This window comes from Diadema antillarum, unplaced genomic scaffold (genome assembly GCF_040938485.1).
Source record: "Diadema antillarum isolate AM-2024a unplaced genomic scaffold, OU_Dant_1.0 seq00001823_RagTag, whole genome shotgun sequence".
Classification (NCBI taxonomy): domain Eukaryota; kingdom Metazoa; phylum Echinodermata; class Echinoidea; order Diadematoida; family Diadematidae; genus Diadema; species Diadema antillarum.
Genome location: NW_027272497.1, coordinates 567,998 through 640,086, shown reverse-complemented (window position 1 = coordinate 640,086; position 72,089 = coordinate 567,998). Strand labels below are relative to the sequence as shown.

At 37.8% G+C, this 72,089-nt stretch overlaps 4 protein-coding genes across 4 annotated transcripts in view; 2 read left to right on the top strand and 2 right to left on the bottom strand.

Annotated features, from left to right (window-relative positions):
- The window catches only part of LOC139712579 (Y+L amino acid transporter 2-like), a 10,937-nt gene extending 2,009 nt beyond the window's left edge, over positions 1-8,928 (top strand). Inside the window, exons 3-12 of the mRNA XM_071624388.1 lie at positions 729-897; positions 2,279-2,470; positions 3,294-3,419; positions 3,993-4,092; positions 4,381-4,425; positions 4,764-4,887; positions 5,882-5,985; positions 6,380-6,623; positions 7,915-8,092; positions 8,864-8,928. Of these exons, the coding sequence (XP_071480489.1) occupies positions 729-897; positions 2,279-2,470; positions 3,294-3,419; positions 3,993-4,092; positions 4,381-4,425; positions 4,764-4,887; positions 5,882-5,985; positions 6,380-6,623; positions 7,915-8,092; positions 8,864-8,928 (1,347 nt within the window). The remainder of the gene's footprint in view (positions 1-728; positions 898-2,278; positions 2,471-3,293; positions 3,420-3,992; positions 4,093-4,380; positions 4,426-4,763; positions 4,888-5,881; positions 5,986-6,379; positions 6,624-7,914; positions 8,093-8,863) is intronic.
- Positions 8,929-20,497: 11,569 nt separating this feature from the next.
- LOC139712578 (cystine/glutamate transporter-like) lies at positions 20,498-34,412 on the top strand. The gene is made up of 11 exons (XM_071624387.1): positions 20,498-20,526; positions 20,959-21,061; positions 22,184-22,352; positions 23,079-23,270; positions 24,782-24,913; positions 25,692-25,791; positions 29,510-29,554; positions 30,618-30,741; positions 32,072-32,175; positions 32,898-33,141; positions 34,212-34,412. The coding sequence occupies exons 1-11, from the start codon at positions 20,498-20,500 to the stop codon at positions 34,410-34,412; spliced, it is 1,443 nt and encodes a 480-aa protein (XP_071480488.1).
- A 4,389-nt stretch (positions 34,413-38,801) lies between these two features.
- Positions 38,802-48,602, bottom strand: LOC139712577 (neurotrypsin-like). Its single transcript, XM_071624386.1, has 6 exons — positions 48,441-48,602; positions 44,051-44,368; positions 42,187-42,513; positions 41,220-41,338; positions 40,295-40,499; positions 38,802-39,628 (listed from the first exon to the last, which is right to left on the bottom strand). Exons 1-6 carry the CDS (start codon positions 48,541-48,543, stop codon positions 38,802-38,804), a joined length of 1,899 nt encoding a protein of 632 aa, XP_071480487.1. The 5' UTR covers positions 48,544-48,602.
- A 14,017-nt stretch (positions 48,603-62,619) lies between these two features.
- On the bottom strand, positions 62,620-69,532 carry LOC139712576 (uncharacterized). The gene is made up of 4 exons (XM_071624385.1): positions 69,457-69,532; positions 68,478-68,593; positions 63,823-64,021; positions 62,620-63,341 (listed from the first exon to the last, which is right to left on the bottom strand). The coding sequence occupies exons 1-4, from the start codon at positions 69,530-69,532 to the stop codon at positions 62,620-62,622; spliced, it is 1,113 nt and encodes a 370-aa protein (XP_071480486.1).
- Between the last annotated feature and the right edge of the window lie 2,557 nt (positions 69,533-72,089).

Here is a 72,089-nt window from a genome sequence, read left to right as displayed (position 1 = left end):
CGTCATTTTCACAGAGAAGAATAAATGGGTTGATACTATATTATGTGATATGAAAAGTCTATCATTTTATTTACGTATTGGCAGTCAAAAATTACCATTGTTTAATTGGGTGCACTTCACGAGCTTAACATCCACGAGTAATACAGCCCACGAGTCATACTGCCCACGAGTCATACTGCCTACGAGTCATACAGCAATGACAGTAAGTGACAGTAAATGAACGAGGCCCACTAGCTCGACATCAACTATAGTAGACCCACGAGCAAGATAACTAGCCAAGTAAGGTCCGTGAAGTCGACACTATAGGCAAACAAGGCCCATGAGCTCGACGCTAGGTAAGGAGACTGACGAGCTCGACATTACATCACACGCCTTGTCGAGCTCGTGGGCCTTTCTTTTTTTTATGGTATTAAGCTCATGGACCTTTGCTTTGAGTCTAGCTCGGGAGCCTGTTTTACTTAGTGTCGACCTTGTGGGCATGTTTTTCTTTGTGTCTATCTCGTGGGCTGTATGACTCGAACGTGGACTTTTTTTTCCCCAATGTCTAGCTCGTGGGCCGTATGACTCGTGGGTGTCGAGCTAGTGGTATGACCCAGTTTAATTTTGTCTATCGAGACTATCAACGCATTATACGAACATTATAATGGTTCTTTTGCACATGATTATTAAACTCGCCAGACATTGTGGCTATAATCCATGAGGGTTAATCCTTTTGCTTTTAACCTGAGGTTGGAACCGTGATCGGTACCGGCATCTTCATCTCCCCCTCGGGCATCCTTAGGGGTTCAAGTGGGTCAGTGGGTGTGGCTCTCATCTTCTGGGTGTTGTGTGGTCTCATTAACACACTCGGGACTCTCATCTACACCGAGCTGTCTCTGATGTTCAAAAAATCTGGAGGTAAGTCAATCTTATCATGACACTCCTTGGTGATACACATGGAGGTATACTACGCGATACCTCCTCGGAGGCACAGCGTATTCTTGGTTTGATGCCTTCTGTGCCTTCGACCTTCTCGGTCTGAGCTCTTTCACGCCATGTCCATCTTATCCCGTGCTTGTTTGTTTGTTTGTTTGTTTGTTCATTTTCCATCTGAGAAGATGGCTGGATAGCCCATATTCAGCTGTGTTAGCCCATATTCAGCTGTGTTAGCTAGCGGTCTTCCATGGGGTCTAGTTGGATGTGAGGTGGGACCACTTCACCGGGTTAATCACCCTGCTCTTTGAATGAATGAATGAAGCAGGATCTTTTACGTGCATGAGTTGTTACTCTCTCATACACGGGACCTCCATTTAATGAAATAAGGTGCGCTTATCCGAAAATGTAAACACGTTGCGTACTAACGAACCTTCAGAATTACGAACCTTATTTCATTCTTGGATTAATGAACCTTCGGAATAACGAATCTTATTTCATTTTTGGAATAATGAATTTACGGAATGATAGATCGTGTTTCATTTTCGGATTAACGAATCTTTGGAAAACCGAACCTTATATTTCACTTTCTGATTAACAACCGTTCGAAAGAACGAACATTTGGAATAACATACATGTGTATACAAAACTGTAACATAGGCCTATTCAACCTGTTGAATACGGTTTGGGGATGATGCAGCCACGTCACTTTCTCCCATGATATACCAACTCATTCATTGTCATTCTGGATACCATTCGGGATATTGATCCATGAAATGTTTTTCTTTTAAAGCCATGATGGCATATTATTGTTACATAGTGTGAAACCACATTGAGGCCATGATACTTGTCTAAATATTTTGTGGGTTTTACGGATGATTTCACGATTTCACAATTTTTCTCATCCATTATCTTAATCTGGCATGATGATATTATGTAGAGCAACAGCTGATAAATTCTGGGGTATATTTCTGTAAAAGAAAAGAAAATTTGTAAGATAAATAAGTGTCGTAAGTCTGTTGTGATAAATAACATGACTTGGTGAGGCTGTCTCATAATAATCATCACATCTTCAGCCTATAACACTGCAGTATTAGTTATGTTTTGAGCAAAACTCATCTTTCTCCAGAATTAAATGTCGAACTCTTGAAAAGGCATTATCGTTAGGCCACTGTAAAGTCATTCGTTATAGAGCTCAGTGAAAACAAACAAACCAACAAACACTCTTGAAGAATTATGGTACTCCAAAGTATAGTATACAGGTGTTGACATAATACATAACGCTTTGTAAACCGCTTAGGTCATCGAGAAAAGTTCAAATTACTCTAATATATCTATGTTATCCTATCTGCACCTGTCGCTAAAGGTGAACTGGCCTTCTTGCTGGAGGGCTGGGGTCCCGGCCTGGCCTTCCTGAAGCTCTGGATGATGGCCATTGTCACGACGGCTTCTTACTGCGTCCAGTCAATCACCATCGCGCAGTATCTTCTCACTCCGTTCTTTCAGTGCTCCGAACCGCCCATCGTCGCTGTCCAGTTATTTGCCGCAGCATGCATTAGTAAATATGATAATGATAAAAGTTATGATGATATACATGTGTATATATACATAATTATAAAACAATGTGATTAACCTTTTCAAAATACATACAGATTTGGCCTTAGTAGTCTAGAACTACCATTTACACACGTCACTCACATGAGTAATACATTTCATTTGTGTGTTTTTTGTTTTTGTTTTTGCGTATGTAAATATTACTCTCTCGTGGGCATAAATATCATAATATGGATATCATTTTCATATTATGTATAGATATAAACATTACAATCAGATATGTATATGTAAAATACTCAAATTTTTTATATGAATTTCGGAGGTCCTGCAATTACACACAAACACTCCCAAACATGAACATAAATGCATTGTGTGTAGTGAGGAATATTCATGTATCAGTGCTGTTTATAGGTAAGGCTTAGAACAATTTCTCATTTGAATTGTTTCCTTCAAAATGATGGAGTTTCCAATGCATCATCATCAATACCATCTCGTTTCCAGTCTTTGATGTCGGCGTAATTAATTCATGTTGGTTAACATGTATAAAACATTTCTTTCTTTTCCTTAAAAAGGCATTGTTTGTAACTTTTTTAGTTTATGTTTGATTTTTTTGAGGTCATGTTGCGTATGGACCCTACTTGGCATTAATTCACTCTGCCAGTATGAAATGCTAAACTATCTATATTGAATACATAATTTGTTTTTACTTTACATCTTCAAGAGAAGTATATTGAGAAGATATTGCAATAATCACTTTAGGATAGGCTATTATTTCAATTATTTTTTTCTGATTTTTCACATGTTGTGTTCATCTAATAATAACGTAGTTTTCATCGTGGCTATCAACTGCATCAACGTCAGACTGTCGTCCCATTTTGCCGCCTTCTTCACTGTCACCAAAACTTTCGGACTTATGGTTGTCATAGCAACTGGAGTGTACAATCTAGGTCTAGGTAAGTTTTTGTGTCTCATTCCATCTCATTATCAGATGTGATTTTTGGTGCACCATAAAGCATATTTTGATGTTTTGCTGACTTCGACAAAAATGTGAAAATGGTCTCCTTATAAGAAGGCATGAGTATTTCCGCACTCAAACTCCGCCAGATCTTGGAATGAGAAAGAGACTTAATTGTTTCACATTGTGTTATTTCATAACTCTTTAACCTCCAATCCGACCATAATCCTCGAAACAAAGACGCATTTTGTTTTCAGAGAAACAGAGTCCTTGTTGTTCTATCTATAACTCTCTTTACGGAAACGATTAATCCAACTTGACAAAGTATGAAAATTTAGTGGAAAATGACAATATTATTGTTATGAAACAAAATAGTTGAGAGCAGTCTCGCTTCGCGTCCCAAGCACTCGAGAATGCAAACTAGAATGCCAAAGCTAAAATTGCTTTTCAGGACCAAGTTTGGGGTTGACGCATGCCTTTACTTAATACATAAAATTGCCCACAATTGATGATGAGTTATTGCAAAATTCGGTATGCCAGCAATGGCTTCTGTCTGTGTTTACTTCCGCAGGTAGAGTATCTAACCTACAAAATGCCTTTCCTTCCGGCCACTTTGACGTTAAATTGTTGCCGATTGCTTTCTACTCGGGAATGTTCGCATACTCTGGATGGTAAGATTTTATTTCAAAAAGTTTTGTTCACCACAATCCACGAGGCCCATAGATTGTGTCAATAAGAGAAATATTGATGTTCGAGCATTTCACTCAACTGGTTTTCCTCTTCTCTTCTGTAGGAATATATCATTCAGAATGATATGGAAATACATTTTGTATTAATGTTGATAATACAACAGAGATATGAGTCTTCTACATGCCGTTATGGTAAAGTAATCTATAGAATACTGACGTCCTGCGCTATTGTACTTACATTCTTTTGTTTTCACTGTTCATCTACAACAGGGACACAGTGGTATCGTTAACCGAGGAAGTCAAGCGTCCAGAAAGGTAAAATATTACATGTCCCACAAAATTAAAAGAAAGTCGTACTGTTGGTAATGATACTTTTATCAATAATTCTGTCCTTGCAATGTTTTTCCTTTTCCTTTTGTCAATGCGTGTGATCATTTCCCTATCATAATACTTGATAACATCGATGTTAATCCTACACAACATTATTTTGTATTTCCATAGCGATCTATCTCAGGATATTCCCTGAGTCAGATCAATGTAGCCAGAAACTTGGCAGTTGTTGGCAAACCTTGGCATAATTCGCAATCCAGAATTTTTCTAAATGCCGCCAAAATAACAACGAACTTCCTATAATGTCACGTATTTTGCTCCAGAAATATTCCGCTAAGTTTGATTATCTCAATGACTGGAATCACCCTTGTCTACATCCTGGCCAACATCTCTTACCTGACCCTGCTCTCACCAACCGACATCATCACCTCGGAGGCAGTGGCTGCGGTTAGTATAAGATGACGTCCATGATGATTGTGACGTGTTGCTTACTTTAAAATGATAATGACGAATATTCAAATTCAGATTCAGAGTAATTCATCGTTCCATAGATTGAATTCAACTTCCAGTGCTGTCTAAGCTACGACACAATGCAACACAATGCAGCATACCTATTATCAAAAAAAAATGGACAACAATAACGCAGTGGTGATAGCACAGTAAATCGATGACAATAACATAACTATGACAATAAAGCATTTAAAATACCATTTTACATACCCAAAAGAAAACATCACATAAAAACATCAAGATACATTTTAGTATCTTAAGATCCACCCTTCTGTATAAGAAACAAAATGTTTATGTTGAGGAGATGATGTTGACGATGCTTTGACAACATTGTTAATGATGATGATGATGATAATGTCACGTCAGCATCTGGGAATCTATATATCAGCATCTGAGAATCTACACCCTACAAGCTATGTTTATATGTAGATTCCTCATATTTCACATGTATATTGTTATGTCTTAATGCTGTACTTGACAATTCATCAATGCTTTTATATTGTTATGTTTATGGTATATTTATTTGTTGAAATGTAAAATATGGAACAAAAAATAAACAATAATAGTGATGGGAATGCACCACTGGTGATAAACGAAATCATGATCATCATTTGGTTCTTGGTCACTATGATGATGAAAGCGATGATTTTGATGCCTTTCCCTTGCATTGGATTATTTTCTACTCAGAGGCAAAGGCACTATAGTAATTCATCGGTAACAGTTTATCATCGTGATAACATTGACGATATTTCTAATGCTGAAAATGTTTGTGGTTGTGTTGTGTTGATGTGGAGATGGAGATGGGGCGATAAGAGAACAAAGTCTGTTTTCCTGATAATTTGTATTAATGGTGGCTCGTCGTTAGAGACATTGTCGAAAGCGAATCATTGATATCTGACTACACCTGTTGCTCTTATAATCTTACGAACAGGACTACAGTGTGCTGGCACTGGGACGGTGGTCGTGGCTGATCTGGTTCTTTGTCGCCATGTCCGCCATGGGTAACCTTAACAGCGGAACCTTCAAACGCGGAAGGTAATAGGCGTAGCATCATCATTATCACCGTTTGATATGGAAGAGAAACACTGTCGGCAGCCATCCAAACAAACCATTCGCTTAATTCCCAAACAAACATTACAATAAACCTTAAAAAGAAAATAAATTTTGTCTTGTAACTGTGCCTTGTCTTATATATTATCTGGAATATAATATAACACGAATTAATATCCTTGCCCTACACCATTCATGGTATTGCCATGTTTGTATTTTGTCAGTTGGTGTGTTGTTTCCCCATGTTTTGTTTTGTTTGTTTCCTGGTGTAATATAAGGATTTTGATGAATTGAATGTATTGGACGTGACTAGAAACACATTAATTTCCTTGTTATACATTTTACTATCGACCTTTCATCCTTTTGATCGTGACACCAGGCAGGTATTTGCGGCGGCTCGTGACGGTCTCTTCCCCGAGATCATGGCGATGCTGAGCATCACGCGCCGTACACCGATTCCCGCCGTCCTCTCTCTGCTCATTTCCCTCGTCTACCTGGTCGAAGTCGATGTCATCAAGCTCATTCAGTATATGGCCTTCATCGAGAACATATTTGACACGATGACTGTGGCAGTCCTGCCTTACTACCGGTGGAAGCACCCCGAGGCCGAACGACCCTTTAAGGTACCCACAATCAAAAGACCGTCATCCCATTAGAGCTAGACGCCCAGGAGTTATACCCACGAGTTAGGCATTGAAAAAAAGTTTAAAGGGTACGTACAGTTCTGGTCGAGGTGAGGATTTAGCTTTTAACGTTTTGCGAGATATTCAGAAATCACTCTATGAGATGTCAAAGAGCATGCAGTTCTAAGGGGTATCAAAAGTTTATTCGACGAAAATCGGTTTGGAAATGGCTGAGATATCCAAAAACAAGGTGAAACAAAGAGATCCTAATAAAGTTGTGGTATGAATATGTCGTCTTTTATTATTAGCTTTTTTTTTTTTTGGATATCTCAGCCATTTGAAAACCAATTTTCATCAAATAAACATTGAATCCTTCTTAAGATTACATGCTATTTCATATTTCATTAGAGGCTTTTCATTATCTCACTTAGGAATGTTCAAATCATGAATCCCCACCTCAACCAGTACTGTACAGTCCCTTTAATGAATTATACACCCAAGAGTCATAAAGAGCTCACGAAGTAGACACCAAGGAAAGCAAGCTCATGAGCTAGAAACTATTAAAGGGAAATATTCCAGTGTCTGTCTCGTGGACGTACAGCTCGTGAGCCTTGATCACTTAGTGTCTAACCCGTGGGTTGTCGTGAGTAGTATAACCTGTGGGCTTTAAAGGGAACGCAAACCCAAAGAGCAATGTGGATTGTGTGACAGCAGCAACATTAGTAGAACACATCAGCGAAAGTTTGAAGTAAATCGGAAGGTCGATGCAAAAGTTATGAATTTTTGAAGTTTTGGTGTTGGAACCGCTGGATGAGGAGACTACTAGAGGTTATGAGGTATTAGTGGACAACAATATAAAGAAAATATAAAGAAAATTCAACAAAAATTCATTTTTCATGAAAATATACCAATTCCATCAACTCCATACTGACATATGTTAAGGGTAGCAATTATTCCCCCTGCTTTCTGAAAGCGGTTAGTCAAGTGCTCTTTCATAATGCTAGAAAAGTGATTTTTTTGTTGAATTTTCTTTTCTATGGACGGATGTGGATGTCACACTGTAAATAGAATAGTTGTCTTTCATGTGTCCAGATCTCTTCATGTTTAGTTGTGTTTTTTTGTGTGTTGCTTTTGTTATGGTAGAAATTTCAACAATTTATTTTATTGGCTACAGGAGATACAATACTTTAAAAAAAGGATTAAGGATAGTCGTAACGAGGTGTGGATGAGGTTGACAAATTAAACAAGCACACTGAAATACAGAGCATACCTAACTTTGCTGTTCTTGCAGTGTCCAGTCATAGCTGTCGTGATCTACATGGCCTGTCAGATTTTCATCATGGGCATGGCATTTTATCTGGATCCGGTAAAGAAGTCTATCGGACTGGTGGTATCACTCAGTGGGATTCCCGTATATTTCGCCTTCTTCAGTCGACGCTATAGGATCAAGTGCCTCAGACCGTATTCGGGTATGATCAGTGTATGACACAATTTCCTATAAACTGTCGTTGCGCATGCATGAAATTGATTTAAAATGATGATAATGATAATAAAGTGAATTGAACGATATGGATCAATATAAGTTTGAAACATGACACCTTCAATTCACATACAGCCACAAAAGGGGACACACAGGGTAAGATAGAACCCCCGACAGTCAAATTCAATGCACAGCAGTCATTTCACTGCAGTTTAAGTTACACTTGTAACAATTCATGTACGCAATTAATGCAATGCAATGCAATATATACATATTATCTTAATCATAATTCGTCTTCAGTTTGAAATAATATTAATTAATCTTTACTATTTTCATACTTCATTTTTATACGTAACTCTGTATGCATTTTGTATTTCTTTTTACTTCTCATAAACATGGAGGACCCCTTTGTCATTCAGTTTCCTATATCTGAAAGGGCTACCCCGAAAAAAAAAGAAGGAATAAATGAAAAAATAAACAAAGATAAACAAATTATGTTTGAAAAAGGGCCTACATTGCTTAACCCGTTAAACCATAATTCGCTAACTCGAGACACATAATGAAAATGTCCCTGCAAACACAATCATGTCCACATGTCTGTATAAGATGAAAGGATCCTTTTCAAAGAATTTTGTTCCGTAGACAAAGCATTACTAACAATTTTAGCGCCATGTTGGGAGAGAAACTCTATTTTTTGATAGATGAGATTTGGAATACAATTTTCTGATCAGTTATTGTATTCTGTTTTCTTTTCTTTCAGAAAGGGCGACCAGATTTTTACAGAGACTCTTCGTTTGCATCCACCAGGAAAAGAAGACATATTAATCCAAACGGAACATCAAATTTAATCGTCGCCTTTTGATTCAGAAACACTGTACAGACGATACTAAGAGAATATACTTTAGATTTGTGATGTTCGTTATTCCAAAGGTGCGTTAATTCGAAAATGAAATAAGGTTCGTTTTACCAGCGGTTTCTTAAACCGAAAATGATACAAGGCTCGTTAATCCAAAAACGAAGAGAAAATTCGTATAACGAACTTTCTGAATCACCACAATCATTTCGTCTTAGGACTAACGAACCTTTGGAATTTACTATTTTTCCCCATTTTCGGATAAACAAAGCTTCGAATAACGAACCATTGGAATTACATATTGTAACCACTCTAGATACTTCATTAATCAAAGACATGGTATAATGTGTGTGATAGCTAGGCTTAATACAGCCTGACTTATCGGTCCTCATTCTATCTTACACTTTTTTTTTTTCATCTCGTGTTATTTCAACTGTCGAACTCAACTTCTTCCTGCTTCAATTCTGGCAATATAGATAAGAACCTGTGAAAAGGAGCATTGTCATCAGTCAATTTCCTTAAAATTGTGTTCATTTCATTTCATTTCATTTTATTTCATTCTCCTTTATCCAACAAAACACAACACAGTATGAATTAGGTTATTATCACAATCGTATACACACAACTTACAAATGATATCAAATGATACAATAATAAAGTAACATTTTATGTATACGCAAAATAATATAAGTCTTTGTTTCAGTTGAAAAAAAAAGGAGAACTGAGAGGTCCACTAAAAAGCAAGCTTGTAGATTGTGAACCACTCAAGAAACTCTAACTAAATACTTATTTGTATATGCTGGACACAAGTATGATTTACACAAGACGGAAACAAACGGGAGACACACAATAACATGACACGACTAGACAGAAAGGTGGAAAATGAAATGAAGGAAGGAAGAAAGAAGGAGAATGCCTACACGCTGATCAAAGAAACGAAAGAGAGAATTGAAGAGGGAATTGAAGAAATTCTTAAAACAGCCGGTGGTTGCATACAGCTGTGTAGAAATTATAATGGCTATTTCATAAATTAATGAATTCAGAAATCAATTGATTGATGGTTGGATGATAAACTCTGTGGTTGTTGGAACTTGATTAACAAAAACGAACATCAGAGAGGGTTTAACAGAAAGGATTTCAACTTACGCTTAAAGGAATACAAAGAAGGAGAATTTTTTATTTCGCTACTTAATGAATTCCAGAATCTAGGGCCTGTGTATATAAATGTATTCTGAGCCAATAATGTTCTCAGAAGAGGTAGATGAAACTCAGAAGATTGTCTGGTGGGATAATTATGGAAAAATTGATTCCTTGCAAACATTGAATTGAATATACAGGGAAGTGCATTTGTGTCGAAATTAAACATAAACTGTCCAAGCTGAAAAAAATACAAATCTTTAATTTTTTAAATCTTATATTTAGTGAATAATGGATCTGTATGGGAACGTGGCGGGACGCCACAAATAACACGAAGTGCCTTTTTTTTGTAATACCAGTAATCTATCTAGTAAAGTTTGATGAGCGTTACCCCATGCTAAAAGACCGTAGTTAAGATAAGGTAAAATTAAAGAGAAATATAACGTCAGCAAAGAAGACAATGGAATATGAAACTTAAGTCTATTAATGATTCCAATATTACGTGATATTATTGTACTTATGTTAATAATATGCGGCCTCCATGAAAATTTATCGTCTACTGTAATCCCCAGGAATTTTATATGAGATACGCGTTCTATTTGAATGTCATCAAAAATAATCTCTTTACGTAAAACTTCTGTAGAGTTACTAAATAACATATACTTAGTTTTCAAAAGATTAAGAGATAATTTGTTAGCTCTTATCCATTGGGTCACTTTTTTTAATTCGGAATTAACAATGTGCACGAGTTCATCTGGATTTTGATGTGAAAAGAAAACATTTGAATCATCAGCAAAAAGTATAAATGACAACACGTCGGATGATCTGCAAAAATCATTGATATAAATGATAAAAGTAAAGGACCTAATAAGCTACCTTGTGGGACGCCACACTTAATGAATTCGAGACTTGAAACGTTCTCGTTCAGAGATACGTATTGTTTGCGGTTTTGCAGGTAGCTCCTGAACCACTCCAAGGCCTTCCCCCTTATCCCATAATGAGACAACTTGTAAAATAAGATTTCATGATTTATTGTGTCAAAGGCCTTGGAGAAGTCCAGGAATATACCAATAAGATGGGAATGATTATCAATAGTATGCGTTGCGTGGTCGATAAACTTCAAAAGGGCATGAATGGTACTGTGTTTTTGTCGAAACCCAAATTGACAATTTGTAAAAACGTTATGAAAAGTTAAAAAATTAATTGTTCTTTTAAATATCAATTTTTCCAAAACTTTAGATAAAGATGAAAGCAAAGAAATGGGCCTGTAATTACTCATATCAGAACTATCGCCTTTTTTGAATAAAGGGAAGACCTTAGCTATTTTCATAAAATCAGGAAAAACACCACATGATATAGATCTATTAAAAATATGTGAAAGTGGGTCAGCGATTGAAAATATAATTCCCTTTAAAATAAAATTACTTATGTCATCGTAACCAGCACTTCGCTTGTCATTCATTGCAGTAACAATATCAATAACTTCATATTTCGTAGTTGGAACAAAGAAGATAGAACTTAGGTTTGGTTGACCTAAAAATGTTGAAAAATGCGTATTTGACTGTGGTACCCTTCTAGCCAAATTCTCCCCAATCATTGAAAAATAAGAGTTAAAAATATTAGCTATGTCACTTGGATCTTCATATATTTTGTTGCCATATCTTATTGTTGTAATATTTGATTTCTTTTTTGATATATTCATGGCCTGGTTCAAAACCTTCCATGTATTCTTCATATCATGTTTATATTTTTCTAACTGAAACATATAATATTTCCTCTTTTCTAACCGTATAATCTTAGTTAAAGTATTTCTATAGGAAGTATATTTTTCTTTTGACTTCTCAGTTTTTTCCATTTTGAATTTATGATATAGCCTATTTTTCCTATTGATTGAACGAAGAAGAGATTTTGATATCCACGGAAATCTGGGGGATGTTTTATAATTAACTAACTTATCTTTTGATTTAGGTATATACTCATCTAAATAATTACTAATTATCCCTGAAAAATTGTTAAATGATATATTAACGTCATCACTATCGTAAACACTAGACCAATCAGCCCTTTCTAGGCTAGCACCAAGGCTAGCCAAATTTTCTGGTGTAGCTCTACGTCTGGTTGGAGAAAAACCAAATTTATCTACCGAATACCCGAGATCAAAACACGCTATAATAGGGAAATGATCAGTCATATCAGATAAAATAATAGAAGAGTTTAAAATTTGCAATACATTAGTGAAAACATTATCAAGAAGGGTGGCGGAATGATTTGTAACACGTGTGGGTTTCGAAATTAATGGCAAATATGAGGCTGACAAAAATATTTCAAAAAATTCTTGTGACGTATTATCGTCATTTTTAATTAAATCAATATTAAAATCACCCATTATAAAAATATTTTTATTTACCAACAGGGGATTTTTCAATAAATTTACAATACAACTCAAAAAATCTTTAGGATTAGAACTTGGGGGTCTATAAACAATACCAACAATAATGTTTTTATTTTGCGGAATGGAAATTTCCACAAACAAGGACTCTATAGTATCATTCATAATTTGTAATTCCTCACAAACAGTAAACTCAAATTTCTGTGATAAATAAAACGCAACACCCCCACCCGTCCTATTCACTCTATTATTGACAATTAACTCATAACCATTTAATGCGTATGGTAAATTAATATCAGAAGATAACCATGTTTCCGTTAAACCTATTACAGAAATTTGTTTTTTCATTTGATTACCTAATAATATCTGTAAATCATCAAAATGCTTATTTATACTCCTGATATTCAGATGTAACATTGAAAATGCACTTTCTGAAAAACTTTTGACAAGATCTGTGAATTGATCAACTGTAACATACTTTGAAGAAATATGGGAGGAATCATATTCACACTCGTAATCATCATATAAATCTTTCGAAGATAAATTAACATTATTGGCAATGAGGTTATCAAAAGTAGCGGAAGAACGTGAATTTATCCGACTTAATTCTATAGGGGAGCATCTAAACAAATCATAGAGTTCATCATCATTAAGGGAATCAAACGCTGAATTGAGTTGACTAGCCATAAGGAGGAGCATAAAATCCAAAATGAAAGCATATCAACTGCCGGGGTTGAGGTATAAGATATTTTGACATACATGTAGGTGAAGTACAAACAATTCCGGTTTCGCGAATCGTACAGCGAGTAGGCAAATACACATAAACATAGAATTCTGAAAAAGAAGATAGGTGAGAGAGGACAAACATAAGGAAGATGACAGAGAAAGAAGGACAGAAAGACAACATACATACATACATACGCAAATCGTGTCGTAACATGAGAATTGAACATTGCTAGTCTCAAGTCAGATAAATTTTCAAAGTAGGGGACAAAAAGGACAACTAAACACCGTTAACGGGTTTTTTTTTAGTAAACAGTAGCAAACACGGAAAAGGTAGTCATGTATACGCAAAAAAGGGAAGAAATCAAATATATCAAACTATATTCCTTGATTATTGTGAGGTAATCAGAATCATATGTAGTGGGAATAAAACTTAACTGGATAACTTAATGGGACAGTCATGCATACATATAATACATGACTGTTCACATTATAAACAAAGGGTTCTTTATCCCAATGTAGTAGGATGCATACCGGGACACAGGGTAAGTGACCACGACTCCATTAATGTGAACAGCATACAAATAGAACCTACCCACACGTAAGCTCAAACAAATGAAAAGTAGCCGTGAACATTCTTGGGGTCGATGAACGAATCACTATTGAGAAAGAAAAGAGCTACAAAGCCAGAAGTTTTAGGAGAGTGTTTACAGACTTAGAACATAACTGGAAAAAATTTCCCGGTGTCAGACAACCGTACACAGATCTCTATTATATAACATTTTAACACAACTGCAATCTGTTCAAATTAACATTATAACAGAACTGCATAACTATGAGATGCGTGTGTGTGTGTGGCAGGTTGACATTGTGATGCAAACTTATAAGGATAATAGTAATGAGAAAAAAAATCAGATCGTTTGATTATATATGAGTCCATGATACAACGACCCATGCAAATACTGGGTTGTTTATAAGCAGAGGCTTACACGAAACAAGAATTTGCAAATCGAACTCACATGCCCGCATTCTCGAACAAAATTCTAACAAACAAAGGAACCGTATGACAATACATTTCAGAGGGACCCCGTCGTTGCAGTGTCACGAGGGGCAACCACGGCAGACAAAAACTATGGGGTAGGGTTCATAATCACTGATTAAAGAGCCGATTGCTTTGCCAAGGTAAGTAGATAATCATCAATGACAGGGACCAGTAATGATCGTATAAGTAAAAATACTACTTAAATGAAAAGGAAATTAAGAATGAACAAAGTGCAAATTTCCGAGGGCGTTCTGTAAATATCGTGTGATACAAATATCATAATTGAGGACGGACATTTCTGTGGCCTATTTATCCAGCTTTACTGAACACCATGGAAAACTTTGAGAAAACAAAGTTACGGAGAAAATCGGCAGTAAGTCGCTTTGTACAATAGTTCACTAAAACGTGGATCATGTCTACCATAACTATAAATATAGTTGCGCTCGTGTATGGAAAAGAAACATTATATATTCGAGTTGCGGGGAAAAAGAAAATGATTGATGGCTAACGTTTCTGCATAAATGAAAGTAGACATGTCATTGAGAAAAAAAAGCGAGAAATATTCGTAAATGACATTCGTAATGTACACGTAGACGACCTAGTCATAAACGTGCGTTATGTGACTTGCTTTATAGATTGCACATGCACATCAGTTTTACGAGTCAACTAAAGAACTATTCCGTATAATGGTGTAGTAGAAGATGAGTATTCCTATTTATAACTTCAAGTCAACTAGGACACTGCTATACATAAACTTACATCAAACAGATAGACGTTGTATGGGTGCAACAAAATGGAAATTCAAATTTACAGCCGTTATTGCATCTATAAATGAGAAAGAGGAACAGTTTATATCAAAACAGCTCTTCTAAAGAAATTCATTTATAGCTCATAAAACTTGATATATTTTTTTTTTCCATTGAGAGAAAGAAAAAAAATGAAGTCACCGTGAAAACTTTGCAAAGGTGTATCGCTTGTTATTTGAGTGATGGTCAACAACAGTTATAAAATTTGTGTCCTGTTTGATCCATTTCTTTTAAACAACCGTTTCGTTTTAGCTATGATGGAATACCAAGGATCAAAACAACAGGGCTATAGTGACTCAATAACGAGCACCTGCCGTCATGCAGCTGTAAATAAAAAAGGATAGTGAAAAACACAGCATGTTGTAACAAGTGGGAAATAGCTTCTTTTTCTTTTTGCGATGATCTCAATGGATACATGAGAACAACCTAGCAAAATTATGCAAAAAAAAATAAATAAATAAATACTGATGGGGGCGAACAGATTGAGAGACTGTAGAGTCGGTCCTGGATGGCCAAATACATTGTAAGAGGCGATTATGGTTGTTTGCATTTCGACTGTAATGACTCAAAGAAAAAAAAAAACACAAATCAGCTAATTACAAGCGTATGTTATCAAACATAGCGCTTGCAGAAGCCCTCCGAAAAAAAATCATGTACATTATCTAGAATGTTTTATGAATTTACATCATAGAACAACTATAACAACAATCATAGTGAACGTTCCTTTAATATGACTGAAAATTTTACGTACACCTGTCATATTGTGTCAGATATCCATGCAGTAACTCCATTCTATTCAGTAAATGTTGCCATGATAGGATGGTGTCAGGAAATTATCTGAATGCCAAGCAGCTAGTGTATAACCAGCTTGAGCTTGTACAACGGATTGGATGCAATATCAAAACTCCATAAAACAAATTACACAATTTATATCAAATGTCCGAGCATCCGTATTTAACTCTGGTTATTGTTTCTTTTAACGAAAGAGAATCGGAAATTAATAAACATTTGGCTTATTCAAATTATAGATAATCGTTTATAGGTCACCGTTTTTACCGTTAGTAATAATACTTACAGAATATGAATACGTTCATATTAAACGTGACTGTTTTATTATATCTTAAGATTACAGACAGGCTAATTTATCCAAAAAAAAAAACAACAACAACTATTCAGTTTCTATCAATGCAACAAGAATGGGAGAGATATAAAAAAATAAGCAATCATGCCATGGCATGAAGATCAAAAAGTTTTTTTTTTCTTAACAAATACGGTAAATTTGTAATTTTTCTACTTTATCACTCCATGTTATAGAAAAAAAAAATACTCCTTCTATTTCAAAATCACTTTTCAATCACCCAAAAGTGATTGAGGACAAAAAAGGTGAGTATATAAGCACTGCATCAGTACCAGTTATTTTTAAAACTGTCGGTTTGTCTTATAAGAAATTTTAACATAAGTTTTCAGCGTCAACTTTTATATACAATTCTGATTCCCTATCAGAATTATACACTCAATACATGGTTGTTAAACGGATTCCTGCCTGTCTTGAAAATTTAAACCTACATTTAGTAAGGTAAGTTTAAGTGGTGTAAAGAGAATCCTCACTCAAAGTTAAATGGGACACCACCGGTTTGGCGCCACTTTCCTGCAAAAAATCGAAGTTTAGTACCTTGTTTGTACAGGTCTTGGACTTTCTTGACATGTTTCTGTTTTTCCTGTAGGTCGCTTGGGGTGAGATCATCAACCATGAAATATGGCTCGTTTTTCAGGACTTCACGCGCACGTTTCATCACATCTACTTTCTGCCTGTAGGAGAGCAACTTGACCAGGATATGTCTCGGCTTGCCTTCGGATCGTCGTCCATCTCTGTGGGCTCTTTCCACCTTGCAGCTCATATCAAATTTCTCTCGCAGGACTTCCTCTACGATGTCGACACAATTTTCCCGTTGGCCCAATGGAACCTCCTGTATTCCAACAAGACGGAAGTTATTCCTCCTCAGGAACCGCTCACTCTTGTTTGCAGCTGCTGCGTTTCTGCTCACGTTGGCTCTCATTTCTTCCATTTCTCTTTCCATTTTCTCCATTCTCTCCTCCAGCTTGGACTTATTTGTTTTAGTGTTGGTACACTATCTGACAATTCCATTCTTTCTGTTGTAGATTTTGTGGAAATAAACTTAAAGCATATCCTGATTATAAAGCATGGGGTATGTGGAAATTTCAAAATGGTTGGAAACAGGATTTTTTTATTATTCTTTTTTTTTTCATGGCACGTGTCACGAGTGGAGTGACAGACGCTCTCCTCCACTAAGGTAAATTTGCATGGAATTTGTAAATGAGCACTTGATTATGTAAATTAATACAAACTGTTTAACATGTTAATAGAAGGAATTCCAGATCGCTCTCGGTAAAGCCAAGGTAGAGCTATATGTGGCAATGAGCGGCAGTACGATATCAGGCCGTGAAGGGGACATGACGCTGTGGTGCTGTCTCCACTGTGTTGAGTTGCTGCCTGCCAACAGTTTTCAGAGGTTTCATTTTTGTTCCGTTTTATTTCCATATAGAAGGATGGAAACTGGGCAAATTCTGTGACACATGGTTATAATATAAATCACACATGAGACAAGAAGGAACGTCTCCTGATCTTTTTATGAGCTGCCATATATTGCATTTTTGTGATATGGACATACGCTTACTGTTGATTAAAATGTTTGACCTATTGCCATATTGTAATAGTACATATCCGTGTTTTAACACACCGGAATTCAATAATGTGTCAGTGCGGATGTATTTGTCCTTGTGTCTTGGCATGTGACTTTCTGCTCGCGTGTCGTGCATTATGTGTATGTCTATGTGTTTAACTTTCAAATGCCTATGTAAGTGTGTTTGTGAGTACTATTTCTGTGCATCTCTGGTCTTTGTTTTCTTTTTGCTTGTGCGTACGTTGCGTTTGTTCTGTTTTGACTTTTTTCAGATCCAAAAAGGCAAGAATTCGAAATTCGAGAATTCTCGTTTTCTTGTCCTCTTGGGGTCAGAGAAGACAAGTTGGGAGACTTTTTTTTTAACCCTTAAAGTGTTTGCTTAATTTGAAACACGATTGTAGTTAAGATTAAAATCATCGTTCGTTCACATGACAGGGGAAGGCTTCACTGGATACGGACTCTGCGGTTTTCAATTTCAGAGTGACGAGGGAAGCTTTGGCTTCTTGCCAAGTTCTCATCAATAACTCTTGAGCAGTCTTTCTGCGGAAATGATCGGAAGGTCACCCTAATCTCCGCCCCTAAAAAACACAATGTTCACACGCTAGTTTCGTTTCTTGATTCTCGCGAAACGTGATTGAAAAACACCTCCGGACCGTCGTGTAAAACACGATTGTAATTCAGTTTCAAATCATCTTTCGCGATTCTAATTTCCACTTACATGACAAGTTTGCTTAATTAGAAACGCGGGTCTAGTTTGCTTAATTACAATCGTTTTTCAAATCATGCAATCTCGGTATGTATGAATGCCCGACTCGTCTCTCTCACGCCTTTCAACTATTAGAATGCGACTTATAAGATCTTGTGTATATATTACTCAGACACTTAATAACCTGTGTTTTATTTACGTCGAAAAGGGACGATTTGTCAATAAATTGCAATACAGGATTAGATTTATCAAACAAAAAATATTGTTAGATGTACTGACACTGTGTTTCCCTAACTTTTGAAAGAAAATAAGTAATTGTTGGTTCCTTTAATGATATTCAAAACCTGTCAACATTCCCTGATGAGTAGTATGCAAATTCACCTTAGGGTCAACGTCGCCTCACTTGCATCGAAGGGCTTTCAGATAGGCATCTAGTAAAGTTTGTTTTCATATCAAAAAGTTCGTACTAACAAATGCTATGATGTTCACATGCATAACAAAAAGTGGTTGTGGATCACGCACAATCGGCAATCACTGATGAATTTAATATTTAGCAATTTTTGTTTTAAAAAACTATTTGCAAATGATATAGACTTATTCGAATAGTAATATCACAGCATAATGATACAATATTTATAAATAATATCCAAATTCAGGTACGAATCAATGTCGATAAGAAACCTCAAATCAACCATCAGAGAAACCGTTTGCAGAATATGAATATATCAGAGCTCAAGCATATTCATTTCATTTCATTTCATTTGTTTCCATATACAAATAATAAAAAATAATTGCAAAAAATATAGCATAAATGTTTTGTACAATAAGGTAAAATGTCATGAAGCAAAATAATGTAAATGCAAGCAATAATATTACAAATGTATGAAACATGTGCAGCGCTGCAACCTATAAACACATAGATTTACACAATTTCATAATGAATTCATCATGAAGATCATCATGAATTCACTATGAGTTGAAATATCCCTCGTTAGTAAAGAATATCAACATATTGTACAATGTATTCCAAATTCCCAATTGTCAGTTGTTAGCTGATTCCCCCATACCAGCAAAGTTATGAGAATGTACAATGTAATTCATAAAATGGAGATGTCTAGAACTTATGACGAAGACCCCCCCCCCCCCCAAGAAAACACAATGGGACATAGTAAGGACATGGAAGCAGCCATTTTATGAATTAGGAATGCCATCATTACCTCACCTCTTTTGCATCATGTGAGGGTGACCCTACTTTATTTAAAAAGAAATTTGACATTTAGCCATTTCTGACCCAAATCTACCTAACCTATGACAATTCTGTTCGTTTTATCTTAGGACCTACTCCGGTACTTTAAAGTTAACCTAACCTAGTTAACTTGGAAATAAGGAAATGTGGACTTGAGTACAACATTACACTGTCCACTAACTCACATCGTTTGCTAAGAACAAGCAGCTGGGAAAATTCACTTTTACTTCTCAGGGATCTCATCCAGGGTTATACTAGTATTTCCTGCGAGGGCGTACATGACCCCAACAGAGTAGGACATACACGAACGTCAAACCCAAGGTTATATAGTTTTGTGGGTTTTTTTCCTGCCGTAACTGCATCGAGGTCAGTGCAGACAACTCTATCTATACAAAACTTATTTAGAATGTAGCTATCCGATTGGTCGATTACCCATCACGTGACATTTAGCGAAAACTTTTGTTGGAGTCCTCCAGGCTGCATTGTTGGATCCCTGCAAAGAGTTTGTTTCCCATGCGCGCTCTTCACCTTCAGGACAAATTTGATCTCAACACAACTTTCGGAAATTGCAGAATATTCGACCGCGATCTAAAAAAAAAGAGGTTTATAAGGTCACTGTTCTTAATCAATTTCTTTAGTTGGTGAATGAGCTCAGGTTTGGTTATCAGTCCCTTCTGAATCTAGCGCTATTCGAAACTATAATTCTTGATAGTTTTCATCGCGTTCGACAGTTCGTTGGTACTTTTCTTGGGTATGTTCATCTGCTTTCTCGAGTGGCGAGGTGGTGAGGATGGCGTGGCTCATGAACTATTGTAGAAGGTATGAGGACACTACTGTGTCACCTTTTCTGTAATTTAACGTTAATTGACCTGTGAAGGTTTTGTATGCTCTTGGGTTTTGGGATAATCACATGTGTTTCACATAAGGATGGTTTGAACTGACATCAAAAAGTGTGATGTAAACGTGAAGGATAATGACCTCTTTCAAGGTCTGTCATTAATTTGATTCTCTAGAATCATTTACCTTTATCTGTTTATAATAATAACCCCGATAGGCACCATTTGAGCTAACTAACATAATAATTCATGTGGTATACATACAGTATAACTCACAGAGTTTCGACTTTGAGTTATGTTGACGTTTAAACCCTCATTGCTCAACGCTGATTTTTCGTTACCTACAATGTGCATTTAACTGATGAAATTACAATTTTTCAAGTTTCACATTGTGAGTTTGCCTCTCGTTTCATAGTCGCAGAAATCGCAGAGAAACGGACGACGATGTCTCCAACAGCAGCGATGACAAAGTGGCTATACCAAGACACCTTGGTCTTATGGAGTGTATCTGGCACACCGTGAGTTCTCTAAAACAGTGTCTGCAGTTTCTGTGATACCCGAGGCACCGTTTCATGAAAGTGAAAGTCAACCCTAACAACATGGACAAGTTGTAGACTCTCTGACAACTCAGTAAAAACTTTGGGTTTGATTGACTGAGAAGTTCCGGTCACTGACTGTTTCTGTGGTAATTGTCAGAAGCTGACAAAATTGTCAGGACTGATAACTTTCATGATGTAAACGGTGCCCAAGACTTGCCACATCAGCATACATGTGGTTAGATAAATAGACTATACCCAAGGATCTCTTTGCTGTGAAGCTAGAAGAGATAATGTCAATTTGATCTTTACTTGGTGTGATTATAATGAAACACAGTTTTGCTTTAAGCCTGGTATGTAACTACAATCATTGTTAAGTCACAAATTATCTATTTCTTCCCCTTCTCTCTCCCTCTCTCTCTCCTCGCGTTATTACTGTAAAGCCGATATTGATACTCTCTAAAAAATCGAGTGAAAATGTTCACTCTTAAAGGAGTAAATACAAAAAGAGTGAATTTAGAGTAAATTTGGAGTGAATTTGGAGTGAAAATGTTCATTTTCACTCGTTTTAGAGTCACCACAGGGATCACTACAAAATCTTCGAGTGATCCCTGAGGTCACTCCAAAATTCACTCTTTTTGTATTCACTACTTTAAGAGTGAATATTTTCATTCGATTTTTTAGAGAGTAATATATACCTTGTACGATAAAATTCTGTCTCAATAGATCTGTTTCCTCAGTGACTATAGTATCATTTTGGTACTTTCGTCATCAGATATAGGCCTTGACGAAACCCTAATAAAATTCTGTCTGTCGTAGACACACATAATAATATGCGTAGACACACATAATAATATGTGTATATCAGCAATCGGACGTATTACAGTATTGACACATAAACTGTGTTACTTATACTCATGCAAAAGTCACACATATTTATCATATTCATATAATACAAAAACGAAGTCTTTAGGATAGGTTAACTTTAATACCTTTATGTAAAGTAATGCCAATCCTTTAGGTCAAGAAAAAAAATCTAAATTTTTTTTTATTTTTCATAAATCAGTTGTCCCATTGGTTGCTTTATTTCATTACCCTTTCCAGGTGGGCACGGTTATTGGTACGGGAATCTTCATCTCACCTTCGGGGATTCTGAGGGGGACAGGTGGATCGGTGGGCGTGGCATTCATCTTTTGGGTCGTGTGTGCTATTTACGCTTTGCTTGGCACTCTAATCTACACAGAACTCGCGCTCATGTTCAAAAAATCGGGAGGTAAGTTAAATGTTGGAAATATCGACTGCAAGAAGTATAGCCATTGTGCAAATCAAGTTAATTGTAACTCGCCATGAAAATGGAAGGAAAAAGAATTCATCAGATTGAAGGGGATGGCTAGTAACTGGTCAGTGGGAATCAGTGGGAATGCTGGGGAATGATTGTTCCAATCCTTGTGGGATTCATTTAAGAGTACATTATATATCTATTGTTGTGTGAAAATTATTTGCTTCAGAATGGTCTCATATTCAAGTAATGTGCAGTTAAATGTTTCCAGGTTAGCAGTGACGGGGCATTAAACTGCACATTACTTGAATATTAGGTCGTTCTGAAGCAAACAATTTTCACACAACAATAGATAGGTAATGTAGGCCTACTCTTAAATGAATCCCACAAAAATTGGAACAATCATCCCCCAACATTCCCACTGATTCCCACTGATCAGTTCGGCCATCCCCTTTAACTGTACAGGAATCCAGGAGTGAACTATTTAACATTATGATATAAATTATATTTTTAAAAAGGCACGACAGCACAAAATACCATCAAAATTAGATGCAATCTGCACGTTTCCTGTGGATGCTTCCTGTATACAAGCAATCATGCCTATAACAAGTTTATCGTCACATTAGGATGTTCTATCTTCTCTTTGATTCCAAACGTGTGACAGCAGCATTGCAAGTAAAAAGAAAATAACCAAAAGCCTAACGACGTTTTCCGTCACAGGCGAGCTTGCCTTTATGCTTGAGGGATGGGGTCGTGCGGTGGGCTTCCTCAAGTTGTGGATAATAGTCGTTGTGACGTCATCTTCGTCCACTATTCAGTCCATCACCATCGGCCAGTACCTCCTCGCCTCTTTCTACCAATGTTCCGACCCACCTGTTCTCGCCATCCAGCTCGTCGGCGCTTTGATGATTCGTAAGCATCATTCCGACAGTGAGACCAAAATTCACTGAGGTGGTATAATATTGAAAACATGGTTTAAACCACGGACAATTTGTATGGAGCGCCAAGTGTCGCATGGCCTATTTCGTTACGAAATCAGTCATTTCGTCTACAAAATGACAATTTCGTTAGCGAAATGATTTTTTCGTCGAAGAAATGTTGTTATTTCGTACGAAATGATCATTAATTCGTCAGCGAAATGACTGATTTCGTACGAAATAGGCCATGCGACAATTGGCGCTCCATACAAATTGCCCGTGGTTTAAACCATGGTTCATTTTATTGTACCACCTTCGTGAATTCGGGCCACAACCATTATACAGAATCATGATACTAATGATTTTAGGAAAATCATAACTAGCTATACTCCAGAGGCAGCAGAACATTTCGAATTGTTGTGAACATTTGCCAAAGCGAACTATAACATGTTCCAACTATCACGGAGGAGCAGCCCGGGGGGTCACATAGCCAACACTGATCTGGGATCATACAGAACACTGCAGAAGATCCCGTGCTGCAGTCTTCATGGGCACTGCTACCCGGTGGAAAAGATCTTAGCTCAATAGGCCCCTCTTTAAATCATCAGTTTAAATGGATGGTACAGTTTCGGTTGAAATGGGGTTTCAGATTCGCAACGTTTTTTATGTTGATCTTTCTAAGATAATCAGAAACGTCTCATGAAATATGAAAGAGTGCCCAATGCTAAGAGGAATTCAAAGTTTATTTGAGGAAAATTGGTTTTGAAATGGCTGAGATATCCAAAACAAAGCAATCCTACTAAACAGTGGGACCCACCTTTTATTAGAATCGCTTTGTCTTGCTTTGTTTTAGGATATCTCAGCCATTTAAAAACTGATTTTCATCACATAAACTTTGAATTCCTCCAGAATTGTATACACTGTAACATTTTATAAAGTGGTTTCTCTAGGGTATCTCGCAAAAAGTTAAAAGCTGAATCCTCACCTCAACCATAAGAAGATAAGACTGGACTGTCTGCCTATAGAACAGACGTGCTTTTAATATCACACAGTCGAATGTATGCCTATGATATAATTCCTGATTAATCTATGCTGCGTTTGGTCGAAAAAAAGAATGACAGTTAAAATTGAATCATATTGAAAGAGAAATAGATAAGAGAGAAAGAGGGATCACGGTTGTACTTTTGTTACATCACAATGATACAAGCAAATATCATTATATATTGGCAGAAAGCCAGACAATATGAAAAAAAAAATCTTATAACGTGATCCGGTGTTGTTTTGTATGATCTGTATTTGATAAGTGACTTACAAAGAGACTCCTTATAAACCTAAATTAGTTCCCTCACTGTGCTCCTTTCCTTTTCAACTTTGATTTGATGAAACAACAAACAATTTTATCAATTCCCAGCAAAAAAAAAAATAAACAAAAAGCAAAAAACAAATGGACCTAATTTCTTCATCTGAATAACTGCCATGGATTCATAATTATTGTCCATATTCCAGTGTCCATCCTAGCCATTAACTGCGTCAATGTACGGTTTGTCCATCGCGATTTGCCGCCTTTTTTCAGCGTCACCAAAAGTATTTGGTCTCCTGATTGTCATAGCTACTGGAAATGTAACAACCTTGCTAAAGGTAAGCAATGGTAAAGAAACCAGACGATTACATTGTTTTCGTTTTCTTCTTTTCCATAATCCCTTTGGTTCTGATGATTCATCCATTTATTCATTTATTTTTGTTATTTTTTCATGTTTTTGTCGGAAAATGAAAATAAAATAAAGGAGTGAATGATTTCCGTGTATGAAACGTATGAAGTGTATGAAACGTAGCTAGGAACGACAATATATACTCAAGGGTCGATAATAAATGTTTGTTGTTGTTGTTTGTTGTTTGTTGTTGTTGTTGTTGTTGTTGTTGTTGTTGTTGTTGTTAAATGATAAATGAGATTTTCCCATGCCTTCTTTTTCGACAAGGAAAACGAGTTTCATAGAGAACATGAGAAAACATTTGCCACCTGATATCAATTGTAATGGATTGTCAAATGAATATAATGCATGTCGTAAACAGATTGTTAAATTACATAGCACATGATTATGCTTTTTGTCCTCCGTACTCTTTCCCCTGTGCTTTAAAACAGAGATCGATATAGATGTTTTACGGAATATTGTTTTTACTATGTTGATGGATTTATTAACCAATTGTTTTGGGGGTTTTTGCTGCATTTTCTTCTTAATATTGTGCGAAAAAAGACTTCAAAAATGGTGCTGATGATACAACTTCTGAGAAATCAAATATTATAAACTGAAATTTATGGTTATTTATGCAGAATATATTTATTGCTCTGAAGTGAGTACACGGCTGCAATGCGGATTACATGTAGTGAAAACATGAGGTTGTTATCTTTTTTTTTCAGGTCACAGTGAAAATCTTCAAAATGCATTCGACACAAAAGACTTGGACATGAAATTTCTACCAATTGCTTTCTATTCTGGATCGTATGCCTTCGGTGGCTGGTAAAATATGATTATGTGTGAACTGTTAACATTCCTGATTATGTTCATCATTGCAGATATTGATACATCCAGTACGTTTTCAATGTAATTATCCATTCATTTAGTCATATATCTATCCTTCCCCTTTTCATTTTGGTCATTCTTGCTAATATCAAATCCGATTGAGAGAAAAAAAAAAACAACACCACAATTCGGAAAGATTGAAAGCGCCAAGAACAATGATATTGATCGATCGACTACATCGACGTATACCATAAAAGGAAGAAATACGTAGAGTTTACAGAAACTATTTCATTCAAATTTATGAAATTCTTCCGTCGAGATGTTTTTCAAAGCAACTACTAATTGCCCTACATCGTAGTGAATAAACACTGCAGTGAATAAACACTGAATCGATCAGTGTTTAAGCAGTAGCCATGATAAAAGAAATCATGCCCGTACATACTCGCGCAGGATTCGAACCTACGACCTCCTGATCTCCGGACAGGCGTCATCTCCACTAGACCACCAAGCTTCCGCCCAATAGTGTTGGTTCTAATCCTTATAGCATGTATAGAGGATACTGCGTAACTATTCAAATTCAAATTCTTCCGTCGAGATGTACTGATTGACTAATTGATCTACATCGACGTAAATAAGCACTGAATCGATCAATGTTTAAGTAGAGGCCGTGATAAAAGATGTCATGGGCGTACATATTCCAGCAGGATTTGAACCTACGACCTCCTGATTTCCGAACAGGCGTCATCTCCACTACCGACTACCGAGCTTCCGCCCGACAGCAAGTATTGGTTCTATAATCCTTGTACAGTTAATAGGCGGGTACTACGTAAATTCATGAAATTCTTCCGTCGGGATGTTTTCAATGCAACTACTTGACAAACTTTCCTATATCGCCGTAAATAAGCACTGAATTGATGAGTGCTTAAGTAGTAGCCATGATAAAAGAAATCATGCGCGTACATTTATACTCGAGCACAATTCGAACCTACGACCTTCTTATCTCCGGACAGTCGTCATCTCCTCTAGACCTGTGAGCTTCCGCCCAACAGTGTTGGTTCTAATCTTTATAGCATGTAGAGGATACTGCGTAATCATTCAAATTCAAATTCCTCCGTCGAGATGTACTGACTGACTAATTGATCTACATCGACGTAAATAAGCACTGAATCGATCAGTGTTTTAGTAGTAGCCGTGATAAAAGATGTCATGAACGTACACATTCCAGCAGGATTCGAACCTACGACCTCCTGATTTCCGAACAGGCGTCACCTCCACTAACGACCACCGAGCTTCCGCCCGACAGCAAGTATTGGTTCTATAAACCTTGTACAGTTATAATATGCGGGTACTACGTAAACTCATGAAATTCTTCCGTCGGGATGTTTTCAATGCAACTACGTGACAAACTTTCCTACATCGCCGTAAATAAGCACTGAATTGTTGAGTGCTTAAGTAGTAACCGTGATAAAAGAAATCATGCGCGTACATTTATACTCGAGCAGGATTCGAACCTACGACCTCCTGATCTCCGGACAGGCCTCATCTCCACTACCGAGCTTCCGCCCGAAAGCAAGTGTTGGTTCTATAATCCTTATATAGTTATATACTACGTAAAACCATGAAATTCTCCCGTCGGGATGTTTTCAATGGAGCTATACTTGACAAATTGCCCCTACATCGCCGTAAATAAGCCCTGAATTGATGAGTGTTTAAGTAGTAGCTATGATAACAGAAATCATGCGCATACATTCATATTCGAGCAGGATTCGAACCTACGACCTCCTGATCTCCGGACAGTCGTCATCTCCTCTAGACCTGTGAGCTTCCGCCCAACAGCGTTGGTTCTAATCTTTATAGCATGTAGAGGATACTGCGTAATTATTCAAATCCAAGTTCTTCCTTGGAGATGTACTAATTGACTAATTGGACTACATCGACGTAAATAGGCACTGAATCGATCAGTGTTTTAGTAGTAGCCGTGATAAAAGATGTCAAGGGCGTACATACTCGAGCAGAATTTGAACCTACCACCTCCTGATTTCCGAACAGGCGTCATTTCTACTAATAGCGACCACCGAGCTTCCGCCCGACAGCAAGTGTTGGTTCTCTAATCAATGTATGCGGGTACTACGTAAATTCATGAACTTCTTCCGTCGGGATGTTTTCAATGCAACTACTTGAAAAATTGCCCTACATCGCCGTAAAAAAGCACTGAATTGATCAGTGTTTAACTATAGTGGCCATGATAAAAGAAATCATGCGCGTACATTAATTGTACTCGAGCAGGATTCGAACCTACGACCTCCGGCTCTCCGGACAGGCGTCTCCACTAGACCACCGAGCTTCCGCCCGACAGTACGTGTTGGTTCTGATCCTTTAGTATAACATGTAGAGGGCACTTCGTGAATATTCAAATTCATGAATTTCTTCCATCTATAGATGTTTTCAATGCAACTGATTGACAAATTGCCCTACATCGCCGTAAATAAGCATTGAATGTGTTTTAGTAGTAGCCGTGATAAAAGAAATCATGGGCGTACATATTCGAGCAGGATTCGAACCTTTTGTACGTCGATGTAGGGCAACTTGTCAATCAGTTGCATAGAAACTATTTCATCCTGAACAAACTTCTACGAGGTAAAGTTAAGAGAGACAAGCACAAACAGAGCCTTTCTTAAACATATCTGTAGAATAAAATCTGTTTGATTTGCATGCGAGCGATTTTTTTAATCATTTTTTTTTCGAGCGCGATTGGCTTGTTGCTCATCAAAAGATGAAAATGTAAAATATTTTACCTGTTTCTTTTACCGCGTCATAATATCAAATTTTCCGTAATATCCCTTTATCATAATTATAAGGAGCAATAATATCATATTCTTATCTCAACATTCAGCACCAGAATTTTAATAAATTACGAGTTTTTCCAACCAGCTATCAGGACGTCTCAATACCGTTGACGTTGAATGACGCAAAACTGCAAGATAACACCTTTCACTTTATGTATAATCATCATTCTTTTTTTCTTGCTGTATGCCAAGCATCATTATTACAAGTATGTTCATAATTTTCATTATCATATATGTGTATGGGGGGTGGGGCGCTCTGGCTGCAGAAGTATCGTGCTCGTGGCTTAGGTGAATGAAGGGTCATTTCCCTCCCCACCCCTTTCGACAGGAAGATTTCCGGACCGAACCCCATTAAAGTCATGTCTTTTCTAAGGTGGGCCGAACTATTCTGCCCCAGCCATCCCCCAACCCAAATCCGCGGCCCCTTCAGTTTCACTTCCTCCTGGGAGCAAATATTGTGGAAGGGAAACGTTACCTTACTGACCCCGTTTATCGGACATCACAGTTTTAGGGTAGCAAGTTTCGCTCGGTTTCTCCTTTGATTTCAACTTTTCAGGGTTTCAGTTTTTAGTTGCACGAATCTCGGCCCCGTTTCATAAAACGTGTTATCATTGACAAGTTGTCATAGCTGTTATAAGCTACTGAAATCCTTGCATCTGATTGGCTAAGAGCAAATTTGTCATAGAAATGTGACAGTTATCACTGATAGTAAGTTTTATGAAACGGGACCCATTGCCTATGAATGTGATTGTGCATAAACCCGGTACAGCATATCCTATGTATTGTTCTACATTTTCATCTTATTTTATTTTATTCATTTATCACTCTATTTACTTATCTATCTATCTATGTATTTTCTCTCTCCACAGGGATACAATAGTATCGTTAACTGAAGAAATCGAGCGCCCTGAACGGTGAGAACCTACTGTTGTACTACTATAATTAATACTACCACAAACGCTCAAACTTATACATAATGCACAAACATGCATACGCGATTCATTGCTCTGTTCTATTTTTGTTTTTGTCTCTCTTTATTTCAGTGTTTTCGATGAATTCTAGTAATCCAGTAATGAAATAAATGAATGTCAGAACGCCTTTATTGAATGGTTTGTTTATGTATATTTCTCTTTCTTTGTCTTTTTTGCATTCTCTCTTCAATTTGCCTTTGTTGATTTGACTCCATGTCATTAAAGTAACGCAAAAGAGGGATAATTGAAACAACAACAGTGTTTTACTCATAGATTGAAAATGATTACATAAAATGTATATTGAATATAAGCTTATTGCATTAAAAACAACTGTATATTTTTATTGAAAAACAAACACACCACATATTTGTAGTACTGTAAGCATAATGTTGTAATATTCTCGTATGTGTTTGGGAATGAAAATAAGTTAGAAATAAACTTAACTTGATATCACATATCGAAGATTTCTGATAACCGAATAATATTAGGTGGATACCGTCCAAGATTTGTCATCTGTGATGTGTATGTGAAAAATCTCCTGGAATTTTTTGTGTGCCAGCAAAACCAAACAACTTTCAATACTCCAAAGAAAAGACTATTTTGTCCCTTCACAATCTGCTTTCAATCCGGTCATGGAACTTAAACACATTGCTCTGGAATGCTCTTCCACTGAGGATCCGATCAGGAGAATCCACAGAAATACTAAAAATGCGTCTGAAGTCACATATCTTCGCATCTCGTTTTGGTTAAATATTTCTTGGATTGTTTATATATATAAAAATATATGTATACTTGCTATTTCTAATCTATGAGCTTTAACCATTCCGCACGTTTTATCACAACGCTGAAGCTTTTGTGACATATGTTTTCATCAAGAAATGGATTACGTGAAAATTCAGAGATATCCATGTCACCAGCGAATAGCAATTGCACTGATACAACTCAGGCAATTATACAGGGTATTGATCTAGAACCATAAGATCGATATTTCGTTCACCCACTTCAGAAATATCCCCCTGAGTCTGATCGTCTCGATGACAGCAATCACGTGTATTTACCTCATGGCAAACGTTGCCTACCTGACGCTGCTGTCTCCACAACAAATCATCGACTCTGATGCAGTGGCAGCGGTCAGTATCCTATTACTGAGGATGCAATACTGTATGACATTGCTAATGCTAATGAGAATGGTGATGATGATGATGATGATGATAATAATGGTGATGATGGTGGTGATGATGATAGTGATAAGTGATGATGATGATGGTGATAACGGTGGTGGTGATGATGATGATGATGGTGATGATGATCATGGTGATAATAGTGATGATGATAAGGATGATGGTGATAATACTGATGATGATGATAATGATAATTATAATGATGATGATGTGATAATGGTGAGAATGGTGATGATGATGATGATGATAATAATGGTGATGGTGGTGATGATGATGGTGATAATGGTGCTGATGATAATGATGATGGTGATAATAGTGATGATGATGGTGATAATGATGATGGTGATAATGATGATGATGATAATGATGATGATGATGATAATGGTAATTATAATGATGATGATGGTGATAATAGTGATGATGATGGTGAAATGGTGATGTTGATGATGATGATTATGATGATAGGGATGATGATGTAATCTTGATGATGGTGATAATGGTGACGATGGTGATGATCATAATGGTGATGATGATGTAGTGGTGATGATGGTGATATAGCGATGATGATGATGATGATAATGATGATAATGATGATAATGATGATGGTGATAATGGTGACGATGGTGATAATGGCGATGATGATGATGATGTAATGGTGATGATGGTGATAATGATGACGATGGTGATGATTATGATAATGGTGATGATAATGATAATGATGATGGTGGTGATAATGGCGATGATGGTGATAATGGTAATGACGATGATGATGATGATAGTGATGATGGTGATAATGGTGATAATGGTGATGATGATGTGATAATGGTGATGATGATGTAATCTTGATGTTGGTGATAATGGTGATGATGGTAATGATGATAAGGTGATGATGGTGATGATGATGCAATGGTGATGATGGGGATAATGTTGGTGTTGATGATGATGATGGTGATGATGGTGATGATTTTTGGAGATAATGATTATAACGCGAATTACCATTGTTTTTGTAATCGTTCCATTTTCCATGTTTTACAGGTAAACCATAATATAAGAATGAGTTGAATATTGAATTGTTGAATACGACAGATAAGAGAGAATTAATGCATGTAAGATATGAAGAATATAGGTACTGCTTGAAGGACATAGATTCCGTTCATGTTATCACGACTTATGTTGCGTTGCATTTTATTTCCTTTTTTATATTTGTTTTAAATAAAGTCTGAGAATGCGGAGAGAAAGGTATATTCATAACATCTATTCTATTATGTTTAATTCTCAGGATTACAGCGTGCTGGCACTCGGTCAGTGGTCATGGCTGATATGGTTGTTTGTTGCCATATCTGCCTTGGGGGCTCTGAACAGCGGGACCTTAAAACGTGGCAGGTAATTCGCAAGCCCTGAACGGTAACCTTGTTGTCGTAAGATTCCTTCGCAATTTTGATCGTCTTTCAAAGTGAATATATAAAAATAGACTTATTAGGAGAACTTAATAACAGTATTCCAATCAGGTTCACAGCGCGTTTTGTGAAAAAGGATTGTAAGAAGGTGGAGGAAGTTTACCTTGATAGTTTGATTTTGATAACTGGCAGGTTTATATGCGTTTTGGAAAAAGAGAAACAGGTTTAAAAGCCCCCATTAACTACCCTCAATAATATTATGATTATACCTTTCACAATAATATCTTGTATCAAAATGTTGCAATGCTTTCTAATATTGCAGTTCTTTCCATCAGATCGAAAATATCAAAGTCCTTGCACACAGAGATGTAATTATGATCCATTGGTCTCATGAACCTTAATTGACCACCAACATAATAATTATCTCCCAATGTAGCTGTCATGCGTTATATATATTCATATCCCTGGTAGTCTGTCGCTCATCATGTCAGTGCATGTCCACAAATCCGGTGATCTCAGAGGTCCCGGGTACAAATTGGCCAACGAATGCACATTCTACACACTTTCGATATTTAAATGACTAATCGTTTATTTTCGCTAGTCAGGATTTTTTTTTCATTGTTATGCAATACTATGGAATAATCACACTGAATATGACGTCATCGTCTGTCTTCCGTTTCCTACTCCGCCATATTGACAATGATTAAGACAGGTGTTTGCGGCGGCACGGGAAGGTCTCTTTCCCGAGATTATGTCGATGATTAGCGTCACTCGTCGCACGCCCGTCCCTGCCGTCCTGGCCTTCACCATTTGTTTCGTCTACCTGGTCGAAATCGATGTCATCAAGCTCATTCAGCATGTAGCCTTCGTCGAGATCATCTTCGACACGATGACGGTGGCCGTGCTGCCGTACTACCGCTGGAAGCAACCGGATGCCGAGAGACCGTTCAGGGTAGGTTGACTGTTTTCCATTGTTCGATTCGCGCCTCAGCGCAATAATGGGGAATTTACCCTTAGTATCATTATGGACTCATTGAACGCAGAATATGTTATGCCTGCAGTACACATCAGTGAAGTTCTAGGAAAAGTAGACTTGCAATCCAGAGGAGAGGTTATAGATTTATAAAGATTTGATGAAGTCCATGTGCCGTCATATTATGGATAAGAAGACAAAACACTTTCTGATTTCACTGGTTGGCCATGATGTAGGCCCATAGAAGATTATAATTATGTAAGATATAAATCTTATGTTACCTAATGTGAAGGTAAGGTTTCGTCGCCATTCCAAATGGAAAGAAAAGCGTCGATCCACACTGCGGATATGGGTTCAATTCAATTTCAATTTGATTCAGTTCAATTCAATTCAATTTTTTCATTTATTTTCATTCTACAAAAAGATAAAACAAATGCATCACTCAATCATATTTCATTCCACATTATTCCATTCCTGTATCTTTGCAGCATTATCAATGAGCATAGGACTCGTCCATAATCATGAATATGCAGACTTACACATTGAAAGCAAGGGGTTGAATTGACATCACATGGCCCCCATATCCAAACTCATGCTTTTCGCACGCTAGATGCCGACATTAACTCATAGCACCCCATTCCTAAAGCATTCATTATTATCAATTTATTTGTTCATTAACTTGTTTGTTTTGGGGTTTAGTTTTTGTTTTGTTTATGCTTGCATGTTCGTATATCATGATGGCTAATGGGGTAATGTGAAATATCACGGTATATGGTTTAGTCGAGGGATTGCCTTGTACTCCGCACACGATACTGTCATACTATTGTCGATCAAAATGATAGATTTCTAACGTATCCGGGATATAAAAAGAAAAATCTCTGAAAACGTAAGAAGATAATGTATGTCAAAATGTTAGTAAAGTTTTCGGTGCTTTCTGTGGATTGAACCACGGAACACGTTCTATGTCCAAGTCACAGAACACAAACTCCAAGCAGGTTGACGATTTTGACAAGAAGATTATCACCTTTCCGCCTCTTCATTTCCAACAGTGCCCGCTGGTGGCGGTAGTCATTTACATGGCGTGCCAGCTCTTCATCTCGGGAATGGCCCTGTACCTGGACCCAATCAAGAAGATTATCGGACTGGTCCTGGCCCTGAGTGGACTTCCATTCTACTTTGCCTTCTTCAGCAGAAGGTACAGGATCAAAAAGCTGGATCCCTACACAGGTATGCACTTTGAACTTCAGTAACTCTCTTCATAGAGTCAAAGACGATTTTTAGTAGAGTGTTCTGCAAATCGGTGACGTGATTCATGAGGATGACAGTTAACACCAAATTGCCCGAGGGACCTCCGCAAGATTTTCAGACGTTTGCATTTGAACAACTATAAATAAGTTATACTGAGTACGGAGTTTCAGAATCTATAGTGACTGGGATGAGGAATAGTAATGTTTTCAAAATTTATTACAAATTGCAATGAACAAGGATGATGACATGGCAGCCTTATACCATAAGAATGCATGAGTTGGGGCTCAACAAAGCAGAACAAAAGAAAAAGGCATTCATTCATTCTACACAGGTGAACTTGTTTAAGCAAGCGGTATTGTAATGGAATTACACTGCTACATTTCTGAAATATATGTGAGGACACTATGTCATCAACACTGGTCAGTGTAATTTGTTTAAGATTTCAGATTATTGGTATCTCTGTTCAAGGGCCACAATAAATTCCACTAGTCTATACATGGAGCTGTTGATTGATGTACTACACAATATGAAATTATGAAAATCATCTGGTATGCCCCTTTAACCCATTTGTGACAGTCACCACAAAATCCCACAGTCATTGTGTGGAGAATTTTCGCAAATGGCAATGTAGTAGTTTAGCGGAAAGAGATCTAGTTAATAGTATTAAATGAGGGGACTAGAGGATGCAGTTGTCATTGTTAAGCGTAAATTTCTTCTTTGTGTGACGTTTAATTTTAGTTCTAAGTGAAATATTGGCATAATTTGGGGCCGCATCGTTCTCCTACGTCTTGTCAACTCAGTTTATAAACGTACAATACCCTCTCCGTGCATTCTGCTGTGTCCATCTGATGAAGGAATCAATTAAAGGAAGAGAATGGACACTGTCACAATTTTGAATACGTCGTACAATCGTGCATCCCCCCCCCAAAAAAAAAGTGCAAGTTCGATTAAGAATGACTGCAGGTATGGTGTCTGAACAATTTATTTTCTTTTCCTCCTCTAACTTTGTTATATTCCACTTTTATAGTATGCAGTTCCTCAACAATGTATTCATACTGAAGACGCCATTGCGGTTGTCTACCTTGTTCTCTGAAGATAAAAGTCAATATATATATATATATATATATATATATATATATATATATATATATATATGTATATATATAGATAGATAGATATATATATCTACTGATATATATATGTCTCTACTGATAAGGCTACTAGTGTATGTTATTTGCCTCTCTCTTCTTTCTTTCTTTCTTGCTTTCTTTCTTTCTTCTCCTAACCTTAAGACTAAAAGCGCCATGAGCATCTTTGATGGACTGTTGCGCTATAAAAGTATACACTATTATTATTATTATTATTATTATTGATTATAATAGTTTATTTCTATGGCAACTCTATGGCTGCCTGTGTAGTAAGAAAATTTATAATCTTACAGTTGTATATCTTTTGATAAAACGGGGCCCAGGTTTTATGAGGGCAAGCTCATAACAACATTACCTTCTTTTCAGATGTATGTAAGGCATGATTTCATTATTGCTCCCACTGCAAAATTTCACATGGAGAGCCATTAATGATTTTGAAGTACCATCAATCCATTTCTATCGTGAAAATGTTCAGCTTTTGAGGAGCAACTCAGACGGGACGATAAAGAACTCTTCGGCCCTCTAACAGCCACATAATATACGCGACACCTGCCGGCCAAGCGATTTCACTTTTTCAGTTTGCACAATCGTGACAATCCTGCCCTGTTTGTTCCGTTCCTTCTTCCTTTCTTTCTTTCTTTCTTTTTCCTTTCTCAATCTTTTTTCACTTCCCTCTCCTCTCTGTCTGTCTTTTTTCCACTCAGTTATTTCTTTGCCTTCCAAAATATTTTACTCTATATCCACGTTACCTCTTTAATCTACCTTCCCCATAGTATAGCGACAGACCAAATTAAATATCACAAAATATAATCATATCATGTTCGTTTTGAAAATAATATATTATTACTTAACAATAGTGTAAATAACATGGTATCACTTTCTTATCGTACAATAGTATAAGGATATTTCATATTTTCATTCACCATACTCAGTCAAAACATTCTAATTGTTAAAATTAGAATGTAATTTCAAAGCCATTTCCATCTATCAAAATTCAAAACATAAATTTTGCAGCATCGCCATTTGAATTGTAACGTGCATCCATGTACTGCAAAAACATCGCAGGTGTAGTCTTTCCTGTTTTATTTCCTCACAAGTTGCTTTCACATTTGTTAAATTTCACAATATGTCTGCACCAATGGTTGGAAGACATGATTTCATGTGAGGAGGAGACGATGACATTATTCCATTGCTCATATTCATTATCGTCAAATTAGGTTCGAATTCAGCTTTACATTTTCTTAAATCTGACACCACACTGGTGTTAAGAACGTTATAACATTACGAAGGAGATGAGCCTGTTTCATCAAGAGTTACGATTGATCTTACGCTTGATTTAAAGCACAGATTTGATAGCAGATTGATCGTAACTTTTTTGAATTGCATCAATCGTAAGATCAATCTTTATTAAACAGGCTCTGTACACGTATTTTACGCATAGATTCCAAGCTGCGTTATTACAGATGAAAACATACTCTGTATATATGTATATGATATCATATTAACATGTATCTAACGATGTGACTGTTATTATTATAGATGTCACATATTTTGTCTTGCGTATACATATTGTGTAATGAGTACAGTGTTAGTACGGCCGACTCATTTAATTTAGTTTCGCGTATACAGGAAGACTCCGTCAATATTCAGAAGAGAAAATAAGTGATCTAACCAAAAAGGTCCTATGATTGTACAAATACAACTCGTACACCATCATTGATACTACGATTTTTGTATATAGAACGATACGATGTCTAATAATATGTTATCTATCACCACAAATCAATTACGTTCTGATTGGATAATGTCAACCAGGTTTTTTGTTTTAAAGTATGCAAGTGGTAGTCCTGAAATTGAAATGCAGTAAATTTATATAAATGCTTACTGTACTTGAAGTGTATCTAATGTCCTTTCAACATCGTGCTTCACATGTTACATTGAGTAAGGCGGTGTTGTATTGAAAATGCATTGTTACCGTGTCGATCTACCCTGTACAGATTTGCAAAAGTGTAGCACTGTCAAAGGAAATATTATTCGAAATTGTTCTATTGTGACGATTCTGTCTATCGTATAAGCGGTTAGCGAGACTGAAGTGTTAAAGAGCCTTTTTGCTGTTGTACAGAAATATCCTCACGTTACATGATTAAAATAAAAAAAAACTGCACATGTATCAAATTAATACTACCCGCATTCACCAATATTTTCCTTATTTTATGCAACAGCTGCGACTTATTTCTTGAATAAAACAAAAAGCATTGAATAAACATTAACAAGTAGTTCCTTTCATTAGACTGCAGTTCCACTATATTATATGCAGTACTGGAAAATTAATCGAAGCGACAGGGTCTCCAGCAACTAATACACAAGAAAACAAAGATGACTAATTCATAAAGCTTGATAATCGACATTTTTATCTTACTCCGAAGTTTACATGCTTTCTAAACGAAGGAGCTTTAGCCAAAAACATTACAAAAATTGACAAAATAATGCACTTGACATTTGGTACATTTTGTTGCTCTCCGACTATAGCAAAAGTATATGCCTGGTGATTGCTAAATCATCTGATAAGAGCATGTAAATCCATTCTACGTCAAAAACTGAAGTCATCGCTAGTATATGGTCACATAATCATTACGTCATCATCAACGTAAGAAAAACACATCGAAAGTGATTTATAATGTTTTCATATGAAATACCCCGGTGAGATAAAACAAGAAGAAGAAGAACAACAACAACAACAACACGCTAAATGGGATGTGCTGTTCACGTGCACATCAACATTACTCGATAACAATACTAATGACATGATGATAATGTATACATTATGATACTCAACGGCTCAGACAGTCACACTCTGTCAGAACTTAATCCCTGCTTCAGTGCAGTCGGTGTTCTTCCATCGTAGTCTTACGGATTATACTGTCAATGAATATTCATGCATTCGAAATTCATTTACCCAGTTGAACTTTTAAACTTAAATGATTATCTTCCCATTTTATGAGATACGTAAAAAGTTGTTGAATGAATACGCTACATATCCATGAATATAACTGTGAACAGTGACGAAGTTGCATGTACTTTTCGTAGATCCGTCCTTAAGAGATTACTCCGCGAAGAGAAGTAATGTTTGCAACGTTCTGCTGCCTTTTGGGGGTCGAGCGTCGGAGCATTGAATGGGGGGGGGGGGTTGATGACATAACTAAGAGGAGAATATAACAACATTCACAGGACAACACTTTTTTTTCACGCTTCTGACGTATCGCTACCCTCGGTTCCACTTCCTGTCGATGAGGCGGGATCTGGCTTAGAATCCGCAGCATTCGACACTGGCAGGGAGGTTGTCGGTGCATCATTATCACTTCCTGTCGCGACTTCAGTCATAGTGTTTGGCTGCTCGACCTGCTCGTGACTGACGGGGCCATCAGCTGGAAGCTCCACACTTGGCACGCTTGGCTCAGCAGAGGCTGCTGCAACGGCTTGAGAGTGAACAGAAAATGACATACCAGACGACGAGGATGCAGCTTCCTTTGTTGGAGACAGATGTGGAGGATAGGCAGGTTTCGTCGGCGGCGCTACCGCCTTGGGAGATGGTTCGGCCGCTTGCTGCTGCACCGATACGGACGCCCCAGCTGAGTTCACTTGAGCAGGATTCGTCACAGTCACTTGGGCGTCGCTAGGGGATCCAGTGGCACCGGACCCATTGGCTCTCACCTCGTCCACAGATATGACATACTCGTATGACGGTGGAAGTTCACTGGGACTGAACGGTGGCGGTTCGGAAGAAAACGGTGGCGGATACGCCATACCCTGAGGAGTGAAACTGTCCGGATCGTCTCCGAGTGAAAGCGCGTTGTTGAAGTGGGCGTCGAAGTGCGCCTCGGGGGTGTTGTTGCGATTGTTGCTCCTATTCGTGGTCGTCCCATTACGACGTCGGTGATGACGACCCGAGCGTCGATTCTGCTTGCTGTTCTGTGCCTCGGTGAGGACGTATTTTATGCAGCAGCAGAGAATCATGAAACCAAGGATCGACCCCAGGATGATCCCAGCTATCTCAGCACCGTCGAATTCGCCTGTAAGACATTGTCGACAGCATTAATCAAGAAACTGATCTCGCAGTTGATAGTTGTTTTATGACATCAATCCACTCATGATTGTATGTAAACCATCACCAATTACAATTATACCATTCCAGAAAAAGGAAGAAAACCTGTAGTCCTGCACATCTTAATATCGGAACTCGGGATGAGGACATACATGTATGATACTAATGATACTACGGGACTCATAAAACCAGAGAAGGCGAAAGCAGGTCCACATCCCCACTCTTCCTCGTACCCCCCCCCCCACACACACACATATAAAATTACACAGAATCACATACATATACACTGAATATACATTGGATATAGCAGAATGAAAGTATTCCATGGACTAGTGAAGAATCTTTACCCAAATTCTTCCCTTTAACGAATTCGGAAATGATTTTGTCATTTCTGTATATGAAATGAATAAGAAATTGTGAGAGCATGACATTATCACCTTGCTGATTTGAATAGTCGTAACAACTGGTCAAGAAGTGTTTTCCGAAAAATTGTAACATTTCAGAATGTCATAACTGCCATATTTCTTATCCGATTTTGATCATCTTTACACTGTTCTGCAGGGAATTTTCCCCCTTTCTTATGAAATTGATAACACTTTTGCGTGGATTTCAACGTTAAGCTCTGTGATCTTACCTCGCTCGTCGCAGTACACTCCTGCGTCCTCGCTGTGATCGCAGTTGTGCGCTCCCCAGTCAAGACTGAGACAGTTTTCTAATCGAGTCTCCGATCCGTAACACAGTACCTCGTCCTTCCAGATCCGCCCCGAGCCCTGAGCGTAGTAACTTCTGTAATACGCCTTTGGTTGTGCGTTCGTATAGCCTAACTGGCGGCAGACGACCTACAGGGTAAAGGAGTTAAGCTGCAGATCAACTTGAATTTCTTCATTTAAAAAAAATAGAAAAAACGCGATTATGTCAGATGTAGTTATCAAATCATTACACCGATCGACAAACGTAATGTCCACTTTTGTGAAGAAAAGGAACATTTGCAATGAAGCATATTCGTAAAACGTCATTTGTGCTTGTATGCCTTTTTTTTTCTAACTTTAGTAACAGTCAAACCTTAAAAGATTTCAGTTGGCTATGTATTCATTTCGAAATATGACTGTTATCCACTGATACCAACAACACAAATGGAAATACCAAATGGAACGTTGCTTGTACACGGCTATTTTCTTTCAGTAAACTGCACTCACTTCATTTCGTTGATATTTTGGCAATTTTCTGTTCAAATTAATGAATTCCTTGCGTCGAGCTGTGTTTTTGTTGAAATTGATTGACAAAATGCCCTACATCGACGTCAACAAACGTCGGTTAATCAGTGTTTTAGTAGTAGCCATAACAAACCATGGGCAAATATACTCGGGCTGGATTCTAGCCAACGATCTCGCGATCACTGGACAGACGTCGCATCTGCTGAACCACAGAGCTCAAGTCTGCCCGACATCCAGTGCTGGTTCTAATCCTTATAGCATGCAGCTCTGGTACAGCGTGTTTATTCAAATTAATTAATAATTTGGCAAGTTTAGTTTTGACAGGTATGTCATTCATCGACCTACCTTGGCGTCATAATAGTCCCATCCGTCGTCACACACCGTGCCCCATTCACCGTTGTGGTAAATCTCCACTGTACCCCGATTTTGGCTCGACGAGCCGAAAAGACGGACGGCCCCGTCTTCTTCGCCTGTAAGTGACCCAAGACAAGAAGGCAACATTATCAACAACAGCATAATTATCAACCCTCTAAGTCACATGAAACATCATGTCTGTGGTTCCACACAAAATGTATCATATTTTATCTTTATTGATTTTCATTACTCATTGTAAGCGTTTCATGATGGTAGCGAAATGTCTCTTCCATGTGAGCATTTCTCTTCTTGGTATGTAGATGTTTATTTACGTTTCAGAAATCTATAATAATAATTAAAAAAAAATAATAATGATAATAACAATAATAATAATAATAATAATAATAATAATAATAATAATGATAATAATAACAAGGGGAAGAAGAAGAACAATGATAATAATAATAATGATAATAATAAGAATAATAATAAGGTCTTATTTATCCAGGGTAGCCTCTTCAGTGTTGCCACTGCTCTACCAGAGGGCCCTGCCATTAGTATTACCCTATAGCGTTGCCAAGTACCCATTTATATACCTGGGTCGAGAGGGACGTGGTGGGTAAAACATCTTGTCCAAGGACGTTAGCACTGGGTGGGATTCGAACTCGGGTCCTCCGATCGGGAGTAGGGAGTCTTATCCACTATGCCACAGTCAATCTATCATTTGCTGAATTCGTAACTGATTCTCGAATTGGTGACAAATCTTTAAATATTGAAGTTTTTTCTTTAATTAAAACGACATTTCTTTGTTGTTGTATATCTGCTACAAGGGATACTACATCAAGGTATCAATGTATCTCTAACAATTTGGACAGATTTAGCTCATTTAATCACTTCCATCTCTATTCTCTCAGAAGAGAGAATTCTTGGCGTGACCGACAAAAGTTGTGCCAAAGACCCTCAATACCTTGGTTGCATCGCACCCCTGCCTTGCTGTTGCCCGTACACCCGCTGGTGTTTCCCCATCCCGAGTGCTGACAGGTCTCGATGCTCCCCTCGTCGCCGGTGCACTGCACTTCGTTCAGCCAGAACTTCCCGTCGCTGGTATCTCCGTAGTATGATCGTATGGTGATACCGTCCGCGGGTTTACCAGCGAGCTGATCGCACACCACCTCGCCATTCTCCATGCTCCAGTCGTCGTCACAAACATAGCCCCACGTGCCCTCGTGCAGGACTTGGACATGGCCCTCGAAGCGGTTCGGTCCTTCAACGAGACGTACAGTCGCTGTAGAACGTGGATAGTGTTTTTTCAAGAGAAAAAGAATATATGATTATACTGTCCTTGTACAAACTAGGTGACCCTTAATACCCTATAAATGCTTCCTTAATTGTCTTTCAGGTAAAAAGACAATGACAATAGATATAGAGAATTATTATATTATGCCAATTATCTATTGATGAGTTTATTTTGTATATCATTGGTGGCAGGAAAAAAAAATCCTCCGAAATTGACATGTCATCAGGAAGTCAGATACCATTGAAGACACACAGAACATGCCATAGTTCTTGAGTTGATCTTAATTGTTAAGATCGACTTCAATTCTTTTAGAGACACCTCCACCGCATAAACGTCATAATCTATATATAGAGCACGGGTCGTGATAACCATACAACTGTACTAGGGACTTCGGACGGTGTGCACAACGCCAGGCTACAACGCTATGGGGTTTTCTCATATGCCACTTGACATTCAGCACACAATAGGCCACTCTTAAAAAAAGACCAGCTACGGAGCTCCCGTGTCTCATTAAACATGTCCACGGAATGAGACCCTCTGGAATATATAGGCATAAAAGGCAATTATTAGGCACAATGGTGAGCAAGATACACCACACACTGAAGATAAAACAGTGCCAACAATCAAGTATGCACTCCGTTCAGAAAATATCAAAAATTCATTGTCACATTAGAGAGCATGTTTAATTTTGTATTATAATCAATATTCACAGCAATTCCGTTATTTTGTATCTCCAAAATTATATCTGTCACTTCAAAGGTGAGTATATTGACGGTATTGATTACATTGTATGATTAAGGATGCAAAACTGTCTTTAGCATTACTTTACCATCTTTACAGCATTACCTTTTTGGAGGGGGTGGGCGAAGTGACACCTCGATTTTACTATTCCCTGCACACCTTTGTTGTTGTTGTTGTTGTTGTTGAATATGAGGCGCGTCATTCTCATATGAATATTAGCGCCTACTAATATCAAATATTTTGCATAAAATTGATTTCTCAGAAAATAACTAAATATTTCACAATTATTTTTATGCGCGGTTTCTGTCTGGTGTCATACGGTTAGGATAGATAAGTCCTGGTGCATGCTGGTGTCAAATTCTGGTCAGCCCGGCTCGTTACATTGAGCAGGCTTCTCAGTCGCGCACACTGACCTAGACCCCTCATGTATATGTATAGCCTCATGACAAGGCCCTCTCGCAGTATGATGGCTACAAAGGGTCGCTCATTAATACCATACAGCGAGAGTGTCTTGGCAAAAGGCTAGTTTATGTAGTGTCCTGACGTGATTCGGCACATTGTCATGTCATGCAACAAGACAACATATCCTATTTCTGTTGGAAATCTCACAGACTGGAGTACAATCTGAGTGATGAGACGGCTTATAGAAAAGGAAACCCCCATTTCAATAATCAATGATGAAAACGAAGAAAAACGAAGCAAAAAAAAAACAAAACTAAACTAAACTAAACAAAAATAAGAAACAAAACAAAACCTGTATGATAAACAAAACAAAACAGGTTACCTGATGAGCACTCCACTGACGCGTCATCTCTATGGGAACAGCTGTGTTGGCCCCACCCCATTTGTGGACAATCCTGTATCCTTTCTTCATCCCCCGTGCACTGCACCCTGTCCATCCAGATTACATTACCTCCTGACCCGAAATACGCCCGGCCCAGGGCCCGGAGCGCCCCGGTGTAGCCGAGCTGCCGACAAACCACGTCCGCGTCGACGATGTCCCAAGACGTGTCGCAAATCGTCCCCCACGCTTCGGCGTACCTGACCTCGACGCGCCCCTTATGAACACTTCCGTCAAAGGTATTGATCAATCTAACCTCGTCTGTAGGAAGAGATCAAATTTTATATTAACCCTGTCAAGCTAACTGCTTAAAAATGGCATTGACATTGTATACAAGCAGGTTGTCTTTGGTAGTGAATGACTCCTACCTAACATCCGTCTTGAAAACCAACATCATAACTACCCCCTGCATCGAACCCGACTTCCCGGAAAGGGGGGGGGGGGGGGGGAGGGATTGTATTTGACGGTATCTTTATATGAGGTGGGTAACACTTTTTGTTTCGATTTGTTTTTGATGTAGGAAAAAAGGATGGACTTATTAAGGGAAAACACACACAGTGTTCATGTAGGCCCTACACCGCAGAGATATGTGTGTGTGTGTGTGTGTGTGTGTGTGTGTGTGTGTGTGTGTGTGTGTCTGTGTAATGGTGTGCGTAGATTATCAACCATAGTGAGATCATAAAATGTTTTATATCACCCTTTAATGTTGACCTGTGTTAGTGTATAAGATGATTGTAATTTGGAAAGCTAACCTGCAATAGACAGGTGATCAGTTTCCCTTATAATCAGTGTCTCATTTTCCTTTGCCCTTTTTTCGTATAATCTACAGACATGTGATGTCTGATTTGATTTGATGTAATGTGCTGTGTGTAGATTGAATGTAGTTTGATATGAGAGTTTATGTTTAGGAAGAGAAGATTGTGAGAAAATATTTTTTGAATCAAACTGATTATTTTTGCTGTGTAAAATGTGTTGGTTTGAGTTGTATAACAACATCTGTATTAATAAGTATAAATGACCGGTATTCACAATTAACATAAACTCAATTTATTTTTTAATAATCATTGAGAATAATGATATGAGATATTGTATTTGTAATATTTGTTTTTGTTTTGTATTATAGGTCGACCTCATTGTGTTAAGATGAATAAAATTGACCTTTTGTCGTTCTATGCATTTTTTTTTTCATTGCTACGCTGTATTTTGTGAGTATTTTTAATGTATTCATGGCCCTTTGTTAACAATGTCTGTAATTCAGCCTCCGGGCTGCGATAGATATCGATGAATAAAACACCTTTTCAATTCAAATTTTCAATAAAAAAATGTCTGCACGAGAACGAAGGAAGAATGGATCGTTTGTTAGCAGTTTTATAAAACAGTACATAAGAATGGGAAAGAGAGAGAGGCGAAAGCAGATGGAGAAAGTAAGAGAGACAGACAGACAGACAGATAGAGGAGAGAAAAATAAAGTAGAAAAATGTTAAAGGGATAGTACAGTATTGGTGGAGATGAGAATTGGGCTTTTAACTTTTTGCGAGATACCAAGAAAACACTTATGATATAGTACAGAGCATACCATTTTAAGAGGAATTCAAAGTTTATTTGATGAAAATCGGGTTTGGAATGACTGAAACATCCAAAAACAAAGTAAAACAAAGAGATCGAAATAAAGTGTGGATTCCACACTTAATTAGAATCGCTAATTTTGGATATTTCAGCCATTTCAAAACCAATTTTCATGAAATAAACACTGAATTCCTCATAGAATTACATGCTCTTTCATATTTTATAAGAGGTTTCTCATTATCTCACCAAAAAAAAATAATAATAATATTAGGTCTCAACCAAACTGTACAATCCCTTTAACTTATGTGTACTGCATCTGTCAAACTAATGTTTTGATCTAAAATTGTGACAGAATGTCCATTATGAGCAAAGAATCCTGGATTTCAACACATGCAAGAGTTGGAAATCTACAAGTTTTTCATCCCTTCCTCCTCATTCCGCTTCGTCTTATAAAACATTCTGACATCTTACCTTCTTGAAACTTGGTAGTCGTGAGCTGTGAGTGTTACAGTACTTGCCAATCAATGTTATGAAATGCTATCATTGCCTGCTACCGCGAGGCCGCGATGTGTATGGTTAATGGTTAAACAGCGAGGTCTCTCGTATCTCTGTTCTCTGGTTAATATTCGACAATAGTGGATGTGTCGTCTGCAAGTACAGCATGTTTTTGAGCGGGTTAGGTTAAGATGATTGTGTGCCATTATCTTTCACGTGAAATTGGTATTTGAATATTGCCCCTTTGTGCCCGTAGAATATTTCATTACCACAGGATCAAGTTTATGATTGCAAGATCCCACTGACTATGACGTGACTGTAATCGCCTAGCTATTTACCTGCGATTGATGTTTGACTAGCAAGTCCACTGCTGTTGAATATTTCAAAGAATATTTTGCGGAACAATATATAGGATTGTTTGGTGGGTTTTTCCAACCCTTCGCACGTTCCATAGCTCCTTCACTCTAAAAACACAAATGTTGAATTAGCATTTAAAAGGGCTGAGGAGTGACAACATTTTCAAAGTGTTGGTTTTCCTGCTATATTCAACATTTAAAAGGTTATTTTAAAAGTTGGATGCAACGCTTCAAAAAATGCTGTCACTCCTCGACCCTTTTAAATGTTGATTCAACATTTGCGTTTTTAGAGTGTTGTAGTTGAGGCCAGATTGCGAGGCTATATAAAAGTCGTTCTGGGCATTATTTGCACAATCATTTACAACATTTATGGACATAAAACTGTACATGCGCCAATGAAGAAAAAAAAAGGTCACACGTGACGTTTCATTATTCGTCTCCACTTTTCATCTAAGGGTTTTTGTTTTAGTTTCTTATAAAGTTCTGACAAGTTTATGTCAAAAGAAAATAGCAAAGCTGTTGCATATCTTTACCTATGTACACTAGATGGCAGAATGGTTCTCAAAGACCCCTCCCCCCAAAAAAAAACAACAACAAGAACAATGAACAAATAAGTGTCACAGGTACTCTTGTGAAACATTGCCGCAACTGAGTCTAACATCTAAAATAGCAATTATTACAGTAATACATGAAACAGAACACAAGTCTCATAGCTCCAAACCACAGTCATCCTATATTCCATAAACTTTATAAATGATTGACACTTTTAATAGGCAAGGGACATTTTAACACAGATATGACCACTTCTATGGGAAGAAAATGATAAAGGTTTACCTAAATGCAATCTCAATGGACCTCTAGGCTGAAAAGCATGAAACATAATCATAATAGAAACAGGTACATGAGTTACCTCTTTCATGATGCCGGGGAATAACATAGATGGATCTAACCTTTAACATTTTGTGCAAGTTTATAGCAAATCGAAGGAATGAAAAGTCAACTTTTCATAAGATATGAAATCGCCTGGAATTCTCTTTCGATTTTTGCTATTATCATTGCCCTCCTGTGACATCACAAATTACCGTCGTTTTATCAAGCAATGATGGCACATAGATTTTACCAAAACTTTCAAAACATCAAACTTTTGACCGGAATGTCCTTTTCAAAACTCCCATTCAACTGTCTTGGTTTTTTGGTTTTTGTTTTTTTTTTTGGATGTAGTAGCCAAGTTTTCCATATTTTTAGAACGGTATATATATATATATATATATATATATATACCTACAAATTTTGCAATATGATATTGAACACATAATGAACGGAACACGATTTCGATGGAAATGACAAAGATATATTAAGAGTTTAACTCTGGTCTACAACCTCAAACAATCGTTGAAAATGACAACTATAATTCTTAACCAAATGCATGCGTGAGTTTAGACAGAGAGAGGAAAGATCAGTTTCCAAAATATTATTGTTACACATATCCTTGATCACCTATTCTTTTCAATCTTCGGTCTTTTCTAATCTAATCTAATTTAATAGAATGAAGTCAAATCTTAGAAAGTGAAGAAATATCAATTCATTTGAAACTTGATCACCGTCATATCACCTTCTATTCACCTTCATATCAGCCCAAGCAATTCAATATATGTATACATGATTTCAATATCAAAACTCTTTTAATGCCAACGCAGATATCATTGACTTATTTTCATAAATCCTTTAACCAATATTTGCCATACTTAATACAATCTTATTGTAATGTACGGCAGTACTATCATAAGATTCAAGGGATTTATGATATTTAATAACTTTGGCGCTAAAATAGACAGGAGGGATGTGATGTGTTTAGCCAAATAAACAAGTTACATGCGAAGTCCAACAAAGATGGCCAAGCCAAAATGTTAACTTACCGGATGCATTTGTTCTTGTTATCGAAGACAGGGAAAGAAGGACAACGCAGAAATCTAAAATATGATGATGGAAGTTGAATTGCAAGTTTCGAAGATTCCCCATTATTAGAAAAGATGACGGTGGTCGTGTGATCGGTGATCGATGTCGATGACGATGACGAATGAAATGAATGGCACGCTTGAATTTCCGATCTTCACTGGCAAAGTCACATTACTCTGTTGTATAAGAACCCACCCAGTTCCCTTATCCAAGTTATCGCTGCTAATAGTGGTCCAGAGATAACCACACGAAGCACAAATTCCAAATTCACCTAGACTCTGCTCGGGGTGACAACGTAAAAACGAAATGAATCACTCGCATGCATGGATTTGCAAATACCACACTCTTGATAAAATAAGCGCTGCCCTTTTTAGACTACTTCATTCGAACATTTCTGGAGTTTAATGGTTTTGATTTCAAACGTTGTATAACGGTGTATCGGATGTGCTGTGCACAAAAACACGTTCTCGAGGAGAAAGAGAACGCTAATAACACGAATGTACAGTGCATTTCTTATGAAGTCACTAGCCTCATTGTAATTAATGTGACACTTAGAGATTCATATTCGTCCATAATCATATTTCCCCCTTCCATGAATCACTTATATACGCTTATCAGTATGTCAGCGTTGAAAATGATTTTTCTACAGCTTGTTTAATTTGTGTGTTAACCTATAGACAATGTGAACAATATGTTTTGAATGGGCGATAAATTTTGTTCAGTGCAGACCAGGGGTCCGTTTCAGATGCAATCAGATGCAAGGATTTCATTAGCTTGTCACATCTATGACAATTTGTCACTGATGACAAGTTTTATGAAACGGGCCCCAGATTAATCAAATTAATCAAAGTCTAATACAAATGAAACTACCGAGATATAATTATGCAAAGAAGGATTTTTTCCTTTAAGGCGTGCAAGGGTTACGTCAGTGGACCACTCCGTAACAGTCTGTGCATCTCACTGAGTCCAAAGTACACCTATAGATTACGATGACAAGTCGATATTTACTGAACTTGAAGATCTCAATGATTTATCCTCGTAAGTCCAAGGGGGAATTAGGAGCTGTCCCAAGTTTACTATTCTCTTAACTATCTAATGATACAGTTATCTGGGACTATTGTTGTATACAGTTTGATACATACATTGATAAATAAAAAGTATGTGCATCTTGTATGTTATCAAGGTCTGAAGGTGAGGATGCTTTAGCATGCCCTAATGACTTTTTAATGTCTTTTCATTTTCTGCGAATAAAAAGAAATGAACATGTTTATCTTTTGAGGTCACATTACGCATTTGTGTGTCTGTAGTTTATTCATATCAAATGGGAAATTCCAGTGGGATGTTTTACTACGTAAATGTAATGACGTATCCATCGTGATGAAACCTTTAGGCATGCGTCACCGCTCTTCCGTACATTATACGTGAATAATGAACAAACAAAGAATTTGAAATGATTAACTGTCAGTGTTGGGGTGCTATGGGTTGGAATAAAGCAAGCGCTCAGCTTCCAGATAAACCCATGAACAGTTTGAAAAAGAGTCTGACGTAGCAGGATGTTTTGTTTGTGTTTGTGTTTGTTTCGCTCGTTTCAATAGAAGCTGCTTTTATCCACACAACGGAACATCCAAAGTTACTGCAAATCACAGTCATGAAGGTTCAGACTTTCTGAGTTTGTATTGGCGACGTGACTGAGACAGCTTAATTGCTGACAAAGCAAAAAGCCAAAAACAAAATTTTTTCAAGGAGCTTAATTGCATGCATTTTGGTCATATTATTATAATAGAACAAGTGAGGAATATTTCGTCGCAGGTGACGTCACAATTGAACTAAATAATGACTCATACGAAATACATGATAAACAAAATATGCCTTTAATTACACACACACACACACATATATATATATATATATATATATATATATATATATGAATTTATGTATATATATATATATATATATATACATATGTATATATAGAGAGATATGTGTGTGTGTGTGTGTGTGTGTGTGTGTGTGTGTGTGTAAAATGATGTAGCCTATGCATTTGTATCATTGCGTGCGTGTGTGTTTTGCTCATTCAATCATTCATTTATTAACCTACTTATGTCTTCTTAGTTTTCAACTGCGTTGCCTGAAAACATTTGATTAATCTTTTTTTTTCATTTATCAGAGTAAATTTGTGCGAATCTCGAGCTGAGAGGACACATTTTAACCCTGAAGACCAATGCTTCTGGTGGTGGATTTGGGCTGGGAAAAAAAACTTGGGTTAATAATGCCTTTGGCGCGTGCGCAAGATGATTCAGCGAAGGAGTAAAGGTGGCAATTAAGGGATGATTACATTAAGTAAACGATGGGTAAACATAATTAGTGTACATGTAGAGAACTGAAATCTTCGTATAACGCCCAGTAAGAAAGAAAGGTGGATAGCTCCTTATACAGGTTACTTCCACCACCATAAGCCCAGTTGTAGGGCTAATATATATATATATATATATATATATATATATATATATATATATATATATGTATATATTATATATATATATATATATATATGAGATACCATATGCAAATAATTCTCCATGCTGTTTTCATGAAAAGTTCATAGTTTTGCGCTGATGCTTTGCTGCGACTTGTGACATTTCGTTAGTTATTGTTTTCATTTCTAAAGCGTTCGTTCGGCTTATGATTTCGATACGCTATTGCAATGTGAATAATCTTGCTGTTACAAGGGAGTTGCTTTTTCTTGATGACAAAAGTGGTTCTGGCCCGGAGCCCTTGGTCGATCGTTTAATGCTCCTGGAGAGGATCAGTATTGATCTCGATCGCTTCAAAGTGAGGATTGAAAGGAGAAAGGCTTCCTTACGTAACTCGTGCGCGGTCTCAACAATAGAACTAAGAAGATGTTTTAGAATTGTATGTCTATATGTGCGTGTAACGCGTATACCCCCATACGGCAGCCTCCAAGGGGCTTTAGATGTATTGAGCTCGTGTTCAAGCTACACCATGACGCAAATATTATTCATAAAATACTGAACGAGAAACACGAAGGGGTGAGTAGATTTTTAAAACTAGTGTGTTTCCTCCTCGTTTCCGAATCCATTATGAGGCTGCTTCCTGTGTATTTCTTGAGGTAGCAAACTTTACGGCAGTGATATGAGAACATAGTCTTTGCCTGTGTATTCTCCATTGCTAACAACATTCGTTAAGTAGTGCGCAAACTTGAAAGGGAGTGTAAACAGTGTGGCCATACATACATGCTAATCCCCTTCTGCGCAATTTTTGTTCTTACTCTTCTTCCATCTTTTTTTATATCTCCTTGGCAGCCTTATGATGTAGGGAAGAATTTCGTCGCAAGATGTCTTACATGTAAAGAAGACATCACATTAACTAACCTGCATGGATTATTTACTGTTTATCCGTTGGTTCAAGTCCTAGATTTCTTCCCTTGTGCATAAACACAAAATGAATGTATCACACAACTTGCACCACTAAAATTAATATAGTTATCAAAGGGGAATTATACCCGAATACCATGGGATGGATTGATCGAATGTATAGCAATATAAGGAGAACATGACATCAGCGAAGTTTGACGAAATCGTTGAAAATCCATGATTTTTAAGTTTCAGCGCAGTCATTAGTGGATGAGAAGACCCCTATACTTTGTGAAGTCACTAATGCACGTACATGTATATAAAGCCAATGTGAAGAGAGTTATTATGTAATTAAATTTCATAAATGAGAAGTACACATTTCTTCAATTAACTTATTATTGACATATCATTTCAACGATGATATCATTTCCCCTGCTGTCTGAAACAGGTAAGTCAATTAAGTGCTCTTTCATTATTCTAGAAAAGTGAAAATATGTCGAGTTTTCTTTAAAATATTTTCTGTATACGATGCCCATGCACGACGTCACAAAGTATCGCAGTCTTCTCACCCAAAGATGGTTGTACCAAAACTTTGGAAATACATAATGTTGTACGGATTGTCTGATTTTTGTCAAACGTTGCTGATGTGGTCTACTAATATTTGGAATTCCCTTAATTTGCATTTTATATGTATTCGGATTTCATTCTCATGTAACTTGATTGTTGTATCTCGTCTAATTACAGGGTGTAATGATTAATGACCACTGGATAACATGATGGCTCTTACGTCTTCTGCGCTCGGTGACACCATGGGGTGTGGCTGGTCTATGAGAGGGTTGTTGGTGGTGACACTTGCTCTATCTCAGGTCCGCTGTTCGCTGGGGAAAGGTAAGGCAGAGAGTGTTTGTAGAGGATCATTCAATAAATAATATGGAAAGGTTAATTGTAGTTAGCAAAACATTATACATCTTCTTTACAAGTACAGTGTATAAGAATTTGACCTATTATACCCGGTTACATCAGTTTGTTATTCCGAAGGTTCTTTAGTCGGAAGGTTCGTTATTCCGAAGGTTCATTATTCCGAAGATTCGTTATTCCGACGGCTCTTAATCTGAAAATGAAATAAGATTTGTTATTCCGAAGGTTCATTAATCCGAAAATGAAATAAGATTCGTTATTCCGAAGGTTCGTTAATCCGAAAATGAAACAAAACTCGTTATTCCGACGGTTCGTTACGGACCCTATTTCATTTTCGGATCAACGAACCTTCGGAATAACGAACCCTATTTCATTTTCGGATAAATGAACCTTGGGAATAACGAACCCTATTTCATTTTCGGATAAAAGAGCCTTCGGAATAGCGAACCCTATTTCATTTTCGGATTAACGAACCTTCGGAATAACGAACAGCACTCGTTATACCCACTCTGCTTCCTCGGGTTTGTCTGTTTGATTGTCTGATTCAACTGATTCTAAACAGAGCGTTCTGTGTATGAATCCCTCGTATAGATGGTGCGTTCATTCCTGGAAAAATATCTTGCCCACTATGTTGCTCCTGATGAACAACATAGTAATTATATATAGCTACATCAAATAGCTGAGCTGTCACTGCCGGGGTAAATAACGAGGGTGTCGAAGCAACACAGAGGAATGACGTCATTGCAATCATCATTGCTGTTATCATTTTCCTAATACATTGTAATGATAATGATATTAATAATGGTGACAATATGAATAATATCAATCATGATTAACGGCATTTGGGTTTTGTGTATATTCAAGTTGTTTCACTTTTGCATGAAGATATATGACAGCTAACCTGACTTTGGCAATGTTTCTTTGTCTTCGTGAGCTCGTGAACTTTTTTGTTTTTATTCTGTTGTTGTTGTTGTTGTTGTTTACTTGTGTGTTAAAACATTTTCAGGGCGATTTGCAAAGTCATACTCAATATTCAGAATGATCTGTGCCCCACATAAACAGCGATACGTAGACCTAATGGAGGTACCAAGCAATGGAATGCATAACCGTAAGCGGTGGTAAGGTACTTTTTAACTTCAACTGCATTTCTTTGTTTTTCTTCATATTCCGCAGACATTCGACTTGTACATTATCACGGAAGCCACAACTACGGCCGACTTGAGGTTTACCATAACGGTTCCTGGGGTACGGTGTGTGATAGAGGCTTCACAGTCTTCGATGCAGAGGTATATTGACATTTTCAGATAGTGACAGTATCAAATCGTCTAGATTATCGGGAATTAGGCCATAGCAGGTTTCTTGCGTGAACATGAAACGGTTTATACTCCTCTTACTTACTGTCGATCGAAATCTGCAAACCCTGACCAGAAGAAGTCCAACCTGAGCACGAAAACTCCGGTGATGCTCGTTATTCCGAAGGTTCGTTATTCCGAAACACACACATTCTTTTTTTTCCTCGAGGTTCGATAATCCGAAAAAAAGTTCGTTTAGCCGAACATAATACATTGGCGTTATTTCGAAGTTTCGTATTTACATTCCGAAAACGAAAAGAAGCTCTTTATCGTAAGAGGTTTGTTAATCCGAAAATTATTTTAAGACGGCGCGTACTAACGAACTTTCGGAATGTCAAACGTTGTTTCAGTTTCGGATTAGCGGACCTTTGGAATAACGAACCTATTTCATTTTCGCATAACGACCCTTTGGAATAACGAATCAGTTATTACTAATATCATAATTCGCATTGTCATCATAATGATTGTGATGAATGGTTATCATAATCATAATCAATGCTATGAATAGACTTGGGTGGCAAAATGTCGACAGTAGAATCACCTATCAGTATTGTATTTCTGTTTTCAAGATACTTAATGACTTTACACCGTATTACCTGAGTGATCTTGCCACAAAACGTCCTATATATATTATGTCACCCGTCATTCTACTCTAAATCCACTGTTCATTCCAAAGCCCAACACCGAATTTAAAAAACTATCATTTTCTTTCATAGCACCCAGTATTTATAACAAACTCCCAACCCATATTCGAACGGCAACAACATTCATCTCTTTTAAGACCCAAATACAATCAATCAACTTGTAAGTGCAGATTTAACGCAAATTCTGGTTTATTCATTCTTACAGTTTTGCGCACTAACTGTAGCCACAACTGTTATGTGGCACGTTGGTTACCCTGTCTTGTTATGTATAGCATATTGTTCTGTTATGAGCTTAGTCTAATTGTTTCTGTTTCGGTTTTTTTTTCCCTGTTAAGTTGTTAATGTGTTTTGACTTGGTATATTTTAGTTTTGATGTAATTACTTTTTTTTTTGTTTACACTTACGCAAATATGTTTCGATGTGTAATTGTATATTTATGTTAACAGGGCTCTTTTTAAAATCAGGCCTTTTGGCTCTGAAAAGACTACCCTGTTTTTTAAAGAAGACTGAATAAATAAATAAATAAATAAGTGCTGCTACTCCTGTTGTTTTATTTGTTGTTGTCTAATATCCAGGTTGCCTGCCGGCAGCTTGCATTGGACTACACGGTCATTGACTACTACAGTGATGCATACTTCGGTCGAGGCACGGGTCCCATTTGGCTTGCCAACCTTGGCTGCAACGGCAGGGAAGATTCCTTTGCGAGCTGTCCCAATCCCGGCTTGGACACAAGTGGCTGTTCACACGCCGACGACGTGGGTGTGTCCTGCGGAATGAGTAAGTGTCTTGTACAGTTATATACCCATCCTACAAATCTTTGTTACAAAGGTCATAAACATAGTGTGGCTCGAGATATTTTCCTCACCTCTTTTTCTTTTCTTTATGGCAGCGTTATATATCAAACATTATCATTCTGATGTTAAACAAAAGCAGTTGATAGTGAGCATCACAAATACTTCCACGTTAACCCTGCTTCTGAATAATCATGATTTAGCCTACAATCGTCATGGTAGTTGTGGTTTAAGTCGCTTCTATCAAGGTCAGTGAAAGATGAAGGACAAGATGGCTCCTTAATCCTGGTGAGTTATCTCCAATTCCTATAGGCACCCAATGTTGAAAAAGGTCTACGTTCATTTATATTTGCCCTTCCAAAGCGTGGCAAAATACTTATACTTATAATTACATGCATTTACTGATGTCGTCCTACAGTATATATACAGTAGAAGAATATTCAAAGAGAGTTACCACCACTGGTTAAGACAATCAATTTGCCATAATATTGCGAGAGTGTCAAGTTCGTGTAATCTATCAGTTTTTCTGTATTATGATAGAAAATGGAGATCAACTAAGCGTCTTATCTGAGATACGTTTATACTTAGACTAAACGGTATATTTGCTTTTGTGTTCTGCAGCGAACGTGCGTAAGCCAGTGTCGTCTGGCAGTTCCTACTCATACATAGTCGTGCTGGCCATCATCGTCCTCCTGGGAATCTCGTGGATGGTGCACAAACGTCGTCAACGCCATCAGGAGGGAAACCGCTTCCACCGGTACAGGATGAACGACGAGCCGCCCGCAGGTGCGTCCAACAGCATCACCATGGTAGAGATGACGGAAGGGGAGGGCGACCTTCAGGCAGTCTACCCGACTGTCGCAAAGCCATACCCTCCATGCCCTCGGCTGAGCCGCCTCGGAGACGAACGCATTTCGGACACGGCTTTCCGAAATGCCCATCGAGAACCGAAGGGGCAGCCGAATGGCATAAACGTACGAGAGCGCCAATCTGATCCAACTTCTTCAATCCAGCCCACGCCAGCTCTGGCCAACCCATACCCGCCACAGCCAAGGAACGAGTTTTATCCAGTTGTGCCGCGCCCACGTCCAACAACGACGACGGCGGCGGCGGCGGCGGCGGGTTCGACGTTGGAGCCATGCGGTAGTTCAGAAGCATTACCATATTACCCAACCGCAGAGTCGCATCTACCGGGAGAGACATCGCTTACAGTAACCTTCTCCATCCCGGAACCTGGGGCAGCATCGTCCGATGGGTCAATGTCGGCTTCAGCGTTCGAAAGCACAGAGCTGCGATAGAACCCCAGTCTTTCCCTCTCTGAATATTATGTTTGTCAGATGGATGTACATTTGTATATTATAATGTTTATATCAAAATACAGAGTAGCGTCGACTTTTTGTTACCTCAAGTTGTGTCAGCAACGTTTCAATAAAGTCGGAGAAATCACTTTATCTGGGATTCTTGCTTTCACCCTGTTCATCTCACTCTCATTTTCTGTCACTGCAAACCCAGACTTTGGCTATAGGTAGCGATAAACATCTAAGTCCATGTTGTGCCTTACTCTTTAAAATGGTCTTGGTTAGTTCAATCTTCATACCAAAAGGTGAGGGTTTTGAAATGGGCAGTTATCTTCAAACCTATAGTTTTATAACGTATCAGTCGACAGAATCACAGTACCTTCACATAAAATGATAATCATACTGCAATATTACTACGTGTTTCAAATTGACTTGCAAAAGTTGGGCAAAAACAAACAAAACAAACAAACAGAATAAAAAGAGGGTAAGTAAATTAAGGGATTTTGAAGTTTTTAGTAGACAATGATAGTAATTACAAAATATGTACATTAAATGAGATGTTACCTCAATACAATGTATCTCCTGTTGAGCTACACATGAAATCTCAATATTCGCTCAAGTTTTTCCTTCATGGAATAATAAAACACCTTGTCTCATTTGCATTCCCCATGTACATATACATTTATACATATATACTGCACATACATATTGGCGTACAAATGGGCTTGCCGAGATGTTATGCAACATCACATCCAACTTACATTAGTTACGTTAGTACTGCAACCATGCAGTATTATCCAGCGTTTCGTGAAATCACAAATACGATGATATACATGTGTACTAGCATCTCTTTCTTGCTCCCATTTTACATGTGATTTCAAGAACCTTCTGCCGTCAGTTTTTTAGAAGAAAGTCTTAAATCATGGATTCCATTACACATTACAAGATTGCACCACTTGAAAATGAAATTCATCCCTTTTCTCTTATACACTCGACGCAGTTTTTCACACAAGAATATACGAGAAAAGTTTCGAGACACGAGTGTATCATTTTACTCGATATCAATTTATTCACATAGAAAAGGCTTTTAACAAAGGTAGACAGTAATAAAAAGTTCATTATTGATATTGGACACACGATTTGTACAATAATTTATAATATATGTACATCATGTCACCACAACTTGCAACAGCTATATACTTGTACGCTGAAATGTTGATAAAATTCCCTTCCTCGAATAACTAACAATTCATTTTGTTTTTATACTCATATTTCATGTATTATGTACCTCGTGCCGCGTGCTCGAACACTTTTTCTACTTAACTCAATACATGTATTGAAATTCTCAATCCAGGGATAAAATTCTTGGTCATAAGCCCCTTGATGTGAATTATATTTACAATATTGTGACATTTACAATATTGTGAAATTTACAATATTGTGAAACGACGTATTTCCAAACATACCTGAAAGATAGATGAACATAAAACATGGTATACGGAAAGAAGATAACAGCCTTGTCATAAACATTTCGATGACAGACCAGTAAGATGACATGTGGCTATTTTCATCTGCGTTCACGCCTACCAACAACATCACTTGGACCAGTCCAATCATGGCTATGAACGTGCAAATTAACCCGTTACACGTTCTTTTTTATTGCAACGGCCTCTTTAAATCGTGAAATTCTTTATGTGACTTCTACAACACTGAGTACTTTTGATGAGAGCTTACATTTCGTACACATTCATGTAAAGTTCTCCATGCGCATAATAATAGTCAATATCCGCTTACTTTGGCTTAAATTCTTTCAATGAGGTACGGGAGGCAGCGTTAAGTTAAACACAACCCCAACTGAACTACACTACAAAAAAACAAACAAACAACAAACAAACAAACAAACAACAAACAAACAAACAAACAAACAAACAAAACAAAACAAAGGAGAAGAAAACGTCCATGTGTTCCTCTGCACAATACCAGGCATTTCAACTATAAATGGGGGGGGGGGGGGGGGGGGGGTGATGATATAATATAAACGCAACTATATACCCGCATATCGATATGTGTTTTGGTGAAAGTTTTTTGTTTTTTGTTTGCTTTCTGGTGAGATAGAAAGTATTGGAGAATTGTTACGAAAGTGAGCCTGATTTTATTTTTTTATTAGCCTCATCAAAACAACAAAGATTATTTCCCTTGCTAGAGAGAAAAAAAACCAATGAAAAATATCCCAGTCATTTGATGACTTACTACTAGCATATGTACGTACGTGTATGTATGTATGTGTGTATGTATGCATGTGTGTATGCGAGCGTGTACAGTATGTAGGTAGAGAAAGCACAGTCAATCAAAACGCATGTATAACTTGTATAACGTATCTTTTCAGACTCTAATATTGATAACTAAATGGGGGGGGGGGGGGGTGAGACATCCATATCACCGACTAGTTTTGTATAAAACAAAAACAACAGCAACCCTGAGAAAGGACCGACACACCTAACACGAACGTCATTTTAGATGTTTTACCACCATATTTAGTAATGCACGACAGTAACGCCATGGTAACCAGAGGAAGTTGAAAACGAAGTCCCAGTGACGTTTTGCACCATTGTATAGGCCTACCTCTTGAATAAAAGCCCCAAATGGGAATGCTATACCGGTAAATACATACATCATCGTAAAGTTGCTTATAGAGCAATATCATAATGCTCATTAGGACCATAATTGTAGTAATAATGGTACATAATATGAGAATAAAAAACTACAGTAATACCAGTTGTAATAACCAACAAAACGTACCTATGAAGGAGTACAGACTATGATACCTAGCGGCTAGGTATTCATGTAGAGATAAAAAGCGTACCAAATCTTGCTCAATAGTCCCTATAATAAGACAGTATGGAATTAGCTCATGGGCACATTGGTACGAATGACCTTTCATTTTTGTCAGTCAGTTAGGGCACTTCACTCATTTTCAGAGCGACATAATGCATAAGCAATTTATGGATTCATTACAGGAAACCAAAACCCAAAGACATATGTGGATTGAGTGAAAGCAGCGATATTACTAGAACACATCGGTGAAAGTTTGATGAAAATCGGACAATCGATGCAAAAGTTATGAATTTTTAAAGTTTTGGTGTTGGAACCGCTGGATGAGGAGACTAATAGAGGTTACGACGTAATGTATGGACAACAATATAAAGGAAATATAAAGGGAATTCCATAAAATTCATTTTTCATGAAAATTACATCAAAATATCTACCCGAGTTGACTTCATTAGTATACAGCATTCGTCACTATAGAAAGATAGGACTCCAAACAGTTTGCTTTGAATTTCAGCCACGGTTGACCCATATCACTTGCATACATCGCAATCCCGAATGAATATACATATATCAGCCCTATAAAACGCAGTCAGTCAAATTGTGACAGTTTCGAGCAGCTGCATTTATGAGGTGTAAAACACTTGATAAATCTACAACAGCATATAAATAGGGAAAATTTCAGCCGAGGTCTACATTTTTAGTTCTTTGATCGTCATAGAGCTTTTATGTAGGTGACAGCCTTGGTAATATATAATGTAAAAGGCTCTCGACGTCTAAAGTTAATTAGAAAATATAAAACACCACACAAATCTGCCTATATACTACACGCTACTTTCATCGATAATTTGATTTGATCGAAATTAATTTACATTTGGGCTACAGCCTGGTTTCCTTATAATACGTTTAGAAGTTTGAGAAGACAAACGGCAACAACGAGATATAGGGGATATATTGATAATTGATAAATTACATCCTTTTAATCTTGACGGTGACAATGTTCTGAGCAAATAAAAATTACTGATTACACAGGGTTATAACAAAAGATACCTTCCCCTGCCTCGATCTTATTTAATGGCTCATTGCCAAGGGACCACTTTCAACATTAAACAAGTCTTAATATCTTATTACAGCCACAGAGCTTTTCTTGAGCCGAAACCAATTCTCACCATAAACCTCAACAATGTATAGCCTCTTATAAAACATATAGATGAACTTCTATAAGAAATCAGCAGCTACTATCAAACGGCGACGTTTCTTCTTCTTCTTCTTCTTCTTCTTCTTTTTTCTTCTTTCTTCTTTGTTGTTAATCGTCCACTCAAACATAGGTATAAGAAGGTACACAGGGTACAATATTACTCTGACACATAATTCTTTATCATTATTTGTTTAGCCCGTAGTCAGTTTTAAATTTCAGCTGCGGGATAGGAAAACTAGTACTTTACGGGCAGCATATATATAGTGTATATATATATATGACGGGAGGCCCAATATATACAGCTTCTTCAGAAAGCGATTCATTTCAACACCGGTTACCCTGTCAATCCGTACCCATAATATTTTGCTGTTAATTGACACAATTTGATGATCTTCACGTCAGTCATAAATGACAATAATTTGACAACATACACTGTACACGGAGTTGTTCATCCCTTTTCCATCAGTTCACTGACGACAGAATAGTTAAGTGGTGCAAAGGTGAACACAACCATTGTCACTTACAACTACGATTTAATGTAAATTAAATCTCAGTAAGTATTCAGCATTTACAACAGATAGATATATCTGTATCTGTATATTAAAGGGGGTAATTAATAAATTTTCTGAGGTCCCCCTTATCAAATTTCTACACAGATCATTCTGTCTTTCTTTGTCTTTGTGATAAGTAGGCAATGTGGTCGCAGTTTGAATATTCCTTCTCTATACGAATTATGTCAGAGGCCACAGGAATGGTAATACTTCCGAGTTCAGAATAATAGAAAGAAAGACAACAGTGCTTCACTTCTGTAATCTATCACCAAGTAAATTTTCTGATGATTAGCAGCTTAAGAACGACAGAATTCAGAAGAATAATGTCCTTGAATCATGAAAACCGAATAACGAAGAGTACCTATCTTTTAATGTCAGCCATCAGATGCTATAGTCAGAATCGCCCCTTGTTTTCTACAATTCCTAGATCCATAACCTAACTAAATCAAACTAAGAAGCTACTCGTACAAACACTCGATGTTAATCTTCTGTCGTAATCCACATATCGTTCTCCGATCTACGAGGTACACAATCTACCTACACTTTTATCAATGCTATTTGAAACAAAACGAAAGAGAGAATGTAACACATGGAAGATCAGCTTGTCATGTTCTATCAAAAACAATGAGAAAGCACTCTGGGTCAGTTGAAAACCATCATGCTGTTACTCCTTTCTTTTCTTTCTTTTTCTTACAGTTCGCCACCAGAATTTCCCCCGACTGTGGACATATCATTGTGCACAAGTTTGGCTCAAAGCTTTATCAATCAAAAAGATATAGTAAACGAAAGGCCCACTAGTACCCGAATAATCAATCACTCTTTCATTTCTTTGGATTGATGAATGTATATACATTAAGGATATTGATGAACCCATTGTGTATTCTTATTACAGCAATCTAAAAATTGTAAGACATCATACGTCACACGAAATGCCAACAAAATAGTCTTTCAAAATCAACATGCAGACAGCTGACTGCAAACGATCAAACATCATTTACCGTGCAACCCGAGGGCTGCTGCATTTCAGCTTGATCCAAGTCCATAATGCTACAAGCATTTCTCTTCATGTGGAACCATAGGGTACAGATGATCATGCTTTTACCATTTCATGGAAATAATGGTTTAAAAAAAAAAGGAAAAAGAGAAGAAGTCATTCGTGAAATCACACTGCAGCACAGAAGCAGTTATTTCTGCTTGACAATGTCATCGTATGATGGGGGAGGGGGTAAATCCGCGGGTGGTGCCGAGCTATCTCCCGGGGGATACATCGGTGGTACACCTGTCCCCGCGTCCGGAGGTGGGTAGGGGGCTGCTGACTGGGGTGGGTACGCACCTATTGACTGGGGTGGATATGCTCCTGTTGACTGGGGTGGATACGCACCTGTTGACTGGGGTGGATACGCACCTGTTGCTACCTCGCTCGGCGGAGCTGATGGAGGATATGGGGTTCCTGCGGCTGCGGATGTACCAGTTCCCATCGCCGGTGGATAAGCCGTCCCTGCTGCCGGTGCAACAGCTGGGTAAAAAGGTTGTACTGGATAAGGACTGCTGGACGCCGCCGCAGGGGGCGCCCCAGCAGGTGGATACGGCTGCTTGCCCGGCGGATACGGCTGCGTTACGGCGGCATAAGAGGGAGTAGGGACATTTGCATTAGCAGGCGGCTGTGTAGTATGGTGGTAAGTTGGCATGTTCGCATTGCCAGTTGCCGCTGCGTTGGGTACATGGACTACAGCGGTAGCAGGCGCCTGGAAAATTGTGGTGGTCTGTTGTTGCTGTCGTAACCTCATCATCCTCCGTCGTCGGTACGCCGACCCGGCCACGACCACGAACACGACGGCAATGGTGATAGCGATCCAGGTTCCAGTACCAGAGAAACTGGAGGAAGAACTTCTAGAACTCGTCAGATCTGTTGACAGACAAAGAAAAGTCTCAAAATGAGGGCTTGCAATATCAATTCTTTGGAAATTATCGCACGTCAAGCATAATGCGGCGTTTGAGGAGCAGCACAAGTTGGAACCTTCTTGTGACAAACAACTGAAATGGAATGAAGTCGCTTGGCATGGAGCCGCCTTTGTAACCCAATTAAAATGTGAATGGAAGATTCGAATACAAAGTTGAAAATAACGATGATAGTATATCGTAGAAGTGCATCACAATATACAATTTATCAATGCCCTTTCTTTCATCATCTGATCATTATTGTCCGATGTTGTATTTATTAAAGTGAAGCTGCAAATTACGTTTGTCGGTAATCAAATGAAATGTAACGCTCCGTAACACCCCATCCCCCCACCAAAAAAAACAAAACAAAACAAAACAAAAACGGAAGCAGACAGACAAAGAAAATAACAAGGATTTTGTGTGATATGACGTCACGGGTCACTTACCCGTACCACACGATATCCCGACATCCTCTGAGTGAGTACAGTCGTTGTCATAGACGGGGTTATGGGAACATGATTCCAGTGATGTTTCGTGTCCGAAGCAGGACACTTGGTCTAGCACAATGTCACCAGTTCCTTCCCCGAATCTGCCCGTGTAGTAATTGAAGGTGATCGTGCTAAGCCCGAGTTGTCTGCAGGCGACCTATTAGATGACAAGCACATACCGCCAGTGCAGAGTTACTAGTATGCATATTCTACGAGAGCTAGCCAACAAATGCACATACATGTACTTTTCTTTTAGATACAGTGTACTATTCATTACCTTCCATTCAAATAACTTCAAAGACAGCAATCTATTTTGGCATTACTGCACATCAGAACAAAATACCGTACTACACATTATATTCACGCACTCACATACACACACTTTTTTTTTCTAGTTCTTAAAAAATCTTCATTTGATTTCTATAATTTTACATACTGTAACAAACCATTCATATTACTTTAATAAATATGAAAAATATACAATCGACAGTAATTAAACAAACAAACAAACAAAAAATAATGATCGGTGGGGTGACCCGGAGATCATAACATTCATCTAAAATTTACAGAAAATTTACACAAAATGTTATGTACACACACAGAACTACACCCTCCTTACCTACTCCCTCCAAACATTCAGTTCTATACAGGGTTCCCACTTTCATCCTAACCTTACACGTCCATAGATTCACATCTAATAATGAAATTGCTTGATGTTTTCATGTCTTATACAAATAAATGAAACCACAACTCATTTGGCGTTAGCACACACACACAAAAAAAAAACCCAGAAAAAATACATAAATCTGAACCATTATAAAACTGATCTATCTCCGATTAGGCCTCAACCGCGTTCAATTAATCAAGTAACTAGAGCTCTCAGGGCCGGCGCAGTGTTTTTAAAAGTGTGGGGGCCCACTTCCGGGTTTCTTCAGCTGACAAGCAAAAAAAAAAAAAAAAAAAAAAAAAAAAAAGGTCCTCAGCTCATTCTCTCCCCTCCCATTTCCGCGGGTGTTATAAAAAAAGGTCTTCAGAGAAAACACATAACCTTACCGCCGCCATACTTCAAGATCTCTCTATCTATTTCTATTTTAGTGCCACTTACGTACTTCCGGGTTGAAAAAAGTGTGGGGGCCCAAAGTGATGACACCTTATGTATTCCTTTGTATGGTGCACAAAAAGTGTGGGGGCCCGAGCCCCCACGGCCCCCACGGCTGCGCCGGCCCTGGCTCTAAACGAGTCATTCACTTGAACAAATTTGCATATTTCCACATAATGCAAGCCCAACTTTCCTTTCATGATTGCCAGTTTCCTTACCATTTGGGCAGATACTTCTGCTCACTTTCAAATATATCGACGGTTTCGCTCCTCCTTACTAAATGTGTCTTATCCGAACTCATTACCATTAGTCACCAAACACGGTACACCCTCCGCTCCTCGCAAGGTATCACACTGAACCATCACACTTCCAAGATGCTGGCCACACTTGGTGAAAAAGCATTTTCATCTGCTGCTCCCGAGCTATGAAATCAACTACCCCAAACTCCCCTCAGCCAGTAATCTCTCATCATCTTCAAAGAACATCTAAAAACCCACTTGTTTCATTAATGTTAGTAATTCAAAGGCATAAGGCGCATTTGAAGATGTACGTTTATGGAACATGCGCAATATTTTATTATCATTATTATCATTATCATTATTCTTATTATTATCATTATTTTTATTATTATCATCCTTATTATCATTATCATTATCATTGTTATCTCTATCTTCACAAGATATCTCTTGGAGATTAATATCACGTCAAGTTCCATCCTGGAACCTTAGACTTCCAGTACTTTTCTCAGGATTCGTGCCGTCCCCAGCAATGCTGCTTTTTGGAGCGTTTGCACTCGATCTGGCACACCAACGTCGTCCAAGTGCCGTCGCAGCTGCTTTGGCGTTGTTCCGAGTGCTCCAACGACAATAGGGATCACCTTCGTTCTCATATTCCCCAGGCGGCGAAGCTCTCTGGCAAGGTCTGGGTACTTCTCTATCTTTTCCTTCTCCTTCTCGGCTACTCTGCTGTCTCCCGGTACCGCGACATCGACGATTGTGCACATCTGTCGAGCCCTTTCTACGACGATGATATCCGGACGCCTGTGCTGGATGACATTGTCAGTTTGAACATCGAAATCCCACAGGATTTTAACTTGATCATTTTCAGAAACTTTCTGTGGTTCGTGCATATACCATTTGCTCTCACATGGTATTTCATGTTTTCGGCAAAGCTCCCAGTGAAGGACTTGTGCCAGTTTGTCATGTCGTCTTTTGTACTCCTTTTGCGCCAATTTACTACAGCCACATACGATATGTTGCACTGTCTCGTCTCTTTCTCGGCATATCCTGCATGTGGCATCCACATCTCTCTTCTGTATCTTGACTTTCAGGGCATTTGTTGACAGTGCTTGCTCTTGGGCAGCGATGATCAGTCCTTCTGTCTCCTTCTTCAGTTCTCCTTTCTTCAGCCATAACCATGTGTCATTACTGCTGATGTTCTCCGTCTCTCTGCAAAACTGCCCGTGCAGCTGCTTTTCTCTCCACTTTGCGGATCTTTCTGTTCGTTTCTGGCTTTTGAAAGTAAGTGGATCAATGGCGTTTACATTATTTCCACTTTCAACCAGAACGGCTCGAAGGAGTTTTTCCTCACTGCTGTTTATGTAATTGTTGAGGCTGATTTGCTCCATTTCAACGCAATCTGACGCACTCACGAGCCCTCGGCCTCCTTCTCTCCTTGGCAGGTACAACCTGTCGACATCAGCACTCATTTGGTGGGTTTTGTAGATCGAGAGCATCTTTCTTGTCTTCCGATCCATACCAGCCAGTTCCGCCTTCGTCCATTCGACCACTCCTCCTGTGTATCTCAAAACTGCTACCGCCCAGGTGTTTAGAGCTGTGATCACGTGTCCGCCATTTAAGTGTGATTTTAGTACACTTTTTACACGTGAGAAGTACTCCTTCGTCACAGACACTTTGATAGCATTGTTCGAGACATCATCAGATTCCAACACTCCGAGGTATTTGTAATTCTCTCCTTCCTCCAAACTCTGTAGTATTCTTCCATCAGGAAGTGGTATTCCTGCACTCTTCACTCGTCTCCCTCTCTTCATAACCAGGGTAGCGCACTTGTTGATGCCGAAGTCCATGCCGATGTCTTTGCTGACCAAACGAACCGTTTGAACTAGCTTGTCGCACTGCTTCTCGTCTTTACAAAAGAGCTTAAGGTCGTCCATGAACAGCAGATGATTGAGGGAGCCATGATTTCCTCCGAGGTCATAACCGGCCGATACATTTCGCAGAACGCTTGTAAGTGGAATGAGTGATATAACGAAGAGGAGAGGTGACCGTGAGTCCCCTTGGAATATTCCTCGTTGTATTCTCACCTGACCAAGATCTTTGCCATTCGATGTGAGGGTTGTGCACCATGCCTTCATAGAATTTGTCAGTAAAGCTCGGATGTTATCTGCAAGTCCGAACATTTGCAAGCATTCATCGATCCACGAATGAGGCACCATATCATAAGCCTTCTTATAATCGATCCAGGCTACACACAGGTTGGTCCTCCTTCTCTTGGAATTTCTCATCACCATTTTGTCAATTAGTAGTTGGTCTTTAGTTCCTCTGCACCCTCGCCGCCCACCTTTTTGTTCGACAGGGAATAAGTCCTTCCCTTCAATGAAGCAATACATCTCATTCGCTATGATGCCAGTCATTAACTTCCATATCATGTTTAAACAAGTTATGATATGGAATTATTATTATTATTATTATTATTACCATCATTATCATTATTATTATTATTATTATTATTATTATCATCATCATCATCATCATCATTTTATTGTCATTATTTCAATACTTTCTACTACTAGTTTCCGAATGGTAATATACCTGTACTTCTTGACTAAAAAGCAATATATCTAAGCAAAGTGTCGAAGACATGAAAAACTTTATTCTCACTGCACTACTCGACCAACCTACAAAAATGTTTACCCAGGGCATACAATATCTCGAATGCTCACTCAGATTGCAATGCGATATCATAGCTATCCATATTGCAAAATAAATGTTCATAAGTTTCTATTTCTTGGTTACATAAATAACAAAAATCGGATAAGAAATACGGAAGAAACGACAGCCCCACGTGCCTGGCACGCAGGTCACACAGAATACCCGCAAGCAGAACTTAAGTAGAAAGCGTCCAGCAAGTAAGACACATGCAAAACTCGCCCAAATCCTTGTCCGCCTTTAAAAATTGTCCGGTATGCTTGAAAATCCCCACAAGCAACAAGCCCGCGTAGCTTGCCCGGAAAGGTGTGACAGGACTATGGTTGCGGGTAAAAAGGATTTGCATGCGCACCTCCGGGCGACTACGGGTGAGATACGTGCTAGGGACTGTCATGTTCGGGTCATCTGCGGGGACCTCCGGGTAGTAAAAATTGTTAAATTCTTCGCAAGTCGCACGCAAGGCTTGGCCGGAAAAGTGTGACACAACGACTGAACTAAATCGACGCCCAGGTGCTATAATACATAATACTTGTATTGGATTTTCTTTTTTGGATGAGTCTCGATACCTCTGTCTCTGATAAGCCAAAGCTGTCATCACAGATCGTCCCCCACACACCGTTGTAGAAAATCTCAAGACGCCCATAGTCATCAGCTCCGTTAACAAGCCGAAGGTCATAGTTATCTACACAGTTTAAATAAACATCAAAATAACAAGCGATGAATAAAAAATCGGGACGATATGCGACTGATGTATGGGGAAACTACACATATTCACAGAATTCTTACTCTCTACATCAGTACAAAAACACGTCGCGTCCATTTACTGTCACCTTCCGATCAGGAATGCAAAATAAAGAATATTGTCAGCTAAAAGCAGTTACCATTATGCAATTCATGTACAGCGTGTATACGTATAATTATCTGTAACTGTAAAAAATGTGCTTAGAAACATCAGTATTAAGCGCTATATAAATGTTATTCATTATCATTATCATAATCATTATCACTATCATTATCATAATCATTATCATTATAGTCTATGTTATTCATCGTTATCATTATGCAATAATCCTTTACACAATGTTAGTGTCATCTGGCATTATAATATCAACTATACGATGAATGATTTTGTGGTACTTGTGCATAATGCATGATTGCGTGTGTATAATAATAATGTTTCTGTGTATGTAAAGAGTTTAATCGCAAAACGACTTAACTCCATTCTTGTCAATATGAGATAATATTGCGATTAAACCTACTAAAAACAAAGAAAATAAACAGAAAATGTGGAATTCTATTTTATCAAGACTTGAAGAATAATCCTTGCTATTTACAACGCAAATGAGATACCATTGATGAGATTTCCTTTTGCACTATCTGATAAGGTATGAAAATGGTGCTTAATCCGTTTTTGCGACCAAAATTGTCAATACGTGTATAATCGTGTCTTTTCTTGTCTCGTTTGGAACCAAGGGCAGAGATCCGGGCTGCACAATATGTGCACGAGAAATTATGAAAGTTCTTAAAATAAAAATAATAACTTACATTGTGCCAGCGTGTGCGTCCACGTCAATGTCAACACAAGGATGACCAGGAGCAGAGCCAGGTCATTTGCCAGCATTGTTGAATATAGAGAAACGCCTTTAACCAAGTTCACTTATTGATTGAAGAAGGTGATGCAAAATGTCTGAATAATTATATCTGTCAAAGGAAAAATAAACAGGCAAAAACATCAGTTGCTTTCTTCTTGTGTGTATTGGTTGACTTGCGTCTTTAGTTCATCTGTGAATCGTCGATAACACCACAGAGAAGAGTTCGTTATACATGCCATTCCTTCTCCCACTTGTATTAATATGTATAGTGCATGCTGCGTAATGTCATTTTGAGCAGTTCATAGACAGTGCGGACCACTGCACATCACACACCGTATGCACCTTTGCAAAGAATACATTCTTACTCTTCTTCGCGGTGAAACCCAGGTTTTTTTTTTTTCGGCTTCACAAAGTAGAAGCTCCTTTTTGAAGCGTGTTCACAAACAACTCAAGCACCCCACCCCCCCCCCCCCCCACACACACACACCTTAAAACTACAAAAAAAAAAAAAACCGAAAAAAAGGAAAGAAATGAAACCGTTGGTTCACTAGTCCCTGGAGGAAATACAACTCCAACTAGTCGTGAGGTGATATCATCATCACAACGTCCGTACTTGACATAGTGCAACTGAGACCAACATTACTGTTTCCTGAGCATGTGTGGGGGTGATAACTGTGATTCTATCTCTTTCCACGATCAAGAAGTTTCCATCTTTCTATCTTACTATTTTTAATTGGGGTGACAGGAAGTGAAGCTTCCTCTACAGTGAAGCCTGGAGTTTAGATGACAAAATAACGCTTTCATTTTGTTTAAACAATGATGGGTTTGATGTCTCGATAGTATAAACTTACACTATGCTCTCATAGTGTAATTATACTGTACAGGCAATGTCGTCCTTGTTTCATTTTCATTCTGTGTAGCCGCGGTGAACGTTAAAGGGATGATAAAGTTGAGATGAGGATTCAGCCTTTAACTTTTTGCAAGACACTTAGCAAACCACTTTATGAAATGTTAAAGAGCATGCAATTCTAAGACGAATTCAAAGTTGATTTGAAGAAAATCGGTTTTGAAATAGCGGAGATGTCCAAAAACAAAGTAAAACAGAGCGATTCTAATAAAAGTTGGGTTATTAAGATTTATTATAATTGATTTGTTTTGGATATCTCGTGATTTTAAAATCAATTCTTATCAAATAAACTTTAAATTCCTCTCAGAATTTTGTGCTAGTTCATATTTCATAAGAGGTTTCTCATTGTCTAAAAAAAAAAAAAATCATCATCAAAAAAAGTGGGAAACATGCAGCCCCATCTCAACCCAAACTGTACCATCCCTTTAAATATTGCATCTGATTTGAGATGTATACATCTATAAAAGCCTTCAAAGCTATTACAAGTATTCCTCCAGCCTCTTTTCTAGGGTTACCCTGCAGTTCGTTATACAAAAGGTTTGTTATTCCAAATGTTCGTAATTCCGAAAGTTCGTTGATCAAAAAATAAAACATGAGAGATTCGTTATTCCGAAGGTCCGTTAGTTGGTTCGTTTATCTGAAAATGAAATAAGTTTCGTCATTCCGAAAAGAACAACTAAATACTATTTACGACAAAGAATAAGATAGCATGATTATGAGTATACAATGTATTTATATTTGTATCGAGCTACATGTACATGTAAATTGTAACCAACTGCCATTGTCACATTATCATCTCATACTATTATTTTGAGAGATGCTAAATCAAATAAACAAATAAATAGATATATCATAAAAACCCGTAATGACAGGAGCGATGTACTATAGGCCTACTTAGGACAGGCTCCAATATTGATAAAAATCACGTAAGTGTCTTAACTATACACAACCCTGTTGCTGTGCAAGTTTTCTCACTGCGTCTGGTCGGGTTAGTACGTTTGAATTGTTGTTCACTGTACACGAAGTATCTCAGCATACTCGTGCTTAGCTCTGCATGTACATGTATACGATGTAGGCCTACATGATTGTATCAGCCTTTAAAATATTGCCTTTAAATGTCTAATATAATTTTATTCGCCGATCACCTGATCAGTAACAGCGAATATGAAAAGTTTAAGAACAGTCATACATACATGTACTGCAAGGTTAATTATACGCAATATCAATGCAGCGTATACATACAACGAAGATGTTCATTACATCATATACGTAACGGGAACTGGGATCCGAAAATATTCTACATCGGGCATATGGCCATATTAGAGATGACTCACAGAGTATTTTACAACACGATCAACACGAGTCGAGAGTCTATATAAAACCATAATATTTTGAACAACACTTTTACAAACGGAATAGGCCTACTCAGTAAGATTGCGTACTAACTAGTACTGTCAATATAGCTGTCGTGGTAACCCCACCCACAGGCATAACCTTTATGCCTATGAATACTGGAGTACAGACAGCTATATTATTGGCGATGTTTGTTTTTCACCAACTGACAGAAATACGGTATCCCATTGCATGTATTTACGGTACATCATTGTGTGATTACCTAGTTTTGGCCCTATTCATGCTATTGGCTGTTGTTGCTGCCATTGACACAATTCCCTACGGTC

What these genes read in the sequence shown, in the direction of transcription:
- LOC139712576 (XM_071624385.1), bottom strand. Translation starts at nt 69,532, where the DNA reads ATGCTGGCAAATGACCTGGCTCTGCTCCTGGTCATCCTTGTGTTGACA. An exon ending in GACGCACACGCTGGCACAAT is followed by an intron (nt 68,594 to 69,456) that starts GTAAGTTATTAT and finishes TAAACTGTGTAG; the next exon opens with ATAACTATGACCTTCGGCTT. An exon ending in CGGGATATCGTGTGGTACGG is followed by an intron (nt 63,342 to 63,822) that starts GTAAGTGACCCG and finishes GTCTGTCAACAG; the next exon opens with ATCTGACGAGTTCTAGAAGT.
- LOC139712577 (XM_071624386.1), bottom strand. Translation starts at nt 48,543, where the DNA reads ATGGGGAATCTTCGAAACTTGCAATTCAACTTCCATCATCATATTTTA. An exon ending in ATGCAACCAAGGTATTGAGG is followed by an intron (nt 41,339 to 42,186) that starts GTCTTTGGCACA and finishes TTACAGGCGAAG; the next exon opens with AAGACGGGGCCGTCCGTCTT. An exon ending in GGGACTATTATGACGCCAAG is followed by an intron (nt 40,500 to 41,219) that starts GTAGGTCGATGA and finishes TTTACCCTGTAG; the next exon opens with GTCGTCTGCCGCCAGTTAGG.
- LOC139712578 (XM_071624387.1), top strand. Translation starts at nt 20,498, where the DNA reads ATGGCGTGGCTCATGAACTATTGTAGAAG. An exon ending in CGTCGGCGCTTTGATGATTC is followed by an intron (nt 23,271 to 24,781) that starts GTAAGCATCATT and finishes TCCATATTCCAG; the next exon opens with TGTCCATCCTAGCCATTAAC. An exon ending in ATGTAACAACCTTGCTAAAG is followed by an intron (nt 24,914 to 25,691) that starts GTAAGCAATGGT and finishes TTTTTTTTTCAG; the next exon opens with GTCACAGTGAAAATCTTCAA.